This window comes from Pinus tabuliformis, chromosome 7, assembly GCF_031772625.1.
Source record: "Pinus tabuliformis cultivar Carrire ecotype Pingquan chromosome 7, CPIR1, whole genome shotgun sequence".
Taxonomy (NCBI): Eukaryota; Viridiplantae; Streptophyta; class Pinopsida; order Pinales; family Pinaceae; genus Pinus; species Pinus tabuliformis.
This window is the reverse complement of record NC_142293.1, coordinates 286,277,913-286,350,001: the sequence shown is the minus strand read 5'-3', so window position 1 is coordinate 286,350,001 and position 72,089 is coordinate 286,277,913. Positions and strand designations below refer to the sequence as shown.

At 38.7% G+C, this 72,089-nt stretch overlaps 1 pseudogene; it reads right to left on the bottom strand.

Annotated features, from left to right (window-relative positions):
- Positions 1–15,276: 15,276 nt before the first annotated feature.
- On the bottom strand, positions 15,277–59,755 carry LOC149246989 (putative linoleate 9S-lipoxygenase 5; annotated as a pseudogene).
- Between the last annotated feature and the right edge of the window lie 12,334 nt (positions 59,756–72,089).

The following is a 72,089-nucleotide window of genomic DNA, read 5'->3' as shown; positions in this document are numbered from 1 at the left end:
CAAAAAGAGTCGGCATCCGTCTTAGTTCCCAAGGTTGAAGTTCAACAAATTAGATGTGTAGCCAGCTCATTGAAATAGGATTTAAGTTTGGAACTCATAATTTTAAGCCAAGTTCCCCAATTTGAAATAAGCAACCACCTTCAACATGCACATAAATTCTATGGTGGGCTGGGCAAAATTACAAGAAAAATATGTATGTATTAAGAATAATTGATGATATAGCCGTGGGTTGTTCTCAATGGTGATAGTCAACAACATTTCATTGTATTATTCCCATACAAGGGGAGGCCACACTTGCTGTCGAGTTAATAAAAAATTTGCTGGTATAACCACCTTACTTACAATGACAATAACCACTATTACACTAGTAGCACATCAAATCATATCTAAACACCAGTACAAAAAGTTTATTATATCAGAGCAAATGTAACGTGCATGTCTAATTCAACTCCATTACTGTAGAAATTTTGAATAATATGACACATATTCACAGAGATTATCTTGATTATACACTTATAAGCGGAACATGCATAATACATAACCTCCTCTACGTTGATAATCAATTTACAGAAGCAGAAACATTCACAGGCGCACATAGAAGCATCAATCACACATATCAACACAGTGTTTTCCCGGGGAAAGCATCTCGCTAAAAACCCCAACTATCTGTATATTATATTGATTGAATCATGTAACATTACAAAGTACAATGCTTATCGCAAGAAATCCAGTACCAGCTCCACCTGTTACACATAATGCAGCTCAGATCTAATCTCCAAATCTATTCCACTGCTTGCCTGCCTCCAGAGCTCAATACCTGCTCAAGAGTTGATGAGAATGGTTTACTAAACTCGTATTTGACCTGCAAATAATCCCTCACATTGTGTTGGACGTAAGCACAGGCTACAATTCTTGGTATTGGCCAATTCATTGGCATACTCAATCCCTCTGATTGTGCAAATCATCATGCACAACTATAGTCACAACTGATAGCAATCTGATCCTCTAACACCTGTCCCTGCTGAACTGAACATGCATTGACATGCAACTGAGTTAACTGATGTATTCTATAGTCGCATTATGAGTTAATAACTTGTGAATTAATTAATAACTAATTCACCCAACTCATCTCTAGTCTATTGATCAGTTAGACTAAATACAACTAGTTTAACAAAGTTAAACTGAACACAACTCCATCAACTGCACCTCCAGTCCACTAAACTCAACTCACTTGAGTTCTAACTGAAGTCTTGCATGAAAATATTAATCATCCCATAGGTAACCACGTATTTCCTTCTGGGATCTGCATGTACCACATCCGTAGCTCATCCTGAAGTGCTCCAAGAGAATAAGATCAAGTTTATAGTCCAAATATTATTATGAGACAATAATATTTGACTTTTCTATTTTTGATAGCCAGTCTAAAAATAGACTTTGATCACTCATACTGTGATCACTCATACTGTGGTCACCCATACTGTGGTCACCCATACTGTGATCATCCCTGCTGGGATCAAAAATAGAACTTGCGCCATAATTTGCCTGCGGGCCCACTTAGTGAAGGCGACTCTTTTCACTAAGCTCCATCATCTTGTTGCATTCTCAACAAGCATTTCTTGTTGCACACTTTTCAACACTCCCTCTCAACAAGAAAGGCTTCCTCTCAAACCCGATCCTGTAACTCTGGAATGTTCTCCATGCAACACATCTGGCCGGTCCACTTGCTCTGTCATCAAAGTCTTTGACTGCTATTGCCTCTGTCGACTGAAGACTCTGCATCTCTGTGCTCTTTAGTATCTGACTGCTCTAGCCTCTGTCACTTTGATCTCTCACTGCATCCGTGCTGCTGCTAGTTCTATCTCCTAGCATTGCATCCGCACTGCACCTCCCAACTGACCTCCCTGTTGTGCTAGAAACACCCTCTGATGCTGAAGCTCTACCTGCTGCTGACAAGTACTCCCTCTCTGACATCTGCGCTATTGCAACATCTCCATGCATCTCGCACCATTGCACACTTCTCTGTGCCACCTAGCACTATGCAAAACACTTGTGCCTCTCGCATTGCTGTAGCCTGATAGCTATGTGCTGTCTTGGGATTACCTACATTGTCGCTCTCTCTGCCGCTCCATCCGCATCTGTCTCTACCCAATCAGTCAGTTCCTGCTACTACACATTGGGGCTCCCGTAGCAAGGTCTCATCCAAGAGGTTGGGTACCTCAAGGATCCTGCCCCTCCTCCTTGGGACAATCAATCCACATCACCCCACCTCCTACCTGGAGGTATGGCTGCATGTGATCCCTCAGCCCACCTAGCTCGAAGTTTGCCCCTACTGGAGGTCTCTGGATGAGTAGATGTCTCTACTCGATCTCCTCTTAGCTTCCCTTGTTGTGGCTCCTCCACAACCTCCTGAAGCTGCTGCACCTATCGTGGCTCCTCCACAATCGTTTGAGACTTCTTCTGGCTCTGCATGTTGAGAGGTAATATACCCTCCCTCTCAACCACCAAGTCTCCATCAATTGCCTCGCTGCTCAAGGCTTCGCATGCATCTTGAACCTCAAGAGCATACAGGTTCTTGACCCATGAACCCTCCTCATGACAACGAAAGCATCTTACCTTCGACTTGTCAACCTTCTTCCCATCACTAGAAGAACTGGATTCGAAAAGAGAAACCTTCCCCTTCCCCTTCTTCGCCTTACTCGTTAAGGCACAGTTCTCCTCATCATGCATAGATGAAGAACTATCTCTGGTGCTACGTCTAATCTACTCCTACATCAAATCCGACCATAGTCGTTCCTAATTTGGCAGTTTCTCCCTTCCATTCACCAAGTCCTGGTAGCTATGCCGACTTTTAGGAAGGTCAAGGAGTGCTAGACTCACCATCCTCATCCGACAGTCACCCCCACACTTCCCAGCTCATCCCGACATTGGGTGAACTTCGTGAGATACTGGGGCATACTGTCTCCATTCTCACACTTAATGTTTCTGAGTTTTATCTCTTGCTTTGGAATTAAATTCGAATTCCATCAGCTCAAAAACTCAACCACTTCCGATCTAGAATTTGTGAGAACAAAGTATTTCTTGTACAAAGATTGATTGTCTGGGCATTCACGGATACCTCACCTTCCAAAGAAAGGATGAATCCAGAGGATACCTGGCTTGATTACAGACTCTGCCTGAAGAAATAAAATGTAAACACTTTCTGAATAATAGATTCGATGATCAATCCTCGCTTGATATCCTATAAAAATCCCTTCTACAAATCAAGCAACTCCGATACCATGTAGAAACTTTTTCTACAAATCATCTAGCTCTGATACCATGTAGAAATTTTGAATAATATGACACATATTCACAGAGATTATCCTGATTATACACTTATAAGCGGAACATGCATAATACATAACCTCCTCTACGTTGATCATCAATTTACAGAAGCAGAAACATTCACAGGCGCACATAGAAGCATCAATCACACATATCAACATAGTGTTTTCCCGGGGAAAGCATCTCGCTAAAAACCACAACTATCTGTATATTATATTGATTGAATCATGTAACATTACAAAGTACAATGCTTATCACAATCAATCCAATACCAGCTCCACCTGTTACACATAATACAGCTCAGATCTGATCTCCAAATCTATTCCACTGCTTGCCTGCCTCCAGAGCTCAATACCTGCTCAAGAATTGATGAGAACGGTTTACCAAACTCGTATTTGACCTGCAAATAATCACTCACACTGTGTTGGACGTGAGCAAAGGATACAATTCTTGGTATTGGCCATTTCATTGGCATACTCAATCCCTCTGATTGTGCAAATCATCATGCACAGCTATAGTCACAACTGATAGCAATCTGATCCTCTAACACCTGTCCCTGCTGAACTGAACATGCACTGACATGCAACTGAGTTAACTGATGTATTCTATAGTTGCATTATGAGTTAATAACTTGTGAATTAATTAATAACTAATTCACCCAACTCATCTCTAGTCTATTGATCAGTTAGACTAAATACAACTAGTTTAACAAAGTTAAACTAAACACAACTCCATCAACTGCACCTCCAGTCCACTAAACTCAACTCACTTGAGTTCTAACTGAAGTCCTGCATGCAAATATTAGTCATCCCATAGGTAACCACGTATTTCCTTCTGGGATCTGCATGTACCACATCCGTAGCTCATCCTGAAGTGCTCCAAGAGAATAAGATCAAATTTATAGTCCAAATATTATTATGAGACAATAATATTTGACTTTTCTATTTTTGACAGCCAGTCTAAAAATAGACTTTGATCACTCATACTGTGATCACTCATACTGTGGTCACCCATACTGTGGTCACCCATATTGTGATCACCCATACTATGATCATCCCTGCTGGGATCAAAAATAGAACTTGCGCCATAATTTGCTTGCGGGCCCACTTAGTGAAGGCGACTCTTTTCACTAAGCTCCATCATCTTGTTGCATTCTCAACAAGCATTTCTTGTTGCACACTTTTCAACAATTACCAGTAGTTCATTCTATCAATTTGTGATGCTTATATGACATATATTGTCTAAAATGACTCAAGCATAAAAGTTCAATGCAGTACTGCAAGCCTCCTGGTCTGGTTGAACTCATTCTGTCAATTTGTGATTCTTATATAACATATAGTCTTTAAGGAAGCAACAAAGAAAAATTTAGTACAGTCTCATAAGCCTCCTGCTTTAGTTTACATTCCAAGGAAAATTGTAAAGTTATAACTAAAATTGTAAGTTGGTTTGGATGGCCTAAGACCCGACATATCAAATCAGCTAAGGAAATTACTAAAATTCAGGTTAAAGTCCCAAATCCATTGGCATTGATCCACTATGAAAATTATTGATCTTAGTGAAACCGCATATTTATGATACAAAGAAAGTGTAGATACAATATGATCTTTGGATGATAAGCCTTCACCTAAAGGCTAGAGTGTCGACACATCCTTAGCCTGAGATATCTCTAAATAGAATGGACACAATAAGCTTTAGAACATGAAATTCACTAAACTCGTACTTTGAAACCAATTTCAAAGTATTCTCAGTTATTAATTTGCATATCTACAAGCATACAATGCAACAGGGTAAGTATAAACAGGGCAGGCCACAACAGAAAAGTTCTGAAGCCGATGCAGCTTCTCCTTGTTACAGAGCCTCTCTTCACTTTGTCCGTTGTATGATAAGTACATCTAGAAAAGCTAGCAAATTGATCAACTGGAAATCCAGCATATCATTACATTTCCTCGAAGAGCTATTTAATCCTAATCCACATCCGAAACCATTAACAACTCACAACCAGTGCAACATAAATGTCTGCCAAATCATGGGAATACATGTAAACAAAGAAAACTACTATGCTAACCGTAGTCAGCCTATGTGATGAAACAATATCACCAAAAGTTCAAACTAAGCATGTTACCAATAAAACTGTTGGCTAAACCTATAAACAATCTTAATCATCCACTTCTACCTGCCTTCTTAGTATTAGGCCTTTACCAACAGGTGTGTGATTAAGTTGTTTCCCATCTTTTATCAGCTACTAGGTTTGGCAGAAAAGAAGTGCAAATTTCCTGCCTCCACTATCTAACAGATCTGCTAATTTCTGAATCATTCAAAACTTGAACAGGGCCAATATATTGAAATAACACCATGAGAGCCTCAAAACTTGTGCCTCCATTTATAAGTTATCTTAACTAAGCCATTTCTTTTGGTAATCCAAATAACAAAAAAACCATTCCATTTCCTTTAAAACAGAGATTTTCATCCAACAACTTCTAGTTGCACGCAGAGGCAGATTCATTGACTTTTACCATTCACGCCAGTTTTGGTATGCAGAGGTAGATTCATTGAAATCAGATATTTCTTTCAACAAAATATAGCAGTGTGATGAATATGTTGGCAACAATTAAATGACCCATGGTCCACTACAATGAGGAGAACATGATTCAATAACTATTCGAAGGTTCTGCATGTACAAATCTAGTACACTGTTTTCTTCTGCCCAAGCTGCGTTTATGGCTGTGATTATCACAGTCTTGTTAGGCATTGAAGTCTTTTCTAGATCACTCCCTAAATCAAAGGCAGTTACAGATGAATTCATCTCTGAACTCTGTAAGAGATTGGCTCTTAATTTAATTGTAATAGCCATGGAAATTTATTTATAAAAAGTATGCCATCAACTACACAATTGATATCTACAGAAATAGAAGGCTAGAAAACAAGAATTTTAATCTATAAGATCCAATTTACATGGTTGGTCAACATGTAGAAACTCCTTGTGTCATCACTCTGTCCAAGTGGGGAATAGTAATATGACAGTGGAATCACTATTGTGAATATGCAGAGACATAATACAATGGCATGCTAATAGACCGTTGTTGGCTGAATGACTTGCAATTGGCTTTCAAGCTGTTGGTTCACCATAAGTTGGATGTACAAAATATTAGTTGGATCTGAAGAACAAATAAAGCTAGGATAAAAGGTCCAAATTTATGAAATTATTAGTTTCTTCCTTCCCCACCTTTCCATTGTTATTATTATTATTATAATACTAATAATAATAATATTATTATTACCAGATAGCTCCCTGGATGCCGTCAAACAATTAATATTTATTTTATTAGAACAAATCAAGGTACGGATAGAAAGCTAAAATTTTTGAAATTATTAGTTTCTTCCTTCCCCTCCTTTTCGCTCTTAGCATTATGACACTTCCTTTCACATCCTACAGAGGATTGAACTTGCAAGAAAATTTGAGGTGAACCTTACAGAGAGGTGCTAGACTCTGCTTTCCCTGGCAATGACAATTTTGACTACAAAGATGCCCTCTCAAAGAGAATTATGTTCTTCGAGGGGCAGCGGTCGGGTGTTCTTCCACCAAATCAGAGATTGACATGGAGGAAAGATTCAGCCCTCACAGACGGGTTCGACCAGAATGTATGGATATATTTTAAAAACATACGAATAACTGTTTTAGCCTTTCATCTCAACCCTTCAACTATTTTAGTTTTTCTTCAATGGGTACTAAATAAATCGAAAATAAGAATTATAATTTATAAGATCCAATTTACACGGTTGGTCAACATGTAGAAACCCCTTGTGTCATTGCTCTGTCCAAGTGGGGAATAATAATATGACAGTGGAATCACTATTGTGAATATGCAGAGACATACTACTATGGCATGCTTATAGATCGTTGTTGGCTGAATGACTTGCAATTGGCTTTCAAGATGTTGGTTCACCATAAGTTGGATGTACAAAATATTAGTTGGATTTGAAGAACAAATAAAGCTAGGATAAAAGGTCCAAATTCCTGAAATTATTAGTTTCTTCCTTCCCCACCATTCCATTGTTATTATTCTTATTATAATACTAATAATAATAATATTATTATTACTAGATATCTCCCTGGATGCTGTCAAACAATTAATATTTATTTTATTAGAACAAATCAAGGTACAGATAGAAAGCTAAATTTTTTGAAATTATTAGTTTCTTCCTTCCCCTCTTTTTCGCTCTTAGCATTATGACACTTCCTTTCACATCCTACAGTGGATTGAACTTGCAAGAAAATTTGAGGTGAACCTTATACCTCTGCCTCTTCTGTTCATTTTTGTACAGAAGGAGGTATATACATCTTCAGTTCATCTTTCTAGCCATTATCAACACCTAATACATGCTTTTGTATACAGGGAATTAAATTTTCATCATGTTTGAACTCAACTATTGCTTTCCAAGGCTGGCTAAAATGGTTTTTGGGCTGAGGGCCTCCACTGCAAATAGTTTTATTGACAGTGGCCCTTACAGAGAGTTTATTTTCAAGCATTTTCAAGTGGCTTCTGTGGATGAAGAAAGTGCAGCAGTAGTTCCAGTAAGTTGATCAGTCTATAAAAGAAATTCCCATCTGAAGCCCTGAGTAGGCTATGAGCGAGACTTTTTGCCTCTACATAAGAGTTCATTAGATAATGTGTTCTACAAACCCCCCTCACATACTCAACTGCATGATTGCCCTATTCAAGAAGCCAGCTATTCCAATAAGCATGTGAATGAAAATCACCTATACAATTTACAAATTATAACAACAACCAACCAACAAAAAAAAACATGTACTCAGCAGACTAAGGCAACAAACTGTTCAAGTAATAATCCTCAAAAGGGCCAATATACTGGGATTGTCCATTCAACTAGGTATTACCACCTATATTTTAACTTGATTTAAGTATATTTCCAGTAACGATTCACCAAACTGTACTCAGCCTATGTGATGAAACAATATCACCAAAAGTTCAAACTAAGCATGTTACTAATAAAATTGTTGGCTAAATCTATAAACAATCGTAATCATCCACTTCTAACTGCCTTCTTAGTATTAGGCTTTTACTAATAGGTGTGTGAATAAGTTGTTTCTCATCTTTTATCAGCTACCAGGTTTGACAGAAAAGAAGTGCAAATTTCCTACCTCCACTATCTAACATATCTGCTAATTTCTGAATCATTCAAAACTTGAACAGGTCCAATGTATTGAAATAACACCATGAGAGTCTCAGAACTTGTGCCTCCATTTATAAGCTATCTTAACTAAGCCATTTCTTATTCTTGGGACCCTTTCTCTGGAATGAACCTTTTGCTTATGGTGGGCCGATTAGGCATGTATCCGGTGTAAGGGTATTGCCCAAAATTAACTGTAGCATGAAGAGTTGAGGCCACACATATGATTGTTGTTATTGCCTTTTCAACTTCTTCCACACTCTCCATGCTGTACCACCATGTCTCATCCTTCTTGTCTCTGTGACCAACATTTCTGATTTCGTTCCACCATGCTTGCAGCTCTGTATCAGATTTCACTGCATCATCATTCTGGTAGTACAAGGACAGGTACTCCTTAACCCATGAAACTATTGCGAACCATATCTCCAATCCATCCACAGCGTAAGGGTAGTCTTCGATCATCAGCTTCAGCCCATAGGGCATTGATGAGTCCACCACTGCCATACCCCTGTCAAGTTGTAGCCACATTCAGGTAAAAATGTTAATCAAAATTCAAATGGTTGACACAAAGATGAGGCTCAAATTTTAATCAGTATTGATTACTGTTTAGAAAACAAAGAGCACTAATCAGCACAGCATCATACCAGAGTTTGAATTCCATACATAAAACATTACAGTAAAAAACAGAACTGACTGAAAGAAAAAATCTGTATACAGAGAGATACAGTATAATTGTAAGGAGATCGTCCATATTTATAATAAATTGGGAGAAGCCCAACATTGAAAACTGGTCATTGGACAGTTCACCAACCAAGTAATGATAGGTCAAATGTGCACAGTAATTAGATCACTGACCTAAATAAATTTTAGTCTTTAACTCCATGGTGTATGTACAACAACAATTATGATTACCTTTTCATGAGATCTGCAGGTAACCCTTGTTCGTCAAGCCTCCATTGCCTGTACACTACCGAAGAAATCTCCAAGGCATACTTTCCAGTAAATATTGTTCTTTCAAGAATGCCTCCGCCATTTATAAGAATCTGGTGAGCCAGAGCATTGATGTTGATTGTGTCTCGGAAATGAGGGCTCAATAGCTTGTGAACGGGATGCATCACACTCAGCTATCTGTTAGTGGCAATAATAAATGGTTCCGTAACTGCATGAGTCTTGAGCTTGAAAGAATCCGACCATTACAGTCTTAGTCTGGACTATATATAGAATGATATTGTAAATATCAAACAAATTCTGCAGGTATTCTATTAGTTGTGGCTATTTGGGTTTTACCAGTGACTGATAAGCTGATGGTAACCAAATCATTAACGGTCACGTACACTTTAGCCAGCTGCCATAGAGCTCCTTCTGCGCCTTCCTCTGCTGGAGTAAACACCTTCCCAACACTTTCCCGATCTTCTGAAGGGGGTAGGCTCAACTCGATTGCAACTGGCCTTAACGTGCCATCCTTCTTCAGGAAGAGAATTGAACGAGAAGCATATGTCTTGGTGATAGACAGAGCATTTATTCGATCTAGATGGGGCATCAAGGCGTCATGGTGGTCCAGAATGAAGAGTCTGTTATCCCAAAGAGCCTGAAAATATCATATCCATCTATGAATACATGAATTTATAAAAAAAATTCCCATCTGAAGCCCTGAGTAGGCTATGAGTGAGACTTTTTGCCTCTACATAAGAGTTCATTAGATAATGTGTTCTACAAACCCCTCTCACATACTCAACTGCATGACTTCCCTATTCAAGAAGCCAGCTATTCCAATAAGCATGTGAATGAAAATCACCTATACAATTTACAAATTACAACAACAACCAACCAAAAAAAAAAAATGTACTCAGCAGACTAAGGCAACAAACTGGTCAAGTAATAATCCTCAAAAGGGCCAATATACTGAGACTGTCCATTCAACTAGGTATTACCACCTATATTTTATCTTGATTTAAGTATATTTCCAGTAACAATTCACCAAACCGTACTCAGCCTATGTGATGAAACAATATCACCAAAAGTTCAAAGTAAGCATGTTAGCAATAGAACTGTTGGATAAACCTATAAACAATCTTAATCATCCACTTCTACCTGCCTTCTTAGTATTAGGCTTTTACCAACAGGTGTGTGAATAAGTTGTTTCTCATCTTTTATCAGCTACCAGGTTTACAGAAAAGAAGTGCAAATTTCCCGCCTCCACTATCTAATAGATCTGCTATTTTCTGTATCATTCAAAACTTGAACATGGCCAATGTATTGAAATAACACCATTAGAGTCTCAGAACTTGTGCCTCCATTTATAAGCTATCTTAACTAAGCCATTTCTTATTCTTGAGACCCTTTTTCTGGAATGAACCTTCTACTTATGGTGGGCCGATTAGGCATGTATTCGGCGTAAGGGTATTGCCCAAAATTAATTACAGCATGAAGAGCCGAGGCCACCCATATGATTGTTGTTATTGCCTTTTCAACTTCTTCCACTCTCTCCATGCTGTACCACCATGTCTTGTCCTTCTTGTCTCTGTGACCAACATTTCTGATTTCGTTCCACCATGCTTGTAGCTCTGTATCAAATTTCACTGCATCATCATTCTGGTAGTACAAGGAAAAGTACTCCTTAACCCATGAAACTATTGCGAACCATATCTTCAATCCATCCACAACGTAAGGGTAGTCTTCAATCATCAGCTTCAGCCCATAGGGCATTGATGAGTCCACCACTGCCATACCCCTGTCAAGTTGTAGCCACATTCAGGTAAAAATGTTAATCAAAATTCAAATGGTTGAGACAAAGATGAGGCTCAGATTTTAATCAGTATTGAATATTGTTTAGAAAACAAAGAGCACTAATCAGCATAGCATCATACAAGAGTTTGAATTCCATACATAAAACATTACAGTAAAAAATAGAACTGATTGAAAGAAAAAATTTGTATACAGAGAGATACAGTATAATTGTAAGGAGATCGTCCATATTTATAATAAATTGGGAGAAGCCCAACATTGAAAACTGGTCGCTGGACAGTTCACCAACCAAGTAATGATAGGTCAAATGTGCACAGTAATTAGATCACTGACCTAAATAAATTTTAGTCTTTAACTCCATGGTGTATGTACAACAACAATTATGATTACCTTTTCATGAGATCTGCAGGTAACCCTTGTTCATCAAGCCTCCATTGCCTGTACACTACCGAAGAAATCTCCAAGGCATACTTTCCAGTAAACACTGTTCTTTCAAGAATGCCTCCGCCATTTATAAGAATCTGGCGAGCCAGAGCATTGATGTTGATTGTGTCCCGGAAATGAGGGCTCAATAGCTTGTGAACGGGATGCATCACACTCAACTGTCTGTTAGTAGCAATAATAAATGGTTCCATAACTGCATGAGTCTTGAGCCTGAAAGAATCCGACCATTACAGTCTCAGTCTGGACTATATATAGAATGATATTGTAAATATCAAACAAATTCTGCAGGTATTCTATTAGTTGTGGCTATTTGGGTTTTACCAGTGACTGATAAGCTGATGGTAACCAGAATCATTAACGGTCACGTACGCTTTAGCCAGCTGCCATAGAGCTCCTTCTGCGCCTTCCTCTGCTGGAGTAAACACCTTCCCAACACTTGCCCGATCTTCTGAAGGGGGTAGGCTCAACTCGATTGCAACTGGCCTTAATGTGCCATCCTTCTTCAGGAAGAGAATTGAACGAGAAGCATATGTCTTGGTGATAGACAAAGCATTTATTCGATCCAGATGGGGCATCAAGGCATCATGGTGGTCCAGAATGAAGAGTCTGTTATCCCAGAGAGCCTGAAAATATCATATCCATCTATGAATACATGAATCTATAAAAGAAATTCCCATCTGAAGCCCTGAGTAGGCTATGAGTGAGACTTTTTGCCTCTACATAAGAGTTCATTAGATAATGTGTTCTACAAAACCCTCTCACATACTCAACTGCATGACTGTCCTATTCAAGAAGCCAGCTATTCCAATAAGCATGTGAATGAAAATCACCTATACAATTTACAAATTACAACCAACCAACCAAAAAAAAAAAAAATGTACTCAGCAGACTAAGGCAACAAACTGGTCAAGTAATAATCCTCAAAAGGGCCAATATACTGGGACTGTCCATTCAACTAGGTATTACCACCTATATTTTATCCCGATTTAAGTATATTTCCAGTAACAATTCACCAAACCATACTCAGCCTATGTGATGAAACAATATCACCAAAAGTTCAAAGTAAGCATGTTACCAATAGAACTGTTGGCTAAACTTATAAACAATCTTAATCATCCACTTCTACATGCCTTCTTAGTATTAGGCTTTTACCAACAGGTGTGTGATTAAGTTGTTTCTCATCTTTTATCAGCTACCAGGTTTGACAGAAAAGAAGTGCAAATTTCTTGCCTCCACTAACAGATCTACTAATTTCTGAATCATTCAAAACTTGTACAGGGCCAATGTATTGAAATAACACCATGAGAGTCTCAGAACTTGTGCCTCCATTTATAAGCTATCTTAACTAAGCCATTTCTTATTCTTGGGACCCTTTTTTTGGAATGAACCTTCTGCCTATGGTGGGCCGATTAGGCATGCATCCAGCGTAAGGGTATTGCCCAAAATTAACTGCAGCATGAAGAGTCGAGGCCACCCATATGATTGTTGTTATTGCCTTTTCAACTTCTTCCACTCTCTCCATGTTGTACCACTATGTCTCGTCCTTCTTGTCTCCGTGACCAACATTTCTGATTTCGTTCCACCATGCTTGCAGCTCTGTATCAGATTTCATTGCATCATCATTCTGGTAGTACAAGGACATGTAATCCTTAACCCATGAAACTATTGCGAACCATATCTCCAATCCATCCACAGCGTAAGGGTAGTCTTCGATCATCAGCTTCAGCCCGTAGGGCATTGATGAGTCCACCACTGCCATACCCCTGTCAAGTTGTAGCCACATTCAGGTAAAAATGTTAATCAAAATTCAAATGGTTGACACAAAGATGAGGCTCAGATTTTAATCAGTATTGATTACCGTTTAGAAAACAAAGAGCACTAATTAGCACAACATCATACCAGAGTTTGAATTCCATACATAAAACATTACAGTAAAAAACAGAATTGAGTGAAAGAAAAGATATGTATACAGAGAGATACAGTATAATTGTAAGGAGATCGTCCATATTATAATAAATTGGGAGAAGCCCAACATTGAAAACTGGTCGTTGGACAGTTCACCAACCAAGTAATGATAGGTCAAATGTGCACATTAATTAGATCACTGACCTAAATAAATTTTAGTCTTTAACTCCATGGTGTATGTACAACAACAATTATGATTACCTTTTCATGAGATCTACAAGTAACACTTGTTCATCAAGCCTCCATTGCCTGTACACTACCGAAGAAATCTCCAAGGCATACTTTCCAGTAAACACTGTTCTTTCAAGAATGCCTCCGCCATTTATAAGAATCTGGCGAGCCAGAGCATTGATGTTGATTGTGTCCCAGAAATGAGGGCTCAATAGCTTGTGAATGCGATGCATCACACTCAACTGTCTATTAGTAGCAATAATAAATGGTTCCATAACTACGTGAGTCTTGAGCCTGAAAGAATCCGACCATTACAGTCTTAGTCTGGACTATATATAGAATGATATTGTAAATATCAAACAAATTCTGCAGGTATTCTATTAGTTGTGGCTATTTGGGTTTTACGAGTGACTGATAAGCTGATGGTAACCAGAATCATTAACGGTCACGTATGCTTTAGCCAGCTGCCATAGAGCTCCTTCTGTGCCTTCCTCTGCTGGAGTAAACACCTTCCCAACACTTGCCCGATCTTCTGAAGGGGGTAGGCTCAACACGATTGCAACTGGACTTAATGTGCCATCCTTCAGGAAGAGAATTGAACAAGAAGCATATGTCTTGGTGATAGACAGAGCATTTATTCGATCCAGATGCAGCATCAAGGTGTCATGGTGGTCCAGAATGAAGAGTCTGTTATCCCAGAGAGCCTGAAAATATCATATCCATCTATGAATACATGAATCTATAAAAGAAATTCCCATCTGAAGGCCTGAGTAGGCTATGAGTGAAAATTTTTGCCTCTACATAAGGGTTCATTACATAATGTGTTCTACAAACTCCTCTCACATACTCAACTGCCCTATTCAAGAAGCCAGCTATTCCAATAAGCATGTGAATGAAAATCACCTATACAATTTACAAATTACAACAACAACCAACCAAAAAAAAAAAAAAAAGTACTCAACAGACTAAGGCAACAAACTGGTCAAGTAATAATCCTCAAAATGGACAATATACTAGTACTGTCCATTCAACTAGGTATTACCACCTATATTTTATCCTAATTTAAGTATATTTCCAGTAACAATTCACCAAACCGTACTCAGCCTATGTGATGAAACAATATCACCAAAAGTTCAAAGTAAGCATGTTACCAATAGAACTGTTGGTTAAACCTATAAACAATCTTAATCATCCACTTCTACTTGCCTTCTTAGTATTAGGCTTTTACCAACATGTGTGTGATTAAGTTGTTTCTCATCTTTTATCAGCTACCAGGTTTTACAGAAAAGAAGTGCAAATTTCCTGCCTCCACTATCTAACAGATCTGCTAATTTCTGAATCATTCAAAACTTGAACAGGGCCAATGTATTGAAATAACACCATGAGAGTCTCAGAACTTGTGCCTCCATTTATAAGCTATCTTAACTAAGCCATTTCTTATTCTTGGGACCCTTTTTCTGGAATGAACCTTCTGCTTATGGTGGGCCGATTAGGCATGTATCCGGCGTAAGGGTATTGCCCAAAATTAACTGCAGCATGAAGAGCCGAGGCCACCCATATGATTGTTGTTATTGCCTTTTCAACTTCTTCCACGCTCTCCATGCTGTACCACCATGTCTCGTCCTTCTTGTCTCCGTGACCAACATTTCTGATTTCGTTCCACCATGCTTGCAGCTCTGTATCAGATTTCACTACATCATCATTTTGGTAGTACAAGGACAGGTACTCCTTAACCCATGAAACTATTGCGAACCATATCTCCAATCCATCCACAGCGTAAAGGTAGTCTTCAATCATCAGCTTCAGCCCGTAGGGCATTGATCAGTCCACCACTGCCATACCCTTGTCAAGTTGTAGCCACATTCAGGTAAAAATGTTAATCAAAATTCAAATGGTTGACACAAAGATGAGGCTCAGATTTTAATCAGTATTGATTACTGTTTAGAAAACAAAGAGCACTAATCAGCATAACATCATACCAGAGTTTGAATTCCATACATAAAAAGTTACATTAAAAAACAGAACTGATTGAAAGAAAAAATCTGTATACAGAGAGATACAGTATAATTGTAAGGAGATCGTCCATATTTATAATAAATTGGGAGAAGCCCAACATTGAAAACTGGTCATTGGACAGTTCACCAACCAAGTAATGATAGGTCAAATGTGCACAGTAATTAGATCACTGACCTAAATAAATTTTAGTCTTTAAGTCCATGGTGTATGTACAACAACAATTATGATTACCTTTTCATGAGATTTGCAGGTAACCCTTGTTCGTCAAGCCTCCATTGCTTGTACATTACCGAAGAAATCTCCAAGGCATACTTTCCAGTAAACACTATTCTTTCAAGAATGCCCCGCCATTTATAAGAATTTGGTGAGCCAGAGCATTGATGTTGATTGTGTCCCAGAAATGAGGGCTCAATAGCTTGTGAACTGGATGCATCACACTCAGCTGTCTATTAGTAGCAATAATAAATGGTTCCGTAACTGCATGAGTCTTGAGCTTGAAAGAATCCGAACATTATAGTCTCATTCTGGACTATATATAGAATGATATTGTAAATATCAAACAAATTCTGCAGGAATTCTATTATTTGTGGCTATTTGGGTTTTACCAGTGACTGATAAGCTGATGGTAACCAAAATCATTAACGGTCACGTACGCTTTAGCCAGTTGCCATAGAGCTCCTTCTGCGCCTTCCTCTGCTGGAGTAAAAACCTTCCCGACACTTGCTCGATCTTCTGAAGGGGGTAGGCTCAACTCGATTGCAACTGGCCTTAATGTGCCATCCTTCTTCAGGAAGAGAATTGAACTAGAAGCATATGTCTTGGTGATAGACAGAGCATTTATTCGATCCAGATGCGGTATCAAGGTGTCATGGTGGTCTAGAATGAAGAGTCTGTTATCCCAGAGAGCCTGAAAATATCATATCCATCTATGAATACATGAATCTCACTGCTGCTGTAGATCAAAAGACAAGCCAAATTACAAGGAACAAGCATTGAGTTGGAACAATATACCTGCTCCACTGTTAGACCGTCAAGATTATTTTTGATGTGTGAAGCAGTAATAGAACTGATCTGAGGACCAGACATCAAAGGGTCCAGTTTACTTCTCGGAGGAAAACTCTGTGAATTCAACCATTCACAACATTAAAATTATGTAGCCTAAGCTTAATTAAAAATAGAGAGGAGACAGATGGGGACTAGAGGTCTGCTGATTACTTGGAGTCTCTATATAACAAGAGGATTGACTCTGGCCAACATCTGGCGCATGAATTCTTCATCTTTCCTCCATGCAAATTCGTCATCTGCACCCATTAATCCCATTTCCAGTAAGTTCAATTATTCAGAATCTAGTAGAAATCAAGCACAGAATAAGAAGATGCATGGACGTGTTTGGAAGAGAAATACTCACGGGCTATAACTTGAGGAAGGGGATACTTGAACAATTTTTCACCGTCTGTTGTAAGAAACTCTTTGACAAGCTCAAAGGGAATGAAATTTTTGGCAGCTTCCAGAATTGAGTTGTTGGGCAACTTTTTCCCATCGGAAAAGAGCTTCTTAATGTCTTTAAAGGAGTCGAACTCATTCATAGTTGAATCAAACAACGATTTGAGCTCTGGTACCAGGAATTGAACAATTTCCTTGAGGGAATGCGCTAAGAAATCAGACATTTTCAGATGCCCAAAATGCTCATCTCGTGGGACACATCTCGTACTGTTTAAAACATCGATACCCAAAATTTAGGTTCCGATGTCGCTGGAGAAACTGCAGCAGCAATGGCTGCCGCGTCCATCATTTTCTGAACATCCGACTTCTCTTATTCTCAAAGTCTTTTCAAACTGAAACTCAGGGAAATTAAAATATGGGCGACTAATAAGCATCTAATGGCCGCCATTGCCATGATCGAGAACAGTGAGACGAAAATTCATGAACCGTTTCAGTTTCATGAACCGTTTTTTGGATCAACGATCAAACTTTGTTCAATCGTCTAACACCACAAATCTACGGTGAACAATAGGACACGACGACGGCTGGGGCAATTCATTTCAAAGGGAAATGCCTTATGGCGTAATTAAAACACAGTGAACCAACCATTAACTAATGCATAGTGAAAAATATTTACTCTAGTCAATCATCCAATTTTACACACGACTCTTTCCTAGATGTAGTTGAAAACGACCGATAAAAATTCTTTTAAATTTTTCCCACCTCGTTAGAAAGCCACCACCCACCATAAGAACAATAGAGAAAGAGAAATCATCATTTTGTGAAATTCCATCCTCCGTCAAACGGTATGAAGTGGAGAGAGAAAACAAATGAGCATGCGAAGAAAATGGAAAATGGAAAGACCCAGTTGGGAAATTGAAAGATAATTACAAACAACTAATCATATTGACTTTGTTTGATTCGGTTAGTAGGGAAAGAGGGGTGACTTCATTTGTTTGATCGATTTATTGGGACATAGGGGTAAAGAAAATCATAGTAATTTAAGTATAATTCCCTTCCAGGGATGTGACTTGTCTGTATTGATTTGGCTTTATTATTGTGAAGAAATGGAGAATTATTCTATTGGATAAAAATTAAATAACTTAAAAAAAAATTCTATATAAATATTCAATTTTCGTATATGTGTTTACTAAAGTAGAAGTAATTTTTTCTTTCAAAAATAGTGAGATAGATTTGAGAGAAAGTTAGAAAAATACAAGAAAATGAAATTATAATATCCATCTTCATATATATATGTTTACAAAATTAAGAAGTAAAATTAAAAAAAAAAATGGGTAGATTTAAGAGAAAGTTAGAAAATTATCATAAAGGGGAAAAATATAATATCTATCTCACTCATTTTATTTGATTAAGTGAGATGATAAAAACTAATTAAACAAGTGTAATATGCAACGTTGCTGCTTAGTACCAACTTTTTATGTAAAAGGTAATTGATAGCTAATTTAGATTAATTTAAATGTTTAGAGTTAAAAAAATCCAAAACCATGTAATTGATAACTACTTAAAATGTTTATAAAGTTAAAAACCTCCAAAACCATACATATATAAAGTATGCTACATAGTAATCATAACACTAGAAAATCCTACACTCTAAAAGACACCCAAAATTGTCCAACAAAATGTACATGTGAATATTTTCCAGCTAAAGGCATTATGGAAGTTCAAAAAATTTAATTTATCCTAAGGTTGCATGTATAAAATTTGGGCCACGCAACATATGTGAAGGAAAAAATCACGACCACGTGGTTTTTTCTTCGAAAGTTGCGTAATCGAAGAAAAGTGTGGCTCAATAGATTCAGGACCTCTTCCCACACTTGGAACATGATTACCTGACATGTACCAGTGAAGGAAAACAAAATTCGAGTCGCCCTGAAGATATACAACCCTCAATGGAATCATCTTGTACTACTCTTAAGTCATTATCATACATGAACCAAGAGAGGCAAGATAGATTCAGAAAATTCTATATAAACAAGCCATGGGAGAACCAAAAGAAGAGACAATGTTATGCTGGCTAAATTGCTATAAGAGAAACACCACATTTCATTGTTGAAGCAGAAGAAGTAAGATCATTAGCATGTTGGCCATATTGCTTCTAAGCAATCCATTATCCTAGTGAAAGAAGAAGAGTCCATCATTGATAGAGTCTTCATACTTCTTTTGGGAGAGAGGATAAGCTTGCAAAGAGATTGAGGAAAGGGACCTCCTTGTTGAGGATTTTTGAGCACCATAGCTGAAAGAATTATCGTCAAGAGTTTATTATTCATAGATTGTATTCATATTCTGTCACCAACAATCACTAAAGGGAGCCTTTTTCAATTATTTTGTTGACTTGTTTGCTTCATTAAACATTATTTTTGTATTTATAACTTTGTTTAGTTTATGTTTGTAGATGCATTGTTTTCACCAATGGAAATGCTTTGTTTATCTCAATGCGTCCACTAAAATCATGAACTCTATCTGTATTCCTTTGCAGGGAACAACCATCTTCTCAGGAGTTTTTGTTTGGTACACCACTACTACAAAAACACTACTATTAGTTGATGACTCCAATAGTTTCTTTTGTTTAACTCTAACAACTGTGTTTGCAGTACCTTCTCTCTACATAATCACCTTACAAGGCGCCCAACATCTCTCTGGAATTTTTGTAGGACCTTTTGGACCTGTTGTTGGCTGAGGAGCTTGCTAGTTGACATTTAATTATCCATCGTGCGACTTTTTCTTAGACAGATGTGCAATTGCATTTGTGCATAGCTAAACTCGCGCGGTTTCCAGAAATAAAAAAAAACCCTGTAATTTCACTTTTCTCAGGTGATCGGAAACCTTTAGTGAATTTCCATCACCTCTACATTTGTTTTCCAGTCTGATTAGATTGTCTGGTTTATTTACTAATCATTATTAATGGAGCAATTGGATTAACTTCCATTTTTATGTGCAATTCACACGTAGTTTAAATAGGGAGAAAAGTAAGTGGTCGTATTCCACATATATATTTTCAAACTATTTTGCTATATTTTTGCAAATCACATAGCTTAATTAGTAAAAGAGTAAGTGGCCCATCATCCACAAATTTCGTTACCATACAAATCAATTTTTCCATTTTTACTAGTTTTGGGACTAGGGCCAAGTGTCATTATGGAAAGTAAGTAATCTTTGCTTCCCTTGCGTATTTTAGGCCAACATGGTGTAACACCCCCTTCTCTCAAGTCCACCCAAGAAGCCAACCAACCAGGAAAACAAGTGATGAGAGAGGTTAATATAAGAGATTCAACCTCCTTGGTGACCTTAAGGAAATGGAATTGACGGATCTCATCAAACAAACCCATCCACATCAGCAATTACACCCCCAGGAGACATGTCATCCACTTAGGCATCCTGTCCCTAGGTCCCATTGATGTTTTAAGCCTCTTAACCCAAATTCTCTCTCATGTTATAGGCAAGAAAACGACCAACAACTCAAAGCTGCTCTCATAGGTCTCTATGCTAGCGACTATGGAATTTTCTCAATAGACCTGTGTCAACGACCCCGAGATTTGAGCCACTTTTCTAGCCCAGAATCCCAGCCTCTGCCAAGAACTTGCTACAACCTTCAAAATCCATCAAAGACATGATAACAAGGGGGATAAATAAAAAATCAACCTTAGGACTAGGCCTAAGCATCTCCAACCAGGACTGAAATTCTATCAAACACTTGGCATCAATGCAACCTACAGGTCTAAGATACAAGACAGAGCATAAATGACTAAAAGAACTTATGAAACATAACCAAAAGGATCACCTCCTTCTCCATTGGACTATTATATCATCAATTAGGTCTTGCATCCATCCATTTAACAATTACAAGTAAATACATGAAATAACCATGACATGAGCCAGTCACATAACCATGCTTATAAACAACATTGAACCATATAAATATCAGAGATACGAAAACCATAAAATCCACATATAAACAAATACAAAAGTAAAAGAACTTAACTTTTATTAATGATAGACAAATCTGAACAGGTTCGAGACTTCCACATACCACCCGACCATATACATGGTTGAACCAAATATCTCTTTCAGCTAGTCACCCCTGTGCCATATTCCAAACATGAATGTGGGATCTCATAGATCAACCAATCCAAGAACAACCAAGGGAATCCAGAAGTTAAACCACCTCTACTTTTACCAAACCATGATCACAACCGAACTTGGAATGCCATCGGAATCCATCACTATCCTTGAGGAATTTTCTGTCTCCTTGCTTCTTAGGCTTTACTGGAATCCAATCCCAGATCACTAGGCCCTAAACCGAGACCAATCTCTCAGGCTTTACCATAATCCAAACCTAGATCACTAGGCCCTAAACTGAGACTTCTCCCTCAGGCTTTACCACGTATCCCGCCCAAACCAGTCAAGGGATTCCTCGACCTTTGGGAAGGAACCTTGAGACCACCTTCGCCCAATATTCTGAAATCCATCTGGAAGCAAAAACTCAAAACCAAGATAAACATCCCAACACCATGGCATCTAGAAAAAGGTAAGGCTAGGCTGAAAACCACTATCATAACCTGACAAAACCATGCCATCGACAATAAGAGAACCATACACCAACATGCAAATCCATGCATGTCCAAACCAACTAGGAAATCACACATTCAAAATGTTACTTGGAAGTGTTCCTGCTAACGCTGCTTGATCCTTCTCTCCTTTCCTTGATCCTTGCTTTCCTTCCTTTCCCTTTGCTTGCTTTTCCTTCCTTGATCCAAAGCTAGAGTGCTCCAAGAAAACTCTAGGTGACCATGAGTGAGAGAGAGAGAATAATGAGAGAGATCCAAACTTGAACTAACAAAAGGTTAACAAAATATTTCACACTGATCCTCAAAAGCATTTTTATTAATGATGCCTCTATTTTCTCCATTTTTCATTATTTTCCTTCAATTTACTCCTCACATGCAACTTGTGACCTTTTACCTTCCTTTTCTCCTATTTTCCTTTATTTTCATAAATAAATGTGCCAAAAATGCCTTTTTTCCTTTTAATTCCTTTGCCTTAGCTTTTGCCAATTTTCCTTAGCCAAAACACACATCCAGTGATGCCCACTAGGATATCTTTGCTCAACATTCAACTTGGAATAAGTGTCCCTCAATCGTGGTCATATTTTGCCTTTATTAATTTCTATTACATGAACTTTTCACTAGGGATGTTACAGAACCCTCCCCCTTGGGGAACACTGTCCTTGGTCTTAAAACACACCATGACCTCAGAAAAACTGTTGACAAGAAAACATACTTCCCATGGGGCTTTATAAATTAGCTCGTTGTAGTATTTACAATGAAAGACCTGCTCAAAGGTAAAACACCATGACAACATGACAATATAACAACCATAATAACATGACACCCATACCGCTTATTGTAGTTTTATAACCTGGCTCATGGAAGTATATATATATATATATATATATATATATAGATATATATCAAAACATCAACAAAACATATGCCAAACATATACCAACATCAAACCAAAACTACTTTGCCTCAACCAGCAAACAATGAAGGATACAGGGACCACATCTGATCTGCCATCTCCCATGTAGCTTCTTCAAGCCCAAAGTGATTCCATTTCACTTTAACTTGCTCTATGGATTTGTTCATGAGCATGAGATGTTCCCGCTGTAATATGCACTGAGTCTCCAGCTGGAACTCTCCTTATTGCTCCACCTGCAATACAGACCAATCAATAACATGATCAACATCCTTTATATACTTCTTAAGTAATGAAATATGGAAAACATCATGGAATTTCATTGTTGGAGGAAATGCAAGTTGATATGCCACTGGTCCAATCCTCTCAAGGATCTCGAAAGGTTCTCAATACCATGGTGCCAACTTGGCACATGAACCAATCTTCAAAGAGATTTTCTTGCACTTCATTTGCAAATACACATGCCCCCCAACTTGAAACTCCTTGAACACCCTATTTTGATACGCATAACTCTTTTGTCTATCCTGTGCTAGCTTTAGATTCTTCTTTATAGCCTACATTTCCTACTCCATGTTTTCCAACATGTTCGATCCAATAAGTACCTTGTTCACTAGATCACTCCAGCTGATGGGAGTATTACAACTCCGCCCATAAAATTCCTCAAAAGGAATCATCCTAAATGACTCCTGATAACCATTGTTGCATTCGAACTCAACCAATGGAAGATAATCCTCCCATTTCTTCTGTTGGTGCATCACGTACATCCTCAACATATCCTCCAAGATCCTGTTGATCCTTCCAAAACTTGGAAGTGAGCTTTGCATCCATCTCAAACACAATCTTCTTAGGAACACCATGCAGTCTCACTATATCTCTGATGAACACCTGTTGTACCTCACTGGGTGAATATGTAGTCTTTACAGGAATGAAGAGAGATACCTTGCTCAACTTGTTAACCAGGACCATAATAGAATCATGTTGCTTCAATTTCCTCGAAAGACCTGTGATAAAATCCATGGAAATTACCTCCCATTTCCATTCCATAATTGCTATAGGCTATAGTAAACCACTTGGAATCTTAGATTTTGCCTTGACCTGTTGAAAATCTAAACATCTAGCCATGAAATCTTCCACTTCCTTCTTCAAATTCGGCCAATAGTAGAATTTCTTTGTCATCATCAACGTCCTCTGATATCCTAGATGACCTAAGTATGGCTTGGTGTGAAAATCCCTCAAGATAAGCGTCTTGAGTTCCCTGCAATTCAACACATAGATCCTATCTCTAAATATAACCAAACCATCTACCATGAGATGATAGTCTGCATCCCGATCACCTGTACCTATACCTATACCTATACATGTACCTATGCTCTTCTGTAACCTGTGCATAATCTCCATGTATTTGTCATCCCTCTGTCCTACCTACAAGATCCTATCCTGTAACTCTGTCCCATAAGAGCTCATAGATGCTATATGATTTACCTATACCTTCCTGCTAAGAGCATCCGCAACTCGGTTCTCCTTCCCTTTGATGTATCTGATCTCGAAGTTGAACTCACTAAGGGTAGCCAACCATCTAGCTTTCCTGGCATTTAGATTCAGTTGATCAAAAAAATATCTCAACCCACTATGATCGCTCATCAATGTAAACCTCCTTCCAAGAAGATAGTGTCTCCACATCTTCAATGCATGTATAATTGCTGCTAGCTCAATATCACACATTGAATAGTTCTTCTCATGCTCATTCAATTTTCGTGACTCATAGCACACTACCCACCCTTCTTGCATGAGAAATCCACCAAGTTCTCTCTTGAAAGCATCTGTACACACTACAAAATCCTTGTTTGGATCCATAATCTTTAGCACTAGTGCATGTGTCAACAATTGCTTAAGCTTCTCAAAGCTAGCCTCACATTATTCTATCCATTCGAACTTCTTACCTTTCTATTGTAATAATGTGATAGGATATGCAATGCGTGAGAAGTTCCTGATGAACCTCCTATAGTAACTTGCCAATCCTATAAATGATCTCACTTCATCGACATTCTTAGGAGCTGCCCCGTCCATAATATCCCTTATCTTTTTTGGATCCACTGCTATGCCATCCTTGGAGACAACATGCCCCAAATAATGTACCTCCATCTGAAAGAAGCTGCACTTGTTAAGTTTAGCATAAAATTGATTCTCTCTTAGCAATCTCAACACTGCTACTAAATGCTTGACATGTTCTTCCTCATTTTTATAATATACTAGTATGTCATCAATGAATACAATAAAAAACTTGTCCAGATAAGGACGCAACACACTATTCATCAAACACATAAATGTAGCTAGAGCATTATTCAAACCGAATGGAACAACAACAAACTCATAATGCCCATACCTGGTCCTGAATGTAGTCTTGAAGATATCCTCTTCCTTGATGCATACCTGATGGTATCTCGATCTCAAGTCGATCTTAGAGAACACTGCTGCTCCCTTCAACTGATCAAACAAATCATCAATCCTCGACAAAGGGTACCTATTCTTGATCATTACTTTTTTCAGCTGCCTGTAGTCAATGCAAAATCTAAGAGTACCATCTTTCTTCTTCACGAACAACACTAGTGCACCCCAAGGTGATACACTCGGCCTAATGTACCCCTTGTCCAACATTTCCTTCAGCTGCAACTTTAAATCAACCAACTCAAGTGTGCTCATCCTATAAGGTGCTTTTGATGCTGGGGTCGCCCCTAGCACCAACTCAATAGAAAATTCTACCTCCCTATAAGGTGGAAAGTCTGTAATGTCCTCATGAAATACATCTTGAAACTGCTGCAAAACTGGGTACCTCCTCAACACATCGACATCCTGAACCTCCTTACCTTGTCACTAAAAATGTGTACTACAAACATCACACAACCTTTTCTGCAACTGCACCTAGCTTGCATAGCAGTAACCATCCTCACTGATGTAGGCTTCTTCTTCCCCTGCAAATTCCTCTTTTCCCCACTATCATCCAAACACTCAATTTCCTTATGGAATAAATTCACTTTGGTCTTGTGAAGGTATAACCAATCCATACCCAAAAGCATACTATACAATCCCAATGGAAATACATTCAAATGTGCTTCTATAGGCATGCCATTTAACTCAAATGCACAAGCTCTTGCCGAATGGTGAACTCACTCCTTCATACCTGTAGCCACTTCTACCAACCAAGATTCTACATGCACTTCTTTTCTCAAACCACACTTATCCACCAAGTTAGGATTAATATGACTATAGTTAGATCCAAGATCAATCAAAATAGAAACAAATTTATCACAAAGCTTTCCATCCATCTCAATGATTGATTCCTGATGATCCGCCTACCTATTTTCCACACCTGCTAGATCCATGGAATGATATGACCAACATCACCAACTATATTCTCCTCATGAGCATTGTAGATCCAGGGTCTACCACCACTCTAATACTGCGAACAATCCCCCTTACGATGATCCTTACTGCATATCCAACACTGCAATGGTTCCCTACCACTGCCTCTAGCTTGCTGCTCTCCACGCCCTTTCTCAATTGTATTGAACCTCTTGTAAGGAACTATATTTTCTTTTTCACTTGAATCTTTAGGTATTTCTCTCTTTGGTGGCCATTTTCCTTTAGCTTTCTCATTTCTTTTCAAGTCATGCTTAGGCTCAACTTTGCGCTTCGACTACTCATAACAATGCTTCAACTTACGGATGGCCTCCTCCAACAATCTAGACTCATCGAACTCAATCCCGTCTCTATATGCCACTGTAAATCCACTGATGAATCTATAAACCTTGGCCTTCTCCTCTCTGAGGTAAGGCACATATCTCAAAAACTCCAAAAATATGCTAGTATACTCATCGTCTGTCATAGAACCCATCCGCAACTCATAAAACTCAGCTCTATCATCATAGTACCTCTCAGACAAGTACTTCTTCTTGAAGAGCCTTTGAAATGCATGCTGAGTCAAAGATTCCTCATGTATACCTTTGAAATTCTTCATGTATTCCCACCAAATATCTGCTTTACCTTTGAGACTGAAAGTGGTTATCTTTGCTTTCATGTTTTTTCAATAATCATGCAATTTGAAGAATTTCTTCATACCCAACAACCATGCCTCTGCATCCTGTGATTTATTTATCTCTCCATCAAAGGTAGGTGGATTTTCCTTCTTAAACTCATTTAGAAAGTATCCCCTATCACTCCTCCTGTAAGGATGATAACGATGTCGATCATTATGCCTATCAGAACCATATCTAGAATAGTACATGTGTCTATCACCTCTCCTATCCGGAGTGTCCAACAAACTTCCATCTCTGATAGTGTCAAATTTATCTGACCTGTGTCTACTAGGAGACCTACTAACCCATTAGTTCTATCCTCATGTTCATGGCTGATATGAAGTGGTCCCCGTCGTTGCAAATATGACAAAGTTTGAAGTAGTATCACATTCACCTCTGCTTGTTTCTCTTGTGCCTACATGATTTTGTCATTATATGCTTTGAAACTCATTATTTCTTCCTTCAGGCTTCTCAATATGTTTTCCAAGTCAGAATATTTCCCCACACCATGCTGCCCATCTGATGCATATGGATATTTTATGTAATCTACCAGCTTGCTAGCCATCTGATCTCTTTCTTGCAAGGCATACTATGTCAACTAAACCAAATCACAATAAACCAATGTACCTTAGCATAATTCGAGGAGGATACCTTTTCTACAAGATCATCAAATCAATGTGATACATGTATAACATAATCATAACAACATATATACATATATCAAATAAGTGTATCAACGCATAAACATCATTCTAGTTAGGGTCCAGTCATTAATGCAAGGCCATATCAACAATGCATGCTATGACCTCATGCATGAAAACAACCATTACTCCATTGCACACATTGCCACATGCAACTATCAACATGCATAAGCAATGCCTAATCAACTACACATACATATGAATGCATGTAGTCGAGCATAAGTGATCAATTCTTGTAATCAACCTACAAGATTGATACATGTAATCAAAACATTCAAGAATGCACCTGACATACAAGGATGTAGTCAAGTGACATATAATCAACATGCAAGCGACACATAATGATATGAAACCATGCATATACTTCTGACGGTGCATCCCACAACATCACATCAAGTTCCTCAAGACAACCTTACTAAAATCATGATCAACATGATACAATGCAACAAGCACATGGAATGCAAGTGTAAGAGACACACATGCAATTGACATGTATGCATGACCAACACTTTCACCCAAGGAGAGTGCAACCATGCTTTGATACCAATCTGTAACACCCCCTCCTCCCAGTTGTAGAACCTCTACTTTACACTTGATTATCCATCATTACCTACAGTTTTCCCTCATTCATCTCTCTCTTTTACCTCATTTTCCTTGCAAAACCAACCCAGATCATTACATTATATGACTTTAAGCATGATTAAGGAATTTTGCTAATGTGTGACTGTTTTGTTTAGATTTTGACATATTTACAGGAATTCCGCAGCCATCTGATGATTCCGCAGCCTTTTTGTTAATCTCAAGGTTCCACGTGTCATTTTGCCAAACGAGCCACATGGGCACTTAGGAATCAAGGTGCTCGAGGTTCCTGTGCTATTGGTTCAGCCAGCCACGTCATCTGTACCTCCGGTCAACGAGGGTCAAGTTACGGTCAACAAAGGCAGCTTAACGGTGATACGTAAGCTGTTGGGTCACGTCAGTTCAAACGGTGATTTGTCCGTCTTACGCAGGCTGTGGGGGACATAATCCAACTCTGGATTCAATGCCCATAACGACCAGAACCTCCAGCTCATCCACGAGGCTTATGACGTGTTATTGAACCTTAATTACGCATGACAGTTAGTTTATTTTTCAGTTTTAGCAGTACGCATTAGGCCATCTTTCAGATGCCTATAAAAACTTGCGTCTGCGTACGCTTATGTTACTTTTTAGTTGCTGCGTTTTATGAACTCGTTATCATTTTAGTGCATTCCAAAACTCTGTTTTAATAGTGCTGTTCTAGCACTCTTGACTGTAATTTTCTGCACATGGAGTAATAGAAGCAATGCTGTTCTGAAGTTTTCAATTCCTTGAGTCTTCTTTGGGTATTATGAATGGAGGGCCCCTGTTCATGACTGCCCTTGTATAGTATTTCATGTTTATATTTTTGCTATTTCTTTATTTTCCATTCATCATTTCCTTTTCTTGAAACATGTACAGTTCAATTCACTTTCATTGATTTGCAACATTCATTTTGACTGATCAGTATTGTTCTTTTGCAGGTTTTTAACCCGGGATTGTTTTTGTGTTTATGTATTTGCTTTATATCTATTGGTAGTTTCAGTTGACAGATTCAAAGTTGCTGCCTTTACTTTATTTTCATAGCTGATTTTTAGTTTAATTTCTCAAAGTTGTCTGCTAACATATGAATGGTCTCTTTATCACAAATTGCTTATCTTTTAGAGATCAGAATACTAATAACTTACAGCTGACTTTGAGTACTTTTTAGACTAATCTTTAACTACTTTCTAATCGTGCTTTACATAGTACCATATGATAGAAGCAGAGAGTTAGAAAGAGCAAAACATTATAACTAGTCTTTAAAGTAGATTTTTCTCATTTTTTTTATCATTTCTTAGACTTATCTTTAGTTACTTCCTAATCGTGTTTTACACAGTACTATGTGTTAGAAGCAGAGAGTTAGGAAGAGATAAACATTATCATTGGTCTTTTAAGTGATTTTCTTACCTTTTATTTGCAGCAGCATGAATGGTGTCTAATGCCATTAGAAAGTGGTTCTTTGCTTTCAAGTCATTTCAAGTTATTTATTTCTTTCAAGCTTTTCCTTTTCAGCAAGTAGTTAGAAACCACTGATCACACACCCTCACTCATCTAGAATTCACCTTACACACACCATCACTCATCTGTTTATAAATCACCACTCCATCTTAGGAAGATAAATTAACCACAAACAACACCCCAAACGACAAAAAGCTCTAAGAGGTTGCTTAAGTACATATAGTACACCTTCACTTCATCAGCTTACGAGCCCCGGGTTGACAATTAATGACATCAATTTAGGAACACTAAATTGACTAAAAATTTTGGCGCCGTTGCCGGGGAAGTGAAATTAAGTAGCCATATTCTTAGAAAAAAAAAACATAAAAATTTCAAGGAAAGAAGTTGATAACCTATCAAAGTATGCTCTCCTCTTGCACTGCAAGGTGATCTGGAGGATCAGAAAAGAGAAAGTTATTGATTTGGTAGTTTCTTGAGTATGCTCTCTTCTTGCACCTAGAGTGAACTAGAAGATCAGAAAAATAACTATTAACTTGACTTGAAGAAAATAATAAAAAATGACATGCATAGAGCTAGAGATTCTAGAGGAAGGTTTTTAGCTAGAGCTCGAAGTTCAATTTTTACAAGTCCATTTGCTTCAAGGGATAGACAAGAGACACCCCCCTTATCTCCAACCGAAACTCCTAGTCCTAGAATTCCTGGAATTCAAGAGCCAAGAGTTGACTCTCCTACACCTTCTATTGAGTTTGAACCAGGAAGAGACTCTTCTCTTTCTCCTATAGAAAGACCAATTGTAATTGAGGAAGTGGAATCATCTAAAGAAGAAGGAGAAATCTCTTCTCATTCACCTTTTGTAGAGGAACCAGAAGATTTAGAAATCCCTAGGAGAATCATCATGGCAGAGGAAGAAGGAGGTGGTAGAGGTAGAGGTAGAGGAGGAGGAGGAAACAACAATAACAATAATGGAGGAAGAGGTCCCCTTGGAGAAGGAAATAGAGATGGGGATAATTCATTTGGGTTTCCCATTGATAATGAGGATTCCCAAGCTACTATGAAGAACATATCACCATCTGTCCTCCCAAATTTCCATGGGTTAAGGACTGAGGACCCTGAAACATTTTTGTTTGAGTTTGAAGTGGTGTGTCGAACTTATGACTACCTGGATGACTCTCAGAAACTCAAATTGTTCCCCTCAACACTGAAGGATCAAGCCTTGAAATGGTTCATGGGGTTACTCACTCAATCCATTAGGACTTGGGATGAAATGAAACAGACATTTTTGGATAGGTATTTGGACTATTGTATGCCTACTAATCACAAGGACGAGGTTTTTAAAATGATACAAAAAGAAGATGAGAGCTTAGAAGATTTACTTGAAAGATTTCAATATAACTTGAAAAGAGCAAAAATGAGTACCTTGGATGAAGAGACCTTAAAAGCCCTCTTATTAAAAGCCATTAGGGATGAATGGATAGACATCTTAAACATGATGGGGAAAGGGGATATTTCTCAACTTTCACTCAATGATATAGCAGAACTCTGTATCCATCTCTCAAGGGGCAAATCAAAAACTCAAAAAGGGCCTAGAGATCCTTCTCTCCTTAGGGCAAATAAATCTGCAACAGGATCAGTGAGTAGGGCTGAAATCGGCAGTATGCTTGATGAATTTAAAACTGACATCTTAGGGAGTCTTAGTGAACAACTTGATACCCTTAAGATTCACAATAAACAAAAAGCAGAAGCTGAGTCTTTGGCTATCTTTTGCCCGAAGTGTAGAAAGAAACATGCTTTAAGGGAATGTCCCTTAGATGCACACGTTGTAGAAACATGTGTAATTTGCTCAGAAACTCATGAGACCAAGGATTGTCCTTCAATTCCTGGCCTCAAAGCAGTCTTTCAAGAGGATCCAGATACACTTGAATCTCTCTGTTTTATTGCAAGGAGACCTTGGCAAGGACAACAGAATCAAGGGTTTAACAACTCTATGAATTCTCAATCCCAACCAAATTGGAATCCTTGGCAACAACCTTGGCCTCAACCTCAAAATGCTTTTCAAGCATGGATGCAAAGCATGCAAAATCCTTATGGGAGATTTGCTCAATTCTATCAATATCCTCCATAATTTCAGAATCAGCAAGCTCCACAACTTCCAAACCAAGGTCAACAACTATCATTGCCATACCCTCAACAACAACAACCTCCTCCACAAAATCAAAATTCTCAACTATCACTTCAATCCCAGCAGAAATCAAATCAACTTCCCTCTCAGCCATTACCAAATCCAAATAATAGGAACCCTCAAAATGCTTACATGATGGAAGGTCAACCATTCCCTACCTATATGGTTGTTACTCTCAATGAAGTACAACTCAGATCAGGTAGAATCTTAGATCAACCTTCTACAAGTGTTCAACAACCAAGCATTTCTGAGGAAGAATCTCTCAAAGTCAATAAAGGTTCTGAAGTATCACTTCAAAACCAAAATATCCAAAAAGAAAAAGAAAAAGAATCAACCTCTACAACTCCCATAGTTGAGCAACCTACACCTTTAGCTACACCTCCTTTTCCTGAAAGATTGCAAATCGACAAAGGAGTGGAAAAGCAAATATGGATGCCCGACTATAGTTTCCTAGATGAATTGAAGAATGTCTGTATCAAGATCCCCTTGTTACAAGCCATTAAGGAAATTCCCATTCTAGTGAAGACAATAAAGGAGTTGAGTTTGAAGAAAACAGGAAAAAGAACCAGAGATACCAAAAGGATACATCTAGTTGGAAAAATTGCGGACATAATGATGGGTAAGATTACCATGCAAAAATATGTGGATCCTGGTAGCCCTATTGTCAAAACTCATATTAATGGGGTTGAAATCCCAAATACTCTAATTGACTTAGGAGCCGCTATCAACATCATGAGTAGACAGACCATGGATCAGTTAAAGCTTCCTAACCTTCTCTTTACAACTACTTTGCTGCAGCTTGCAGATAGATCAATCATTAAACTTGATGGTGTATTGGAAGATATTCCAGTCTCTCTAGATTCTTGGGAATATCCAGTTGATTTTATGATTTTAACTCCCAAGAACAATCTAGGAGGACATCCTCTTATTTTAGGAAGACCTTGGCTGGCCACAGCTGATGCTTTCATAAGTTGTAGGTCTGGGGACATGTATATATCAGATGGTAATTCCACCATGAAATTCAACTTGTATCCTCCGGCAAAGGCAATAACAGAAATAGGAGAAGATGAGTGGATTGATGATGAGGATACTATTCAACCTGTTCTAACCATCTCTGAAATCAGTGAGGATAGTCAAATTCTAAATACATTAGAAAATTTTGAAATACCTTTAGAATATGACTCTACACAGTTTCAGTTAGATGCAGACATTGAATATCTCTCCTCTAGACAAATGTCTCTCTTCTCAATGGAAGAGTTTGGTAGTTCTACAGTTGAAATCCTTCCAGGAAAAACATTGAGCATTAACAAAAACTTGGGAAGACCACAACAAGAAGAATTAACTAAACTGTTGCAAAAACATTCCACTGCCTTTGCATGGGAATACACTGACATGAAAAGAATCGATCCTAAGACTTGTATTCATCACATTTATTGAAGAAAACAGCAGACCTATTAGGCAACCACAAAGAAGGATGAATCCAAACCTTAGGGAAATCGTGAAAGAAGAACTCCAGAAATTGCTCAAGGTAAACTTCATTTACCCCATTTCAGATAGCCAATGGGTTTCTCCCTTGGTTATAGTACCCAAAAAGAATGGTAAATGGAGAGTTTGCATTGATTATCGAGAATTGAACAAGGCAACCTTAAAGGATCATTTCCCTCTACCTTTTATTGATCAGGTACTAGACACTTTAGCAGGTAAAAAGTATTTCTCATTCTTGGATGGTTTTAGTGGGTATAATCAAATTCAGGTAGCACCTGAAGATCAAGACAAAACCACATTTACTTGTCCTTGGGGAACTTTTTCCTACCGAGTACTCCCTTTTGGATTGTGTAATGCACCCGCTACATTTCAAAGGGCTGTACTAGGAATCTTTTCAGATCTGATTCATGATTGTGTAGAGGTATACATGGACGATTTCACAGTTTATGGTAATACATTTAAAGAAGCTTTAGAAAATTTGGAAAAAGTACTGGTAAGATGTAAGGAAACAAATCTTTCTTTAAGTCATGAAAAGTGTTTTATGATGTTTACTGAAGGGATTGTTTTAGGACATCATATTTCAGGAGATGGGATTAAGGTTGATAGATCCAAAGTTGAAGTCATCTCTAAGTTACCTGTTCCAAATTGCCAGAAGGATGTTAGAAGTTTTCTTGGGTTTACTGGGTATTACAGAAGATTTATTGAAAATTTCACTAAGATAGCATCCCCTCTTTTCAAATTGCTTACCAAGGACTGTGAGTTCAAATGGGATCCCGAGTGTCAATCTGCCTTTGAAGCTTTAAAGACTAGAATATCTGAAGCACCCATCTTAAGGGGGCCAAATTGGAAACTCCCTTTCCACATTTCTACTGATGCTTCAGATACAGCTCTAGGAGCTGTTTTGGGACAAAAGGATTTGATCCCTTATGCCATTTATTACACAAGTAAGAATTTGACTCCCACTGAGTTAAATTATACTGTTACAGAAAAAGAGTTCTTAGCTGTGGTACATGCAATCAACAAGTTTAGACACTACATAACCGGCTATGAAACCTTTGTCCATACTGATCACTCTGCCATAAGATATTTAATGAACAAACCTGTCACTAATGGTAGGGTTACAAGATGGCTTTTACTTTTACAAGAATTCAACATTACTGTGTTAGATAGACCGAGAAAACAAAACACAGTAGCTGATTTCTTGTCTAGAATCCAAAACACTAATGAAGATTCTCCAGTAGAAGATAAGTTTCCAGATGAATACTTATTTGCAGTGACTACCAAGACTCCTTGGTATGCAAATATGGCTAATTATCTTGTTACAGGGAAGCTTCCTCTACACTTATTTCCTAATGAGAAAAGGAAAATCATTCAGGAGAGTGCACATTATTCTTGGATTTCTAATGAATTGTTCAAAATAGGGCCAGATTGTATAATCAGAAGGTGTGTTCGGGAAGATGAAATGCCTGACATCCTTAAGGCATGTCATGATGAACCATGCGGCGGGCACTTTGCTGACAAGAGGACAGCCTATAAAATCCTTTCTTTAGGATATTATTGGCCTTCTCTCTTTAAGGATGCAAAGCAGTATGTTAGAAGGTGTGACAGCTGCCAAAGAGTTGGGAAACCAACTCCTTCAAATGAAATGCCTCTACAGCCTCAGGTATGCATCGAACCCTTTGAGAAATGGGCTCTAGATTTCGTTGGACCAATTAATCCACCATCAAAGCAAAAGAAGTATATACTGGTTTGTACTGATTATGTTACTAAGTGGGTAGAAGCGAAAGCATTGCCTTCTGCCACTGAAAATTCAGTTGTTCAATTTCTTTTTGAGGATATTTTCACTCGTTTTGGTGTCCCAAGAGAAATTGTGACAGATCAGGGCAGCCAGTTTACATCTAAATTGATGGAGAAGCTGATGGAGGAATATAAGATCAAGCACAGAACATCTACTCCCTACCATCCGCAATCCAATGGCCAAGTGGAATCTACCAATAAAGTTCTTGAAGGCATTATCACCAAGACTGTTCATCTTCATAGAAGAGATTGGGCAGAAAGGCTCCCTGAAGCCTTATGGGCCTATAGAACTACATGGAAGAACACAACAGGACATTCTCCCTATGAACTTGTTTATGGGAAGGAAGTCCTGCTCCCCATTGAGTTCCAAATTAAGACCTTCAAGATGGCAGTCCAATTGGGAATGAGCCTCTCAGAAGCTCAAAGACACAGAATGGACCAGCTAAATGAGCTAGATGAAATAAGACAAGATGCAATTCTAAGGACCGATCTAATTCAGCACCAAAGATCTAAATGGCATGATCGTCATATCAAAGAAAGAAAGTTTCAGAAAGGAGATTGGGCTCTATTGTTTGATTCAAAATTCAAAGACTTCAAAGGAAAGTTTCAAACTCATTGGCTTGGGCCATATGAGATTGATGAAGTCTTTAGCAATGGAGCAGTTCGAGTGAAAACTATTGATGAATTTCATACTCCTCTTATTGTGAATGGCCATCGCTTGAAAATCTACCAAAAGCCATTCTCAAAAGAAGAGTTTGTCAAGTTGTTTAAAGAAGATTCTGCAATCAGGTTGGTGGAGAAGGATTCTTCTCCTCCATCAGCCTAATCTTTGGTTTTTGAAAAAAAAAAGAAAAAAAAGAAAAATGTATGAGCCTGAAAACCAATCTCTGATTGGCAGTCTCATGCAGAAAACCTGAGGTGAAAATCAGGGTCACCTGACACCTCATGTTTTCCAAAAAAAAAAAAAAAATCTCTCTCTCTTCCATCTCATTTCGCCATTTCATCCACCTCATTCACCATCTCATTCATTTAATCACTCTCACTTCACCTCATTTCTTTCCATCCATCCATCCATTCATTACATTTCATTCCATCAATAAAGTTATTTTTTTTTAGACAACTAAAGTTATTTTGTGCAGCCGGAGGGTACCACTGCAGATTCCGCAGCCATCTGGAGATTCTGCAGCCATCTAACGATTCCACAGCTCTCTGCAGCTGCATAAAAAAAACACAGTCTGTTTGAAGAGAAATTTACAGTTCAGAAGTCATCAACAATAAGTGGAAAAGAGTCATGCAACAGCAATAAAACAATGAAGGGTTAGTGGAAAATAATCAAAGGCAATCCAAGTGCGAATCTGAGGTATGATCTAAATCCTAAACTTACGGTTATCTCATTTTGCAAAGTTTCAGGGTTATGTTTTTTGCCATTTAATGTAATGATTACCAGTCTTTCCCATCATGCGACCAAAAATCCACGTATCCCCCACACTTATCGGTCATGTTCATCACGATTTTGAAACTCAATTGCGGCTGCTCTTCCATTAAGGTTTTCGTACCTAAGTGACGTAGACTATTGTACTACGTCTCTCTACGTCATAATTCCCGTAGCCAAGTGTAAACCCATGACCGAAACCTAAGGACCTAACCGTTTCTACCCATCATTTCATAACCCTCATACTCTCGTATCATTCCATTCACGTTGTTTCATTTCCACAGTTCCCTTATTCCGCTGTGCTCACTACGCTGCTACCTCAACCATACTCTATTTTACGTCTTCCTCTCTGCTAATTCTGATTATCAGTGTTACGGCTATTACAGTAGAACCGTAAATTTACTATGTTAAGACCATTGTTGAAGCCGTGTAACCTTTTTCCAAAAGATTTAGAACAGAGCCGTAAATCTACTGTGTTAAGGCCACTGTTGAAGCCGTGTAACCTTTTTTCCAAAAGTTTTAGAACAGAGCCGTAGAGCCAATGGGTAAACTCTTAAGAGTAGAACCCGAGGGTTCAAAATTTCTGGAGGGATATCCTCAAGTTAAGGAGGCTTTACAGAAAGCAAACTGGCTCCAATGCATCCAGAAATTTAGAGGTTACCACAAAGAGGTTACGAAGGCCTTTGCACGTTCCTTCAGAGACAAAGACAATCAAGTGGAGATAGGGGACCTGAAGTTTACAGTCACTGAGAGCAGTATAGCACAAGCCACTTCACTCCCACAAACTGGAGAAAGATGGTTTAAAAATAGATCAGTACAAGACCAACAGTGGAAGCAAATCTTAAAGAATCCAGGTATGGATACCAACATTTTTACAAAAGGGATTCCTGTTACTTATGTCAAGGAAGAATGGACAACTTTACTTTTATTAGTGCAAAAATTCTTTACTTGTGAGGGAAGGTTTGGAGTTTTATATGTTTACCATGCCAAAGTCATGATGCATTTCTTAGGAGATGATACTAACCTTCCATATTTTCTACTCTCAAGTCTTAGAAAAATGTGTTCAATTGTCCAAAGGAACCCAAGAAACATTGAATCACATCTGTATCATCATGGTCTTGTTAAGATGCTAGTTGAGGAACAGTTGAAAGCAAAAAGAGATACCTGGGAGAGATTTCTTGTGAGAAACCATTTTGAAGAAGCAGGAGAAACCTCTATGCCTAGAAAGAGTAGAAGAAAAAGAAAAGAGGCTACCCCTGAAACTGTTGTCCAAGAGGAAACTGTCCAAGAACAGATTGAAGAAGAAACTGATGTACATCATTCTGAACATGAAATTGATCCTGAGCCTGCTGTGGACACTGATCAAACAGCTCAAAGAGTCATCACAGAAACCCTTTCAGAACTTGCCCAAGAAGTTGCTCAAAAGAGAAAAGAGAGTAGGAAGAAACAAAAGAAAGATAAAGGCAAAGCTGTAGCCCAAGAAACTTACGCTACTCCTGAGAACTCTAGTGAAGAAGATACTCAGCCCTTAGCACAAAGAATGGCCAAACTCCATGAAACTGCCCTTTCCAAGAAGGTGGAAAAACAAAAGCAAAAGGCACAAAAAGAAAAACAGAACATCACCACCGTGAGAAGAAGCAGCGGGTTACAAAGAAAAGTGGGGGCCACAAAGGGTAAAATGTCACTCATCATTGACTTGAGCACACCTGAAAAGGTTGCTACAAGTCCTGACTTTGAGAAAAGCCCTTCACACGCTGAGTATGTTGAGACCAGTCCTCCACGTGAGGAAAGTCCTTTTGAGCATGAACCTGAATATGAACATGGATCCGAATTTCAGTATGAGCCTAGCCCAAAAAGGTCACCAGAGGTTGACCCTGATCAGCAGAAAGTTTATAATTACCTGGAGACGCTAGAACAAGCAGCTGCTGGTCCAAGCACTGCTCAACCTTTGGAGCAGCAAGTCCAATCACTGAAGCACGAAATATTTGAGCTAGAGGTACTAAATCGCCACATCAAACAAGAAAATGAAAAACTGAAGGTACAGAGCAATGTGGACAAGATGGTCCAAGATAACACCAAGCTTCATATGGGCCTGTGGCAAAAGGAAAACAAAAAGCTCAAGAAGAGATGCAGGAAATTAAACAGAGCCTTGATCAATCTAAAATTCAGGTGTTTGATGAAAAGACCAAGAGTCAATGTGGCCACACAGAGAAAGAAGAGAAGGTTGGATGTCTTAGCAGAGGCATCCCAGCAGGTGGACTGAACAATGTTTTTGATTGCATGAGGACATGCAATGCCCTCGTAGTGGGGGTATGTAGAGCCTCTACTTTACACTTGATTATCCATCATTACCTACAGTTTTCCCTCATTAATCTCTCTCTTTTACCTCATTTTCCTTGCAAAACCAACCCATATCATTACATTATATGACTTTAAGCATGATTAAGGAATTTTGCTAATGTGTGACTATTTTGTTTAGATTTTGACATATTTACAAGAATTCTGCAGCCATCTGATGATTCCGCAGCCTTTTTGTTAATCTCAAGGTTCCACGTGTCATTTTTCCAAACGAGCCACATGGGCACTTAGGAATCAAGGTGCTTGAGGTTCCTGTGCTATTGGTTCAGCCAGCCACATCATCTGTACCTCCGGTCAACGAGGGTCAAGTTACGGTCAACAAAGGCAACTTAACGGTGATACGTAAGCTGTTGGGTCACATCAGTTCAAACGGTGATTTGTCCGTCTTACGCAGGCTGTGGGGGACATAATCCAACTCTGGATTCAATGCCCATAACGACCAGAACCTCCAGCTCATCCACGAGGCTTATGACGTGTTATTGAACCTTAATTACGCATGACAGTTAGTTTATTTTTCAGTTTTAGCTGTACGCATTAGGCCATCTTTCAGATGCCTATAAAAACTTGCGTCTGCGTACGCTTATGTTACTTTTTAGTTGCTGCGTTTTATGAACTCGTTATCATTTTAGTGCACTCCAAAACTCTGTTTTAATAGTGTTGTTCTAGCACTCTTGACTGTAATTTTCTGCACATGGAGTAATAGAAGCAGTGCTGTTCTGAAGTTTTCAATTCCTTGAGTCTTCTTTGGGTATTATGAATGGAGGGCCCCTGTTCATGACTGCCCTTGTATAGTATTTCATGTTTATATTCTTGCTATTTCTTTATTTTCCATTCAGAATTTCCTTTTCTTGAAATATGTACAGTTCAATTCACTTTCATTGATTTGCAGCATTCATTTTGACTGATCAGTATTGTTCTTTTGCAGGTTTTTAACCCGGGATTGTTTTTGTGTTTATGTATTTGCTTTATATCTATTGGTAGTTTCAGTTGACAGATTCAAAGTTGCTGCCTTTACTTTATTTTCATAGCTGATTTTTAGTTTAATTTCTCAAAGTTGTCTGCTAACATATGAATGGTCTCTTTATCACAAATTGCTTATCTTTTAGAGATCAGAATACTAATAACTTACAGCTGACTTTGAGTACTTTTTAGACTAATATTTAACTACTTTCTAATCGTGCTTTACATAGTACCATATGATAGAAGCAGAGAGTTAGAAAGAGAAAAACATTATAACTAGTCTTTAAAGTAGATTTTTCTCATTTTTTTATCATTTCTTAGACTTATCTTTAGCTACTTCCTAATCGTGTTTTACACAGTACTATGTGTTAGAAGCAGAGAGTTAGGAAGAGATAAACATTATCATTGGTCTTTTAAGTGATTTTCTTACCTTTTATTTGCAGCAGCATGAATGGTGTCTAATGCCATTAGAAAGTGGTTCTTTGCTTTCAAGTCATTTCAAGTTATTTATTTCTTTCAAGCTTTTCCTTTTCAGCAAGTAGTTAGAAACCACTGATCACACACCCTCACTCATCTAGAATTCACCTTACACACACCATCACTCATCTGTTTATAAATCACCACTCCATCTTAGGAAGATAAATTAACCACAAACAACACCCCAAACGACAAAAAGCTCTAGGAGGTTGCTTAAGTACATATAGTACACCTTCACTTCATCAGCTTACGAGCCCGAGTTGACAACTAATGACATCAATTTAGGAACACTAAATTGACTAAACACCAGGTCCACCCAAGAAGCCAACCAGATGGACAAACATGTGATGAGAGATGTTACTATAAGGGATTCAATCTCCTTAGAGACCTTAAGGAAATGGCATCTATGAAACTCAGTAAACAAGCCCATCTACATCAGTAATTACAACCCCAAGAGACATGTAAACCACTCATACATTATGTCCTTGGGTCCAACTGATTTTTTAAGCCTCTTAACCCAAATTTTATCTCATGTTATAGGAAAGACAATGACCATCAACTCAAATTCCCTCTTATAGGCCTCTATGCCAAAGAATGTGGACTTTTCTCACTAGACTGTGTCAGCGACCTCGAGATTTGAGCCACTTTTCTAGCCCAGAATATCGACCTTTGCTGAGAACTTGCTACAACCTTTAGAATCCGTCAAAGACATGATAACAAGGTTGATAAATCAAAAATCGACCACAGGACTAGGCCTGAGCATCCCTAACTAGGACTGACATTCTGTCAAACACTTGACATCAATGCAACATAGAGTTCTAGGATACAAGACATAGCATAAATGATTGAAATGACTTATGAAACATAACCAGAAGGATCACCTCCTTCTCCATTGGACTATTATATCATCAATTAGGTCTTTCATCCATCCATTTAACAATTACAAGTAAATACATGAAATAACCATGACATGAACTTGTCACATAACCATGCTTCTAACCAAAATTAAACCATATAAATATCAAAGATATGACAACCATTAAATCCACATATAAACAAGTACAAAAGTAAGAGAAATTATATTTTATTAATCATAGGAAAATTCGAACAGGTTCGGGACTTCCACGTATCACCTGACCATAGACATGGCTGAATCAAATCTCTCTTTCAACCAGTCACCCTGTGCCATATTCCAAGCATGAATGTGGGATCTCATAGAAAAAAAAAATCTAAGAACAACCAAGGGAATCCAAAGGTTAAGCCACCTCCACCCTCACCAAACCATGATCACACCAAAACTGATGCTCCGATCACAACCGAAGCAAACTTGGAATTCCATCCGGAATCCATCACTAGCCTTGAGTAATTTTCCGTCTCCTTGTCTCTCAAGCTTTACTGCAATCCAATCTTGGATCACTAGGCCCTAAACCGAGACCAATCTCTCAGGCTTTACCACAATCCAAATCCAAATCACTAGGCCCTAAACCGTGACATCTCCCTCAGGCTTTACCATGTATCTCACCAAAACTGGTCAAGGGATTCGTAGGCCTTTGGGAATGAACCTTAAGACCACCTCCGCCCCTGATTCCGAAATCCATCCGACAACCAAATATCAAAATCGAGATAGACATCCCAACACCATGAAATCCAAAAAAAATTCAAGGCTAGGTTGAAAACAACTATCATAACCCGACAAAACCATGCCACTGACAACAAGAGAACCATACACCAACATGCGAAGCCATGCATGTCCAAACCATCTAGGAAATCAAACATGAAAAAGGTTACTTGCAAGTATTCCTACTGAAGCTGCTTGATCCTGCTTTCCTTTCCTTGATCCTTGTTTTCCTTCGTTTCCCTTTGCTTTCTTTTCCTTCCTTGATCCAAAGCTAGAGTGCTCCAAGAAAACTCTAAGTGACCAAGAGTGAGTGAGAGAGAATAATGAGAGATCTCCAAACTTGAACTGAAAAAAGGTTAGCAAAAGCTTTCCCACTCATCCTCATAAGCCTTTTTATTAATGACTCTATTTTCTTTATTTTTCATTATTTTCCTTCAATTTCCTCCTCACATGCAACCTGTGACATTTTACCTTCATTTTCTCCTATTTTCCTTTATTTTAATTAATAAATGTGCCAAAAATTCCTTTTTTCCTTTTAGTTCCTTTTCGTTATCCTTTGCCAATTTTCCTTAGCCAAAACACACATCAAGTAATTCCCACTAGGATATATTTTCCCAACATTCAACTTGGAATAAGTGTCCCTTATCCATGGTCTTATTTTTCCTTTATTAATTTTTATTACATGAACTTTTCACGAGGGCTGTTACACTTGAGCTTGCATATGAATGCTTTCTTAAATCACTTGAGTTTCCCATCTCCCTTTATGCACATATAGTGTAATAGGAAAAAGAGTAAGTGACCCATTATGCGAACATCATTTCCTTTTCATGCAAGGAACAATTAAAACTCAATGTAATTAGGGGGATATTGTAAAGGATCATCATATATCTGCATCTTATCACACTTTGTATGTTCACTTTACCACACACTAAGCGTCTGTAAGCTTCATATAAGAAGGCATCCATTTTATAAAGCTTTTTTTACTTAGCTTATTTTTACTTACCATCTCACACCCTAAGAAAATTAAGACTCTTGAAAGCAACCATAACTTGAACTAACTAAATCTCCCTACAGGGGCCGCAAGAGAATTTATTGTTCAGGTTAGGACCATCAGGGGTAGGCATCCCATAAGCCTCCATGTTCATGTTACATCTTTGAAACATAGAAATTGAATTTTAGGGTGCTTAAAATACTTTAATCCTCCCATGGAAAAGACTACCCGAGCATATCAGAGCCCCTATTTAGAGGGGGTTCGACTTAGGTCCAGTGTGTGCAGTACTATTTGGAGCTACCCGACCCATCTAGTGCTTGGTACTGGTAACTAACTACCAAGAAGCTAAAGAATCAAATTCTCATGTGGGACGAAGGTACTTTAGTGGCCTAAATATGTGGCATCCTTTCTCTATAGCTGGAGGTGCGGGCAACACGAAAGCCTCATCCATTACCTTGGTTGATTCTTCAACTGATGGAAGGCATTGCTGGTTCTTTTGGGACAATGCTCCTATACCCATAAGAAGATATCTTCGCAAGGAACAATTAATTTAAGAGTGGTAAGGACGATTAGGTCTTCATAGGGTTTTTTATTATACGCAAAAAATATAAAAACCATTTTCTTGTTTGATTGATCACATAGCCTGATTTTAAACGAAAGTAATCATTTCATTTTCCCTTTGTTTTATGTATGTGATTTTATCTTTTTGATATTTATCTCCTTCCCTTAATCACACAAAGTAACACACATGCTACTTGATACCATAGGGGACCCCATGACTCCCCGACGATTTAGGCATTTTCAAAACCTCTCCCCATTACAGGGAGGTGTGCCTGGCCTCTCGCCATTTAGGCATAGAGGGCTCCACACAACCAAAATTATAGGATATTCCTTTATTGGTGCAACTTTTCTCAGGACCCCTCCCTATAAAAGCACACCTTTCACAACCCCACAAAATCCCCACAGGCTACCCCTTTATGGATCCCACACACCATCCAGAAAGTGCACGAGACAACCATTAGGGTATTCCTCCTCATACTTCCCCATAGGGGACCCATTTACATATAACTATTCAAAATCGTTTTGTAATGGCGAACAAATTTCAGGTCCCATTTTTAGGTTCCTTAAATCTACTTGAGTTAAGCCAGTTAACTAATGACCCTATAGCACATGGTGCCATTTTTCCACCCATGCCTACCAAATTACCTTCAGATGTTCCAAAAATCGAAGGTAAGAAAGGAGAAGATCCTGGAAATCATGTCATGACCTTTCACCTATGGTGCTCCTCTAATAGCATCATATAATACACTATTTGTCTATGGTTGTTTCAGCACACCCTTACGGGGGCCACAACAAAGTGGTATGTAGGTCAACCATCTGGTACACACGAAAAATTTCCTTCAATAGCCATTGCTTTCCTTACATTTTTCCAAATTTTGGTTTGACAAGACTCGGGCTTGGAACTCCTTACTCATTTTAAACAGACACCTGCCATACCCATATCAGACCATGTCCACAAACGAAGAAAACACTGGAGTTTGTGTAAAGCTAATATGGAAGCAAGACTCCTCCTAGACCTCTTTATGAGATCTATTACATCATAAATATCTAAATATGTGGCTAATTCAAACCCATAAAACGAGGAATAGGCCATCAATAAAGCTCAATAATTAGATCTTATCTACACAAAATCTGGATACATCTATCATAACCTTCTAGACACCCATGCCTGCTAAATTTTAAGCAAGAGATACTAGGCGAATCCAATGTTGCAGATGGATTGATTAGGTCCATAGCCCAAAACTAACCCAACAACACCTATTAGTGTCTTGGATACTTGTTTTGTGGCCAAACATTCAATGCTACTCAAGCAACATAGACACTACGACATACAAGATATTACTCTGGTTAGCCCATGCTAATATAGAATACGATTAATCGAGTTAACTGGTACCAACCATGCATGGAGGACCAAATCCTCCCCCACAGGGAAACCAATACTGCTTTAGGAATGCGGAAGAAATTTCCTCTTCACAGAACTCATGCCAATTAGGGACAAGGAAATCAATATTCTCCTGTCCCCGTAAAACAACAAAATAACCCACCAGTACAAAATAATGCAGGGGTTAATTTAGTGTAACCCTCCTGTGCTCATCAACCAACATCATTTGACCATGTAAATACAACTAATCCATCTAATGCTGCTAAGAAGAAACCAAAGAATAAATTAGAGGGAGATCTTGACCAGGGGGGAATAATAAAAAAAACCCCCTGCGGACACCTGCTAGGGGCAACCCCAATTGGAATAAAAACCAGGAACAAACCAATAAAAACTCACAAAGGAAAAACAAGAACACAAGTCTAAGGAAAAATCATTATTGCACCATCTATGAGGAATATTTTCATTATACCCATGATTATCCTCAACTCCCTGAGTTGAAAATAATTCAGGATACTAGGGGGCGAGGAGGGAAAGACCAACAACCTGCAGTAATACATGATCCCTTCCCCCATCAGGGAGTGGTTAATAATCAACAACAACAACCATCCCAGCCAAATACCCCTGGAGCGAACCCCCATGATAAGTCTAATCGCGACATTTACACCTATAACACCATTTCCCATTCCTTGAATTCCTATAGAACCCATGCCAAAAATGGTCAAAGGGGATTTATGACATGCAAGACATAACTCGAAGGCTACTCACAACTACAACATAGTCGATGAATTAGCTCAATATCCTTCAACTATGTCAACATTAGAAGTCCTGTGATCATGCCCAGCCCAACGGAAAGCCTTAATTTCTGCATTATGTGCAATCGACCCTTCTAATTCTCGCTTAATGGTTTTTTATTTGGATAAATTTGGCCCATGGCTTCCATCTCTAGTCGCATTCCAAATCCTGGTCACCATTCTTCGTTGCATTGGTGATGAAGAAGCATCCACGTGTATCATTTCCAAAATAGTTTGGCAGAAAATGGGATAGCCAAAACTCAAACCATCTAACATCATGCTCCGAGCATACGACAGGCACCCTTCATCCCCTATAGGCTTATACTAAGACTTACTAGTACATCTCGTCAAAACAACTGTGCTCATTGACATTTAAGCCTTGGACACACATTTACATTACAACATTATTCTTGGGAGAATATATATGTATGAAATGACTGTGGTAGCATCCTCCATGTTCAGGGTAATGATGTCCCCCCATGAGGGGAAAATAGTTACCGTTGACTAGCTCATGTATTATGAGAATAAGACACTACCCGCCCCTGATGGCGTCTTACCTTATGTAGTATCTTCTCCAAATTTGATCACAACTTGCACTAAATTCGGGCCTGGGAAATTTAAACCATAAACTCTCCTCAGTACATATTGTGGCAAACCCCCTCTATTGTTGGAAGATGTTCCAGCAACCACATGAACTTCAATGTGCATGATGAGTTCATCAAACACCCAACCAAGTCAAGAACTAGTGCCAGACACCATGAGTGTTGCCATTGTGGACTCTACATTCCTACCATATGCCATCACCCAAACATCCTTCTTATACCCTCCACCTGGTTTTATCTCAGACCAAGTCATGGAAAAACTTACGTTGCCAAATATTTCTCTCACGATATGGGTATGGTATCTAGCCCCCTAGGCCATGTTGGAAAATCTGGGTATCACCTTGACAGTGTTGGGTGTGTGTTATATTATTTCCCAATTGTCCTCCAAATTCGGCGTGAAGGATCTTGGTGCTGCAAAATATATTATGGGCATCAAAATTAAATGAGATCGGGAAAAGATGAAGCTCTAGTTAAACCAAAGGAAGTATGTCGAGACAATCCTGCAGAGGTTCAATATGGAAGATAGTAAACCGATGAAGGTTCCTATTCCTGCAGGTATAAATTTATTTGGTGAACAGTGTCCCACGACACAAGAAGAGGAAGAGGGCATGTCCTGTGTTCCATATGAAAGTGCAGTCGGTAGCCTGATGTATACAATGGTCTGTACTAGACCAGGCATTGCACATGCAGTGGGAGTATTGAGCAAGTTTATTTCAAAATGAAGAAAGGAGCATTGTACAACAATGAAGCATGTTTTCAGGTATTTGCATGGCACTAGTGATTATGGTCTGTGCTACCAAGGAAAACCATGATTGGACGGAGTTTTAAACATCCATGGCTTTGTTGATGTAGACTAGGCTGGAGATATAGACAATAGAAGATCTACAAGTGGGTATGTGTTTAACCTATTTGGAGGACGAGTCAGTTGGATGAGCAAAAGACAATCTGTAGTGGCTCTTTCAACAAAGAGGTTGAATACATGGAAACCAATCATGCAAGCAAGGAAGCATTTTGGTTTCAGAGATTGTGTTCAAGTATAGGGTTGGTACAACACGCTATAAGGATAGAATGTGACAACAAAAGTGCAGTTTTCTTGGCAAATAACCCTGCTTATCATTCAAAGACAAAGCACATTGATGTTAAGTATCACTTTGTGAGGGATATGGTTGAGGAAAAAAAGGTGTTGCTGGTAAAGGTGGACACTTTGAAGAATGTTGCAGATGCATTTACAACGTATGTGGAAAAGAAAACAACAAGTGGAAAAGAAAACAACAAGTGGGAGAATGTTGGGTGCGTGTTATATTCTTTCCACACGCGGGGGCGGGTCATTATCTCCCCCTATTTGTTGTGTTAGGTACAGCAGGGGGGCGATAGCCCCCCTGCACGGGATCTGGGGCAGTGCCCTGATTCTTTTTTTTCTATATATATGCGGAACCAAGGATGGGGTTCAGACCCAAAGATGGTGGACGAACCTACCCATGGTTTTATGCATGGGTTTTGCACATGGTTTCGGGCATGATGGTTTTCTGCCCATGGTATTTTGTAGATCCAGTCAAGGGAACTACAATTATGTTCTAATCCAAGGTTAATGGGTTGGGGTTTATGAATGTTTCAACATGTATAAATATGAATTATAACATTGAAAGGAATTTAATGAAAAATTAATCTGGTAGTCCTGATTTTTGGATCCAGGGGAAAATCTTTGTGTATTTGTTTCATGTTTCTTGCCTTTTTATATTTTTAGTTTTTAAGAATTTGTTTGTAGGTAATTTCTATACAGGGTTAAAACCTATAGACAATTGTCATTCTGATGGCCCCTCATGAGGCCACCATAAATCAGGAAGCACCTAAATCAACACTAGCTAGTGCCATCAAGAGGGATAAGAAAAAAGGAAAAAAGGTGGATGCCCCAAAGACCTCCAAGGCACCCCCACCCTGTGCTTTGTGTGAAGTAGTTGGGAACCCTACCTACATCATCCCCTAGTTAGATGAGTTAAAAACTCTTATGCATGCCCTAAAAATGTTGGCGACCCCAACTCCACCAATTGGAGAAAAGGTCACAGTAGGCTATAACAAGGAATTGTACACTAACCATGCATGCAATATATACGTGGAATATGGGCATTACACTCATCATTTCCCTGAAATCCCTTGACACCGAGATGCCTTAAGTGCACTCAGATAAGCCAATTCAAAGGCTCCATCAATACCGACCTTGCTACCAATTAATAATGGATCCAAAAAATCCTTTATGTGCAAGAGTAACCAACTTCATGCTTATACCCCTCTCACTCAACCCCCCAGAACACAAGAAGGAGAACAAAGTCCACGCCTCCTACCTCATTATGCACCTTATGTAGTAAACCAGACAAATTGATTACCCATTGTCCCGAATTACGGGAATTTAACTAAAGGTATCTGGTTACCCATGTTGCCTAAAGAAACTTAACAAGGCGTGAATGTCATACTTGCCAGATTTTTGCAGGAAACCATCACGTGTGAAAATGCCCTCAAATTTCTCGATTTCACTCTATGCCAGATTTCATGCATCAATTCATCGCTAAAAACTCTGATTTAGTTGAATTAGATACCAAATCATTGGATCACACTACACCATATCGGGATGAAGCGTCTAGGTCCATCTTATGTGTGTTTGAGGAAAAAAGATCGCCAACGGTTTAGCCAGGCCCTCATCAAAAAATATCCTCTCACCATCACTGGTCGAGATCTGGAAAAAAGTTAAATAGATCTTAGGCTGCCTAGTCAAGATCACCCCTCACATGTTCCCTATGCGATAGACCCAACCAGTTGGTGAACCAATGCCTGGAATTGGGAAAGATAAGATATGTATTTCGCTTATTAGTGCACATCCCCCAAATCCATCTCTCCATTCAGGAGAGACTCACACACTATCATTGTCGCATCTTCTCTCAATCACATCACATGAGGAATTGTCAGTACCTTCCATGTTTTAGAGTACGAAGAGAAACATTGAGATAAACCCACACTAGGAAGTTGCGTTACGCTAAGATTAAGCCTCGAAGATGGAAATCACCCCAGGATTCCCCATATCATGATGTTAACCATGCGTCGTCCTCTCACACTATGAGCAACACATACACCCACACTATATATTCTGTTAGTACCAGTCCTACATGAAAGATTTGCACCATTGACTCCCATAGTGCCAAGGCATGTCATATGTTACAAACATTTCAACAACTTAAGATTTAGTGTCAACCTCCTATCGAGGAAGAAAATTTTTCTCCTTGTACACCAATAAGGTCGCAAGAACTTCCTCTCACTTATTATTAACCCACCATTATGGAAATTCTTTCACCACCTAATGTTGACGACACACATCACCACATACAATTAATTTCCTCATCCATAAGAACCATAACTTGTGTTGTTTTCTCATCATTTTTTGGTGTTGAGACCGCTAAACCTACCACACCGGTGGTAACACCACTCATGGTGAAGATCCATCCCATATGCACATTGTCAACTTCGCTTGGTTCTACAACATCAACCACCAAATCATATTCTTGCTTGTCAACTAACACCGCTAGGCCCAAAGTTCCTCCTCATGGCCTCATGCAATCTAATTCAACTTTAGATAATATTTTTCTCTCAGATGAAGATATTCTAGAGGCCATGATAGAACCCGAATTTCCATGGGATGCCATGCACCATCGTTTAGTTTTTCTACCAGAAAAGGTGTTTGTGCCTACTGACACACCAACCCATGATATTTGCGCCACAGAATCTAAATATTTCCTACCATTAGGAAGAGTAGATTGGTTCAAAAATCCCATCCCAATGCCTGATGCATTTGAGGAAGGGAACATGTCAAATATTTCACCTACCATCAAGGTAAATATTTTGAACAAACCTCGCAAAGTCGAAGAGATATCCCTAGGGGCAACATGCTCTCCAGAAGAAGTAACTGCATACACAAACTTGTTCCAAGAGTAAAAGGATATTTTTTCATGGGATTACTCTGAGATGCTAGGCATCAATCCCACCATTGTAAAACATCATATTGACACCTGGCCTGACACCCATCCTATTAGGTAGAAACAATTTTAGTTACATCCCTCTAAAACATAAACAATCAAACATGAAATAGATAAACTCCGGAATGATGGATTCATGTGTCCTATTGCTTACACGTCTCGGGTTTCTAACCCCATACTTGTTATGAAGAAACATGGCACCATTCACGTTTGTATTAGTTTATGAGATTTGAACAAATCATGCCCCAAAGACAATCACCCAACACAATTTGTCGACCAAGTCATCGATGCTTGCGCCGATCATGAGGTCCTATCCTTCATGGAAGGGTTCTCTGGGTATAACCAGATCCATATTCACCATATGGACTAGTATAAAACCATATTCAACACCCCTTGGGGTACATTCACATACGAAGTTATGCTATTCAGTTTAAAACGTTGGCACCACCTTCTAGCGGGCCATGAATTACATCTTCCACGACTTGGCTCATCTTATCCTCGCCTATTTGGACGACCTTACAATGCAATCCAAGAAGCTTGCTAACAATCTAGAGGATCTCCACTTGGTTTTTCAGAGATGTCGACAATATAACCTACGTTTGAACCCTGTCAAGTGTATTTTCTATGTCAACACTGGAAGACTACTGAGATTTATTGTTTCCCAACAAGGTATTAGAGTTGACCCCCTGAAAGTCCAGGGCATTAAGGAAGTGTAAACCCCAAAAACATTAAAGTAGTTATAAAACCTGCATGGTAAGGCCAACTTCTATGACACTTTGTCCCTGACTATGCCATTTGCGTGCAGGGCTTTCTGCACTTCCTTTGTCAAGATATTCCCTTCCAATGGGATGAATAGGTCCAACAATCATCTGAAGCTTTAAAATATGCATTATCTCAAGATCCTTTGATTATTTCGCCTGACCACACTTAAGACTATACCCTATACCTATCAGCATCATATTTAGCCATTGCTGGGGTGTTAGTCCAGGACAAACCTGATAGTAAGGAACGCGTAATTTATTGTGTCAGCAGGAACCTATCCATGCCTACATTAAAGTACGAGGCATAAGAGAAAACTACCTTAGCCCTATCAAATTATGTATAGAAGCTTCGGTACTATATTATTCTTCAGACCACCACCGTAATATTAGCTATCAACCTCATGAGATATTTTCTCACTCGTCTTATGATGAACCATAAATACTTGATGGATAGTTATGCTACAAGAATTCGATCTATAGTTTGATTCCCCTAAGAAAAAAAATGTGCTTGTCCTCACCGAGTTCATCATTAATCTCCCAACAGAGACCCAAGTATCCCCCATTAATGATGCTTTCTCCGATGAACATCTATTCTTAGTATCAACAGACGACCCCTGGTATGGTGATATCCTCCTCTTCTTATGAACTCAAAAGTTCAAACCTTAGCTTACTCATGACGATCGAAGGCACATACACCACTAGGCCCCTCGTTACCTCCTTCTGGGAGATGTCCTTTACTGATGAGGCATCGACACCATCCTTCTTTGATGCCTCACTCACGAACAAGTGGAGTAGGTCTTAAATGATTGTCACAATAGAGCTTGCGATGACCACCTCTCAGGGATGGCCACTACTCATAAAATCCTCTATGCCAGTTATTTATGGCCCATCCTTTTTCATGATGACATTCAAGTAGTCAAAAGGTGTGAATGGTGCCAAGGATACGCTCATAAGGCGTGAGCCCCACCAGATCCCCTACATCGTGTCATCGCTACCGACCCCTTCTGCAAATGGGGAATAGACTTCATGAACTGCAATCCCCCATCATTAGGTAACCATAAGTACATTGTGGTTGTCGTCAATTACTTCACCAAATGGGAAGAAGCCATGCCAACATATAATAACATCACAGAAACCGCCACACAAATTTTTCTTTAACCATGTCATGACATGGTTCTGTGTTCCCAAGGAATTCGTATTCAATCATGGGAAACATTTCGAGAACAAAATATTCCAAGATTTATCCCAACACCTTGGTTTCTCTCACGAGTTCGCATCCCCATACTACCCTCAATCCAACGGCCAGGTAGAAGTTGTCAACAAAGTTCTCGAAACAATGTTGCAGCGTATGGTGAACAATCACAATACCAATTGGCACCACATGGTGTTTTCAACCTTGTGGGCATACGGCATATTAGTCAAAGCATCGACAAAGTTCATATCTTTTCAATTAGTCTATGAGGTTGAAGTTGTGCTCCACATTGAATGTGAGATCCCTACCTTTCACTCAACCATCAAACTTCTCACTAACACCAAACCTTTAAAATAATCTCACATATAATATCATATTTATATCTGTTAAAATTAAATTATTATTATGTAAAAATTACATTAAAAATTTAAAATATATTAATTTTGAAATGCAACACCAATATTTTTCATATAAAAAACATAAGAAATAAATAAATAAATTAAACATTATCTAAATAAATAAATTATATTTAAAAAAATCTAAATCGTTTATGAAAATAAATTAATTTAAATTAATATTGTAATTTTATTTTATATTAAATTAATTATCAATTATTAATAAAAAATAAAAAATTGTCAAATTAAAAATAATATAATATAATATATGAATGACCATATTTATTTTCTTGTACATTTTTATCAATAAAACTATATAGTAAAAATAAATATTAAAAAAATGTGGTGTAAAAATAAATGAATAAACATAAACAGATAGGCATACTCTTTATTAAATGTTATAGCACTTGGTTTGTTACTTCATACAATAACAATTCATTTTCATAAATATTTAGATTTGATAGGCATATTCTTTATTAAATGTTATGACATTTAGTTGTATACAAGATTTTTTTGATTTTTTGTTATATCTATCTATCTATATATATTTTTTGTTATATCTATATATATATATATATATATATATCTTTTTTTTTGACAATTCAATTTTAAACACCATGAAATTAGTCATTAAGTAAATGAACTAATAAAAATATATAAATTCAAATTTAAAAAAATTCAAAATTTATTTTTGATTTTTAAAATAATTAGTTTAATATTTAATTTTTTCAAAACTTTAATAAACTTTATAAAATCTATATAGAAATTTCAAAACTAATTGAAAATCTAGCCTTTTAATTAAAAACAAAAACAATATAACCTACTTTCAACACATAAGTAAATATGTTTTCAATAATTTTATGAAAATTTGATTAACGGATTGACATAACTTCTATTCTATTAATTTGTAATTTTTTTATATATGATTTAAAATTTATCAAATTTTTAAATTTCTTAACTACACAAATTAATGTCTCTATTTAGATAGACTTTAAAAAAATAAAGGTGTAACCTTCTCCATGTACAAGATTTTTATTTAATGAATGCTCAATTCTTTTTCAATATTTTTATATTAGTATATTTTATAAATGTTCGATATAATGTATATCATTTCTAATAAATTATTATTTTTTGTTTATTTTGATTTGTTATATTTTTTTTTAAATTGTATTCGGAATTATATATTACATGTTTTCTAATTTGAATATTAATTAAAGAGTGAAAAATATTTTATTTCAATTATGTGTGTGGTGGTGGTTAATTAAGGCTAAATTTGATTGGTTGAAGTTTAATAAAAGTAAAGAAATACTTAGATTTTTTAGAATTTTGTTGATGTGTTAAAAAAACATTAAAAAAACATCTCAAGATCACATGAGCTTTCATGAATTAGAAAATGGAATGCATTGCAATAGATCTTTTGAAATTGAGATGTAATTTGGGTATACAAAGGACATTCTAAGAGAGTTTTTTGTTAATTATTTTTTGCCCAAGAAAAAAGTACAATTTTCATTAAAGATTTAAGAAAATTACATGTTGCAAACCAGTATATATGAAAATGCTTTCACTACTAACCAGTAATAACAGTCCAAAATTCATAAGCAAAAATATTTACATAAACAACCTTGTAAGGCAATAAAAAATGATGGCTACAGAAGCCATAAGTCTAAAACTAGATCAGCTCAAAAACTAGAATCTGCAAAAAGCAAAAAGAATGATCCCATAGATCATTCCAAGTGGATTCCTTCTCCTTCGATGAACGACCAATGGTAGATTTGGAAGAAAACCCCATCCCTGAACTCATGAATCAACCAGTGTCCTCTAATTAGCTGTGTGGCCTCTTTGGAAAGAATATCAACGACTTCATTCCTTTCCCTGTATATATGAGAGCAGACAAAAAACTCAAACTGAGATTTTAAAAATAAAGCATCCTCCAACAAATCCTTGAGTGTGTGCAAGTGACAGAGGTAGATCCCATTGATCCAATTAATGATAAGCTGAGAGTCCCCGAAAATCTGAATCCTGTGACAATTTTGCTCCCTGGCGAAAAGGAGGAGGTGTCTAAGGCTGTTTAATTTTGCAAAGTTATTTGTTCCTCGCCCAAGACCCACTTTGATTTTGAAATAAACAAAATAATTTAAATGAAGGACTACCCCCTCACCACAACCATCAAGCTACGCCGAACCATCGAAATAGGCCCAAGGAAACTTCTGTCTATGATCTCAGGGTTGATGACTCTGATAGAATGTTGAACCAGATCCTCTGGAATCAAATTGAAGATAGCCAGCATGTGATTGCATAAGACAACCCAATGGATAGGCTTCTCCTGAAAGATTCGGTGGTTTCTAAGTAGCCAAATACCCCAAGCAAACAATGAGGGGCAGGTTCTTGACTTTCTGAGTGGCAGCATTCGACCACCAACGATGCCAGACATCGTTTACATTCTGGCCAACCCAACAAATATCAATAGAGAGCGCGGTAGTGATGAGTGTCCATTTTAGAGTTGAGGCCGGACAGTGAAGGAAAAGGTGGTCAGTATCCTCTGAATCAGCATTACACATGCAACAGCGGGAGGGGCCATGAAACATGCATTTGCTCAGATTTTCTTCAGTGGGAATTTTATTAGAGAGGATGCACCACATGAAAAGGTGAGATTTGTGGGGGGCCTTCAATTTCCAGAGATGTCGCCACCACCAACAAACCTCACCCAAAACCCGAGCCTCCATGATCGAAGAAAAGCCATCTTTTGGGGAATATCTGCCATTTGGGGCCTTTGCCCAAATAATGTCATCAACCCTATTTGAAAAATGGATGTTGGCTTCCTCCAAGGCCCCCACAAACCGGAACCAAACCCTGATCCATCTTTCCTCAATTCCTAGATTCTTGAAAGCCAGCTAATGTAGGCTTGGCCAAGCTGGTCGCCCCACTGCCGTAATGTGAGCAAGCCGAGTGAAACATGCCTCCATCAAGGCCTGACGCATTTCTCTAGGAAGGATGTGTGCATTCCCACTACCAGCCCAAGCATCTAAACCAATTCTGATCTGCGAACCATCTCCAACTTTCCAAGCCAGGCCATCCTTGATAATGCCGAAGGAGTGGGTAATGGATTTCCAAATACTCAAGGCTCTCGGGGTGCTTTGACAGGGACTGCGGATCCAATCAACAATAGATAAGGGGAAGATATATTTGCTGTAAACTACCTCCTTCCATAGATTGTCAGAGGTTATGATTTTCCATCCCAGCTTTGCCCCAAGGGCTTTTGCAAACTCTTGGGGTTCCTTCAGCCCCCACCCACCCCATTTTTTGGGTTTTGCGATCTTTTCCCAGCTTACCCATGCAAAGGTATGCCCCAAGTTTTGACCCCGCCAAAGAAATCTGCAACAGATCTGCTGAATTCTGCGTAGAATTCCTTTAGGAATCCAAGCCAGGGACATCCAGTATACCAGAATTGCCTCCAGCACAAATTTTATCAGGGTGAGCCTTCCGGCTCGAGAGAGCCATTTTTGCTGCCAAATGTTAATATGACTTTCAATTTTTTCTAATAGCCACGACTATTCAGCAATATGGTAACCATTCAGCTTCAGCCTGAAACCCAAGTACTTCAAACCTAAATCCAGCTCCTGCCTGACGAATGCAAAGTGTTGGGAAGCAAATCTTTGTTCATTTTGCAGACAAGAATTGAAAATGATAGTTGATTTGTCATAATTCGGCTCCATACCTGTCACTTTACAAAACAGAGATAGAATGGACTTGAAACATGAGGAATCACAGAAAGAGCCATTTAAGAAAATAAGTACATCATCTACAAACAAAAGATGAGAGAGAACAATCCTGTCAGTGATTGAAACCCCTCCCATGTCTCCATCTGAGCATGCCTTTTTTAACAGTCTACTTAAACCTTCCATAATTAGAAGAAACAACAAAGGAGAAAGAGGACATCCTTTCCTAAGTCCTCTTTCAACATGGAAGAAGTCCGAAGCCGCCCCATTAATAAGGATACTAAACGACATAGAGGTGAAGAAACACATGATCCAATTGATAAACGGATGTGGGAAACCAATGTGCGTAAGAATGAGCTGTAAGTAGGACCAACTCACACGATCAAAAGCTTTGGACATGTCAATCTTGAGGATAGAAACCTTTTTGGAGAGTTTTGATCGAGTGAAGTGCTTCTTGGGTAGTACCAATCGCTTCATGAATTTGGCGGTGACTGAGAAAGGCAAACTGTTCCTTGGAAATCATCTTGGAAAGGATTGGCTTGATGTGAAGGGCTATAATTTTGGAGATAATATTGTAGACACAATTGTAGATGGAAATGGGCCTAAAGTCATCAAAGGTAAGGGGCTTTTCCACCTTAGGGATGAGGGCCAGGAAAGTAGATTTGAAGACCTCTGACATCCTACCTGATAACCGGAAATCCTCAATGGCAAGCAGAAGGTCCTGCCCAATGAGCTCAAAAAAGGAAAGGTAGAATTCCATTGGCCATCCATTAGGCCCCAGGCTTTTGTCTTTACTGAAGCATTTCATAGCTGCTTCCAATTCCCCCAAAGTGACAGGCTGATTTAGTGTCTCCTCTTCCTCCTCCTCAACAAACCTAGGCATAGCCTCCACAACCTAGAGGATTTCGGCGATAGTGGTTCCCCTTGGATCCTTATAGATGTTTGAAAAATGCTGAACTCCCATGTTAGCCAGCTGAAAGAAAGAACTAGCCTCTCTGCCTGAATGGTCTTTCAATTCCTAGATTGTATTAATAGCTTTTCTACCTCTGGAAAACTGTTGAATTTTTTTTGTATTCTCATCACCCTCCTTTAACCATAGTGCTCTTCTTTTTAGTCGCCAGGTTTCCTCATTCCTTCGCAACAACCTGATCTTCTCTTTCTCCAGTTTTATTAGATGGTCTTTTTCTTGAAGAGAGGCGTAGCTGGACAACCTCAATGACTCAAGTTGTTTTAACTCCCTTTCAATCCTATTTAACTCCTCGCCTTCCCTTTTCTACTTGGCCTTTTCCCAGCCGATAGTTTTCTCCTTTAAGCAGGCTAGATTGTTTGATATAACCACCGCTGGAGGGGGACCAAAATCCCAATTACAGTGGGTCCAATTTTCCTTGACGATAACATGGAATTCTTCCTCATTTAGCCAAGAAGCATTAAATTTGAAAGGTGATCCAGGTTTGAAGTTTTCATCCAAAATTTCAAGGAAAATTGGTGAATGATCCAAGTAACCCCCGAAACCCACCCATTGTCGAATGTGTGCAAGGCGATGAAGTAAGGGGGTTTTGATTAGGAAACGATCGAGCCTTCTAGCCAGGGCATCCACCCCCATTCTGCGGTTCTGCCAGGTCAGCATGATACGTGCCGTGTCAATGTTTATCAGGTCATGGACATCCAACAAATTCTAAAAAAAACCTGTTAAATAGTCTGACTGAGCTCTGTGTCCCCAGGATTCTGTGAGCCCAAGTGAGAAATTGAGGTCACCACCAATAATCAGGTTCTCAGCTTGCATAAAATCCACCTAGAGCAGATTCTCCCAGAAAACCTCCCTATTCTGGTAGGGCCCATAGATGTTTATAACCCTCAGGGGGATATTGAGCGAAATGGAGGTGAAGTCTGCTCCCAGAAAACCCTTGCCACCCCAAGCATTTGTAACCTTGATCAATTTGTTATTGAAACCTAGGGCACAACCCCCCAATCTCCCTCTCACATCCAGGAAGAAGAAAACCCAATCCGGTAGGAAGGATTTTAGGGTTTTGTTTATAAGGTAACCATCACCTAGGGTTTCTTGCAGTAAGAGAATATCCAACTTTTGTGACAAACAAAATCTTCTCAGCGCAAATTTTTTGTTTGGGTTGGCCAAACCCCTGCAGTTAAAAGAGATGCACTTCATGGGGAAACCTTTGCAGGGTTCCCCTTTGCTCTAAGGACCTAATCTATGGGAGACTGAATACATGAAGCCACTTCAATGCTGGCCCTTTTGATAGGTGGGATTGTCTACCCCGGGGGGCCTTTGGGGTAAGGATGGGTGAGGGTCCTCATCCAATCCGAAAGAGTGAAGGGTGGGAGGTAAAGAGCACAGGTTATATCGATGGGAGGTGCTAGAGGCCGAATCCCCCTTGGATTCTTGAGAAGGATCATTCTAAACAATAAAGAAAGGGGTATAGAGGGAAGGTGAAGGTGCAAAAGCCACAAGATAGATAACGTGGTTCAACTTACCAACCTCGGAAACAAGACCTGACATACAAACAAAAGATGCAAAAATAGGTAACATACAATCATTTGTAAATAGAGGATGGGGAGGAGAAGAAGTACTCGAAAACAAGGCATTATCTTTGGTGAGTGCTATGGTAATCGGTGTAGCAGAGATCCAGGCATCCATCTCAGACCACATTGCTCTAGGCACCCCCTGTTCCTGCATAGGCCTACCCTGAAGCGTGGCATGTGCATCTTCCATCCTCAACTCTGTTTGAGTACTCACCGAGGCAAATAATTTTGGAGGACTCGGCCTTCGCCCGATTACCAAGGGGAAATATTTGTAGAGATGGCCAACCTCATGGCACCTCCGACACCTGAAGGGGATGCCCTCATAATCCAACTCCTGCCATCTGATAATGTTGCCCATTTGAAATCGATAGCTCTCCACAAGTCCTTCTCTGGTATCCAAATGGACGAGAATTCTGGCCATTGCCAGACAACTGGAATCCAGATAAGATATGTCATGTTCAAGGTAAGTCCCCAAATCATCCCCTATACATCGAAAAATGTCTTATGACTAGAATTGCAGTGGAAGCCCTGACAGTCGAACCCAAATTGGCCTAGCTCCCAGATTTTCCTTTTCCAGATCAAAGAGAGGTGACCAACATTTTAGTAGGATGGGGGTCATTTCAAGATGCCAATAACGCGTTAGCACCCAATTCACCTGCTCTGGCTCTGGAAAAATAGGGAAAACCAACCCTTGGACATTGTCAAAACTATAGGAAGTTGCTCCATCACATTGCCCCACACCTCCATAGTCCACTTCTTCAAACATCTCGGGGAGTAGTTCCTACCACGGACATTACCCACCAGCACTGCACTTTCTATCAATGCCGCTTTTTTCATGCCTATACCTTCCCCGAATACCAACAAACGACCCTTCTCTCTTGAATTTGACAACTTGGATTTCTTTCTAGTCTTTTCCTTTGAACCCTAGCCTGTGTTTTGCTGCCATTCGGTCCCCTGAGGGTTTTTATCCGAGTCCGAGGCACAGGTCTCTTCCACCTCAAAGTCCTTGCTCGCAATGCCCTCAAAATAGCCATAAGGCAGAGTGTTTCTTGTGGGTGCTAAACTTGTAAAGCCATCTGATAATATATCCCGACTGCTTATGAGAATTTTCGCCGCAGCTTGAAAGTTCTTTGGTCCGTTTGAACCATGTCTCAAAACACCGTCCCTTCCACCGAAAACCCCATGCTACTCTGAAAACCCTCGGCCCAGTGATTTTTTTTTGTCTAGTTTTGAAGCTTCGACGACGACAGGATTGAAAGAAATGGCGAGCTTGTGCCTTCTCCTAGGTGTATAAACCCTCAGTTACCGTCGCAACCGATTTAGAAAGGCCCAGGCCCTGTAGAGACTCCTCCATATCAGCCATCCCTAACACTAAGTTGTTTAACTGATCTTCTGGTAAAGAGGGTGACTCTAGTCTATGTCCAGCTCATGACATGGGTCGTGATTCCACCCAGATGTTCGAATGCGTTAAACTGTCCGAGGAATAGTCAACTAATTCCTCCTCCATTCATTAAACACAAAGAAAAACAGAGGTAAATGGAAAATTAGTCTTGGGATGTGTCGAGAAACCTGGGCCAAACCCCTTTAAACTGCGTTGAAACCTCGCTCAGCCTCCGTTACTCTGTCGAGATCACCACGGATGCACGCAAACCCCAAATAAAGTAGAAGGTGTCGTGCCAAACTGTTAAGGAAAGAGGTAATCTGGAGCTAGCGAAATTGCGATGACCGATGTAGGTAAAAACAAACCACAAGAAAAAACCGTCGACACCTTATAAAAAAGTTACCAATCTTTGTTGTTGCCTCGATGTGAACCCATGTGTGCATAGAGGCACTGGTCCAACCCCGTGGGAGACCCTATCCAAACCTTGGGCAGTTCAAAACTAAACCAGAGGAAACCCTAGGTCTTGTATCGAAACCCATTGCCAACATTTTTTAAAAATCTCCAAAGCTCTCCTCGAAATATCCCATGTGTTTCATCAACTCTCTTAGTGTAAAGGAGATGACACATTCACTTTCGAGGTCATGAGACTTTTTATTTTTTATTTTAACAATATTAATTTTTTCTTTATATTATTCAAAACAAAGAGATATTTTTGATTTTCTAAACTAGATTTGGTCACCTCCTTATACTATTTCAATTTTCTTTCATCCTCGAATTCTTTATGACATTACAATTTCTTCTTAAATGTAGATGTGATATTATTTTTAATATTATCATTATTCTACAGAATGTTCTCTTCGTCTATTTCCTAGTGATTTAGCTAAGGCTAGGATTCTTTATGCCATCCCCATTGTAAAATTTCAACAAAATTTTGATATGCTAATATGAATGATCTGAAATATAATTTCTTCTCATACAAACACAAAATTTCCCTACTTGATTTGGAGTGGAATTAGCAACAAAAATAGAACACAATCACACATTTTTTTAATTAATTAATACTAAAATACTGAAATACTGAGAGGGGGGGTGAACCAATATTTCTTTTTAATTTTTCTTTTTATCACAAAAACATGTATATATGGAACAGAGAAATAGATAGCTAGAATAAATGCTTTTATTAACACAAATAGTGCAATGAAATAGATACAATATATAAAGAGTTGTAATCAGTTGCCAAGCCCAAACTTGGACTTTTGTGAGGCTCCAACCTCCAGAGCACCAACTTTGTTTTTCCAAGGCAATAGTTTTGCACTTAGGAGCACCAACTCCCAATGATTCCAATCCTTTTAGTTCTGAGGCTCCAACCCCGTGGGCTCCAACCCTAACCTGGTATAAATTGTTTTGTTGTAGTTCTCTACTCCCAAACCTGCTGAGCTTCTCCTTCACTCTTGCTCTCCTACTTCTCCTGCCTCTCCTGCCTATGTTGCCTCTGCTTGAACTTCGGCTTCCTCTCACTCCTATTCTTCGCACACACTTCCTTGTTTTTTCCTGTTTTTGTATTTCTGATGCCTCTAACTATTCATTTCCTCTTTCCACTGGTTCTTCAGCTTCTTCAATGCTCGCTTCAGCTTCCTCTACTCTGGCTTGTCCTTTGGCTTCCCTCTTCTTCATTGCTTTGGATTTTTGGTTTCCTCTGTGCAGGCTAACCCTTCAGCTTCCTGGCTTTTCGGTCACTGTAGCTTCCTCTGGCTCTTCGTGCTCACTATCGCGTGTTAAAACTGTAATAGAGCCCCCTTTTTTTTCTTTTAATGATAATAGGCATACACAGGACTTTATTGTTTAATGGAGAGACAGTACCAATTAGGATAGACCCACATGCCACGTCCCACTCGCAATCGTAATCGGCTTTCGTTTAGGCCTCCTGAACTATCAGAACCGTTATCATAAGCCTTTTGGCCTAAAAACCCTGTGCCATACAATTATTTTTATACCACAAGTGGTATTTTGGAAGGGCTATAAGCGAGAACTGGTATTCAGCGGATGGCTTCCGATTCCACTTGGCAAATGACACGTAGCAGCGGGAAGGAAGAGGATACCGCTTTTCGGGCAGGTATTCCTTGAGCTACATGTCCACCCGAAGAATATGTAGACCGTTGGATCTAGGAAGGGATGATCAACGGTGGAGGGTCGGATGCTCAGGTAATCTGGGCCCGCCTTTATATGGTCGCAAATGTAATACACGGGAACATATGAAAAAATGACCAAAAATGCTAAAAAGGCGGACTTCAAATTTATTTCGCCCACATTTATAACTTTATCAGGTCCGTTGTGTATATCGTAATCGGCGCTTTCAGGGGTGCAAGGCCTTAAGCACTTGCGATGTGTCGGATGCGACATAACAATAGACCAAACTGCAATGCTACATCGGGTCTGCAAAATTCATTGCAATCGACGCTTGTAGGAGGACATCCCTTTGGGTATTATTGCGATGGGCAGATGCGATATATCATTAAACCATTGCATAATGTTGCAGCAGGTCCGCACATATCGTAGTTATATATATATATACATATATAGATGTACTGCAAATTTTCATGTTTTTAACACGCTAAGGCTTAAAGCCCGAAAATCTAAAATACACTAAAAACATGCTTCAGAGAAATTTTAGCGGACTTCACTGTTTATTCACCCAAAATTATACGTTCTGTCAGGTCTGCACATATATGTCGCTGTAGGGGGTTTGGGGTGATGGCACATAACCGAACCGTCGATTAAAATATCACCAATCTCTACATATTTTTCTGCTCTGATAGTGTATTTGCATATATATAAGTTTTTCTGCCTCCGATAGTGTATTTCTGCCTCCGATAATGTATTTGCATATATATAAGTTTTTCTGCCTCCAATAGTGTATATAGCTTATATATATGTGTTTGTGCCTCCGATAGTGTATTTGGCCTATATATATGTGTTTGCACCTCCAATAGTGTATTTGCATGCATATACACTATATTTCTCCCGATAGCTCCCGATAGTGTATTCCTTCCTCCGATAGTGTATTTGTATGCATATACACTATATTGTTCCCGATAGCTCTCGATGGTGTATTATTTGGCATTCATTGCTCCAATAGCTTTGTTTGCTTCCTCTGATGGCTGTGTCTACTCTTTGCTCCTCCGATAGCTCTGTTTGCTCCTCTGATTTCTTTGTTTGCCCCTCTTGGCTCCTCGAATATTGCCATATTGGCATCAATGGAAAATCTATGTCAACAATCTCCCCCTTTGTTATTGATGGCAATATTCTTCTTCTCTCCCCCTTTGACATCAATGGCAAAGGAATGCATACAGACTCCCCCTGTCGAACTGCTCCCCCTGTAGAACTGCTCCCCCTATCCTGCACCATCTTTATGAATGAACTTGAGTGATGCTAAAGATATAACCCCCATGTTTTGACGAAGATGTTCAAATTCTTTTCGAGGAAGAGGTTTTGTGAAAATATTAGCTATCTGCTCCTTAGTATTGATATATTCCAAGATGATGTGTTGTTCAACGACTTGTTCACGAAGGAAATGATACTTGATTGGTATATGTTTGGTCTTTGAGTGCATCACTAGATTTTTGTTGAGACTGATAGCACTTGTTTTATCACAATAGATGGTAATTGGTTGATTTGTACCTATGTTGACATCTTTTAGAGCTTCCTTCATCCATAGTATTTGAGTACAACCATCTACTGCAGCTATATGCTCGTCTTCGGCTGTGGACAATGATATGGATGTTTGTTTTTTGCTGAGCCAAGATACTAAACAGTCTCCCAGGAAGAATGCATTTCCACTAGTACTTTTCCGGTCATCTACACTTCTAGCCCAATCAACATCGGTGCATGTAGTTACAGTCAGTGTTGAGCTCTTAGGGTACCAAATTCCAAAATCAGGAGTTCATTTCAGATATCTGAGAATTCTTTTTATAGCTAACAAATGGGATTATTTAGGAGCAAATTGAAATCTTCCCACCATTCCTACTGCCTGCATTATGTCGGGTCTTGTAGCAGTTAAGCATAGAAGGGCTCCAATTATTGACCTGTAATGAGTTGCATCTGCTGGAGGGGAGTCATCATTTTTGCTCAATTTGCAATTTGTGGTCATAGGTGTGCTCATGGGTGCACAATCTTCCATTCCATATCATTTAAGCATGTCTTTAAGGTATTTGGCTTGAGATATAAACAATCCTGCTCTGGTTTGAGATACTTGTAGTCCAAGTAAGTGAGATAACTCTCCTATCATTGACATCTTGAATTCTCTTGACATGTTTTGAGATTATTACTAGCAAAAATCAGATCATCAACATAAACAAGTGTGACTAGTAACTTACCTTCATCCGTCTTTATGTAGAGATTACTTCCTTCCACTCCCTTCTTGAAGCCTTGTTGTTGTAGATAGTGATCCAATCTTGCATACCAAGATCCGGGAGCTTGTTTCAGCCCATATAATGCCTTTTTCAACTTACTGACTAAGTCTTTTCATTCCATTGGATCAAACCCTTCTGGTTGCTCCATGTAGACTTCTTCCTTGAGTTCCCCATTCAGAAATGATGATTTTACATTAATTTGTAGATTTCGAATCCTTTTGAGCAAGAAAATGCCAAGAACATCATGATAGCTTCCATATGAGCTACTAGTGCAAAATTCAAAGTCAATTCCTTCAATTTGTGAATAGCCTTTGCAAACAAGCCTTGACTTGTTTCTGCTAACTTGTCCATCTTCATTCATTTTATTTTTGAATACCCACTTGGTTCCTATTATGTTTTTGTCCTTTGGACGAGGTACCAACTCCCATGTCTTGTTCTTCTCAATTTGGGACATTTCTTCTTCCATGGCTTTTACCTAGTGAGGATCCTTGCTTGTGCAAATGTTTCTGGTTATATCATGGATAGAAGAGCAATAATGTTTCTCTTTGGTGTAACTATCATCCTTCTTCAGGTTTGCATCCCTTCATCTCTATTGCTAATAATTTGCTCTTCTGGATGATATTTCTGGAGAAACTTCATCTTTGAAGGGGTATGAGGTGGTTCTTTTTCCTCTTCTTCTTCTTCTTGATCTATTTCTTCTTCTTTAGGTTCTTCTTCTTCAATGAGAGGATCATCTTCATGTTCTTCAATTCATTTTTCTGGAAAATCTTCATCAATCTTTACATCAATGTTTTCCACTATTTTATTTAGTCGAAAATTGTAGCACTTGTAGGCTTTGCTCCATGTAGAGTATCCAAGGAATATCCCTTCATCAACTTGAGAATCAAACTTTCCTGGAGAGCCATCATTGATTTTTATGAAGCACTTGCTTCCAAAGATCTTGAAGTACTTTACTGAAGTAGGTCTTCCTTTCCACAATTTGTAAGGAGTTTTTTCACAATTTGGTCTTAATTGAGTTCGATTCAAGGTATAGACAGATGTCCCGATTGCTTCTCTCCAGAATTTTGGCTGCAAGTCTATTGCTAATAAAATTGTTCTTGCCATTTCTTGAACTCTTCTCTTTCTTATTTCAACTACTCCATTTTGTTGAGGTGTTATGGCAGCAAAGAATTCTCTTTTAATTCCATGTATGTTACAGAACTCATTAAATTCTTTTGATGTGAATTCTCCCCCTTTATTTGTTCTGAGGCACTTAATTTTTGAGTCCTTTTCATTTTCTAAAGGTGCTTTTAGATTCTTAAAACACTCAAATGTTTTATATTTATATTTTATAAAATATATCCACATCATTCTTGTATAGTCATCAACAAATAAAACAAAGTACCTTTCTCCTTGGAGTGCTTGATTTCTAGTTGGTCCACATAAATCAACATGGATAATCTCCAAGGGCTTTGATGTAGAGAGCTCCTTGATCTTGTGGTTGGTTCTGGTTTGCTTTCCATGTTGACAGGGGTCACATACTCCTTGATTTGGTTTGAATAGCCTTGGGATGTCTCGTACAACTTTAATCTTGCTGATATTTATCAGATTTTCGAAGCTTGTATGTCCAAGTCGCTTGTGCCACAACCAACTTTGATATGTCTTACTCAGGTAGCATTTATTTTCTTGAATCTTGTTCAAAATGTAAATGTTGTCTGCTGTTCTAACCCCTTTCGCCACAAGTTCCCCTAAGGAAGAATTCCTTATTTCACAGTCTTTGGTGCTAAAGACAACATTATGTCCTTGATCACAGATTTGGCTGACACTCAGGAGGTTGTGTTTGAGCCCATCTACTAGTAGAGCATCTTGAGCTTTTCCTTTTCCATTGATGAGAGTAACAGTTCCTTTTCTCGCAATTCTGCCAGATCCACTTCCAAAGGATGCATTTCCTTCCTTTTTGCTCAATGAGACAAACTTCATTTTGTCCCCTGTCATGTGTCTAGAGCACCCACTATCCACAAACCAATGATTTTCATTATTTTGAGCATATAGAGCCAGGCAAAATTTATCCATGTTGGGATTCTCACTACTTGCTTTTCCTCTTTTGAGTGGCAATTTTGTTCATAGTGTCCATTATTGTAGCATAATGAGAAAATCAGATCAAATATGGTCAAGGGATCAAAGGAATTGAAAGTTTTGATTTTTCCTTGCCTTTTGAGGCCATATGGTTTGATTATTTGATCCTTTAGCTTTGGTGTTTCACCCTTGCGAGCCATGCAATGTTTGGCTTGATGACTAAAGTTTTTACAATGAAAACAATGTCCAAGAAAGATAGTTTTGTACATGTTGTAGTAGCCACGGTTTGAGTCAATTTCCTTCCTTGAAATTACTCCCGCTTCATTATTTGGATTTGATATGGGCCTTTGATGGAATACTGGTTTGTATTTGCTGTAGTATCCATGATTCAAATCCACATTCTTCTTTGGTGTTATTCTCTCTTCATTCTTTGGATCTGGGATGCACCTTTGATGACATACTTTTTCTTCTTTTGGGTTGTTGGAAAGTGCATCGACATAGCTTTTTGCACTATTCTTAGTGCTTGATGATTCTCATTTAAAACCTATTCCAGACTTGTCATGTTGAGGTTTTTGAATTTTCAGGATAGTCTCAAGTATTTGAGAGCTTTTCCAACCCTTTTTAACTTTCTCCAATTCCTTCCTCAGAGATACTATTTCGGCTTCACGTTCTTCGCAAGTCTCTTCTTTTTCTTTTAGCTTTGTTTCCAAGAGATATTGTCTTCTTCTTGTTTCCTCATTTTCTACCTTGAGAGAAATGATTTTATTCCGTAATTTCTCATTTTCTTCAATGGCACTTATTAACAGTTCATCTACATTTCCTTCTAGCCCCGAGTCATCTTCATTTGTGAATGCCATGAATAATGTTTCTTGGCTTTCATCATGGTCACTTTCCTCATCTGATTTCTTTTTGATGACTACAAATTCATCCTCATCAGACTCATCTTGCTTAGAGAAGAAGTTCTTCTTATTGATCCCTTTCTTTTTATATACCCTTATTTTAGAATTTCCTTCATCATAAATATCATGTTTATGAGTACATTTTGTAGCATAATGACCTATTTTTCCATATTTGAAACAGATAAGAGGGTACTTACCTTTTAGCTTAGATCCTTTCCTCAGCTTTCATACAAATTGAGCCAATTTGGATTCCACATCGGAGTCATCACTACAGTCATTCTTTTCTTTCCCCTTCTTTGATTTTGAGACCTTGAATGTTGCATCTTTGGAGCTTGGGCCACCTTTTCTCATCTCATAGGCAGCGAGGATTCCATGGAGTTCATCCATATTGAGAGCATCCAGATCCTTTGCTTCTTCTATGGCGTTTATTTTGGAGTGAAATCTGTCTAGAAGAGATCTTAAGACCTTTTGAACAATGGTACTTTCTTCAATATTTTCGTCCAATCCTTTAAGAGAGTTGACCACTTCAGCTACTCAGAGGAAGTACGATGAAATATCTTCTTCATCTTCCATCTTCAGACTTTCAAATTGCTTTCTATGAGTTTGAAGCTTTACCTTCTTGATTTTTGAGTCTCCATCGTATAAGCCAACTAGCTTATCCCACATTTCTTTGGCAGAGTTACAATTCATGACTTTTGTAAACTCGAAATCAGTGATTCCACTAGTGATGGAGTTCAAGGCTTTTGCATTTGCAATGTAGGCTTTCCTCTCATCTTGATCTGTTGGAAGAGTGGTAGGAATTTGGTACTCATTTAGAATGAAATGCCAGACTTCAGGTCCAAGGGACATTAAGTAGTAGGTCATTCTCTTTTTCCAGAAACCAAAGTTGGTGTCGTCGAACAGAGGAGGTTTTCCTGACGCTTCGTGATTTCTCATCATGATTACGAATCCCTCTCCAAGCTGTTAGGCTAATATGAAGAAGCCCGCTCTAATACCAATTGTTGGAAATACTTGGGGGGGGTGAATCAATATTTCTTTTTAATTTTTCTTTTTATCACCAAAACATGTATATATGGAACACAGAAATAGATAGTTGGAATAAATTCTTTTATTAACACAAACAGTGCAATGAAATAGATACAATATATAAAGAGTTGCAATCAGTTGCCAAGCACCAACTTAGACTTTTGTGAGGCTCCAACCTCCAGAGCACCAACTCTATTTTGCCAAGGCAATAGTTCTACACTTAGGAGCACCAACTCCCAAGGATTCCAATCCTTTTAGTTCTGACGCTCCATCCCTGTGGGCTCCAACCCTAACTTGGTATAAATTGTTTTGTTGTAGTTCTCTGCTCCCAAACCTGCTGAGCTTCTGCTTCACTCCTGTTCTCCTACTTCTCCTGCCTCTACTGCCTTTGCTTGAACTTCGGCTTCCTCTCACTCCGATTCTTCGCACACACTTCCTTTTTTTTCCCGTTTTTCTATTCCTGATGTCTTTGACTGTTCGTTTCCACTTTCCATTGGCTCTTCAGCTTCTTCAACACTCGCTTCAGCTTCCTCTACGCTGGCTTGTCCTTTGGCTTCCCTCTTCTTCATTGCTTTGGCTTTTCGGTTTCCTCTGCACTGGCTTACCCTTCGGCTTCCTGGTTTTTCAGTTGTTGTAGCTTCCTCTGGCTCTTCGTGCTCACTGTTGTGTGTTAAAACTGTAATAGAGCCCCCTTTTTTTTTTTCTTTTAATGATAATAGGCATACACAGGACTTTATTGTTTAATGGAGAGACTGTACCAATAAGGACGGACCCACATGCCATGTCCCACTCGCAATTGCAATAAGCTTTTGTTCAGGCCTCCTGAACTATCAGAACCGTTATCCTAAGCCTTTTGGCCTAAAAACCCTGCACAATACAATTGTTCTTATACCACAAGTGGTATTTCGAAAGGGGCATAAGCGGGAATTGGTATTCAGTGGATGGCTTCTGATTCCGCTCGGAAAGCGACACATAGCAGCGGGAAGGAAGAGGATACCGCTTTTCGGGCAGGTATTCCTCGAGCTACATGTCCACCCAAAGAATATGTAGACTGTTAGATCTAGGAAGGGATGATCAACGGTGGAGGGTCGGATGCTCAGGTAATGCGGGCTCACCTTTTTATGGTCGCAAATGTAATACATGGGAACATATGAAAAAAACGACCAAAAATTCTAAAATGACGAACTTCAAATTTATTTCGCCCACATTTATAACTTTATCGGGTCCGTTGTGTATATCGCAATTGGCACTTTCAGGGGTGCAAGGCCTTAAGCACTTGCGATGTGTCGGATGTGACATGACAATAGACTAAACTGCAATGTTGGATCAGGTCCGCAACATTCATCACAATCGACGCTTGCAAGAAGACAATCCTTTGGGTATTATTGCGATGAGTGGATGAAATATATCATTAAACCATTGCATAATGTTGCAGCAGGTCCGCACATATCGCAGTTATATGATATATATATATATGCTAAGGCTTAAAGCCCGAAAATCTGAAATACACTAAAAACATGCTTCAGAGCACTTTTGGCGGACTTCACTGTTTATGCACTCGAACTTATATGTTCCGTCGGGTCCGCACATATATGTCGCTGTCGGGGGTTTGGGGTGATGGCACATAACCAACCACCGACTACAATATTGCCAATCTCTACATGTCTTTCCGCTCCGATAGTGTATTTGCATATATATAAGTTTTTCTACCTCCGATAGTGTATTTGCATATATATAAGTTTTCCTGCCTCCGATAGTGTATATAGCTTATATATATGTGTTTGCACCTCCGATAGTGTATTTGGCCTATATATATGTGTTTGTACCTCCAATAGTGTATTTGGCCTATATATATGTGTTTGCACCTCCGATAGTGTATTTGCATGCATATACACTATATCGCTGCCAATAGCTCCCGATAGTGTATTCCTGCCTCCGACAGTGTATTTGTATGCATATACACTATATTGTTCCCGATAGCTCCCGATAGTGTATTCTTTGGCATTCATTGCTCCAATAGCTCTGTTTGCTTCCTCCAATGGCTTTGTCTGCTCTTTGCTCCTCTGATAGCTTTGTTTTCTCCTCTGATGGCTCTATTTGTTCCTCCCGACTCCTCGAATATTGCCATATTGAAATCAATGAAAAATCTATGTCAAGATATATAACTAGGGAACCGAACTAGGAAAACCCTCTACTTGATGAGAAATTTATTGATAGAAAAATTGAGCTATCGATCTATTACAAATACAGTTGTTTCAATCTGAAAACAACCTAGTTTCCCTGCCTTGAACCAGTCTTGAAACCCTTGCAAGACTACTGAGATTTGTTGCCCTCTACCAATCTGTGCACAAGCTTCTCTTGCACACTCTTCCTCTCACAAGATCCACACACAAACTTGTGCTTCCTATTGCTTGGTTTCACTGGCTAGTGCTCACCAAAAAAATGATTAAACTTGTGCCTTTGTTCCTCCTTTTAAAGGAAATTCAAAAGGTTAAATTTAGTGATTTTTCTAATTAAGGAATTGAAGTGGAGCTTTTCTAGTTAAAAAAAGTCAACAGAACTAGTTAATTGGCTCCTCCTAAAATTTAGGAGGCTAACTCCACTTAAAATCTTAGTTCCCAATTTAAATCACACTAGAATATCAAAACTCAACCTTCAACTTTAGCACATCAATTAATTGCCTCATGCACTCCCAAAATTCAATGACTCCTTGAATTAATGCACAAATCAAGGAATCACTTTTCTCACTAATTTTAGACACTCCCACTTAGCGAGGAAGGTGTTCATGGAAGAAAATCATCCACCTGGATCTGCCTTCAATTATACCAAGTTCTTGGTTGTTGCAGGTGCTCCCTCTGAACTAGAAGATTTCCTTGCTTTCTTTTGTGAAACCTGCTTTGAAGACCTATTATTTCCCACCATGTTTTGCGAGTCCATAATCTACCACTATCAATGATCACAAATCCTTTTATGTCATTGAATTTTGGCTCACTTATCTTCCCACTAAAAAACATCTAATTCCATTAAGAAGTATGCACATAGGGTCTTCTGGATCTGCCCTAACTAGGGCTCCATCAATCTGCCTCCTAACAGTCCATGGCTCCTTTCATGCATATTGTACTTGAGGTCTTCAAGCTACTGCATACTACATACAGAAGTCATTGTTCACAACTACGTTTGTGAGCAATGCTTAGCCTTCCAAATCTTCCCCATCTCTGAGACATATCAATTGCTACTATCACCCTTCTTAGGGCTTTCATATCTGCCCACATATAGTCACTCCTTGACTTATCTACGACTTATACAACGAGCCCTCTTATCTCTGATTTTTCAAACACCAAACCGTGAACTAGGACATCAAAACCAACCCACTTGATTGCTCTTGGCTGCTCTAAAAGTCA